Genomic DNA, 72,089 nt, shown 5'->3' with positions numbered 1-72,089 from the left:
CCCTTTACAATCATGATCATGGGCGACTTGTCCATTTCAAAGAGTGCATGTAAAGTTTTGTGAAAAGGAAAGCAACAATTTCTTGGTGCTTATTGGCAGTCACTCTAGGTGGATCAAAATAATGCATATGGGTCAAAACACTAATGCTGAAAGGACAATAGATGAGTTACTGTCCATTTTTGCTTGTCATGGTTTACCGGTGGAGCTTGTCTCAGATAACAGCCCTCAATTCTGTTCTGCCCTGTTTCAGGATTTCATAAAGCAAAATGGTATTAAACATACCCTCACTTCTCCATATCATCTGGCATGAAATAGAGCAGCAGAAAGATCTGAGAAAAATCAAGGAAGCCTTCAAGAAGCAAGTGCTGCATGGTTGTTTAAGCTTCAGCATGAAATAGAGAAGAGATAAATTTCTGTTCAACAGCTCCACACTCAGCTACAGGGTATACATCTGCTGAGCAGTTATTGAAGGGAAAATTAAGAACACATTTGAGTTTAGTTCTACCAAATTTGACTGCTAAAGCTGAAGGAGAACAATTCAGTCAGAAATGTCAGTATGACACAACGAAACAGAACTTAGTTTCAGGAAAAATGAACATGCTCGTGTTCTGAGCCCCCTTCACAAGTCACACAAATGGGACATGGTAAATGTTAAGTTTGTGATACTAAGAGATACTTAGTTGAAATTGGTGGAAAAGTGAGGTGGACATGCACGCCAAGGTCCCTCTACACATTTCCATAGCCTACCATTTAGTGCGTATTCCCTTGCCTTGTTAGCCTTCTCCAAATGCATTACCTCACATTTCCCCGGATTGAACTCCATTTGCCACTGTTCCACCCACCTGACTGGTCCAATGATATCTTCCTGCAGTTTACAGCTTTCTACTTCATTGTCAACCACATGGCCAATTTCTGAATCATCTGCAAAATTCTTAGTCATATCCCCTTACATTCAATTCCAAGTCATTGATATATGCCACAAAGAGTAATGGAACTAGTACTGAGCCCTGCAGAACCCCACAAAAGTACCTTTTAATTCCTGCCTCTGAGACAATATTTGGTCCAACTTTGCCTTGGATCGCATGGGCTTTTACCAGTCTGTCATGTGGGACCTTATCAAAAGCCTTGCTAAATCCATGTAGACTACAACAAATGCATTACCCTCGTCGACCCTCCTTGTTACCGCCTTAAAAAATTCAATCACGTTAGTCAGACACAACCTTCCCTTAACAAATCCATGCTGTCTTTGATTAATCCGTGTCTTTCTAAATAAAGATTTATCCTGTCCCTCAGAATTCCATCCAACAATTTTCTCACCACTATGGCTAGGCTGACTGGCCTGTAATTACTCGGTCTATCCCTTTCTCACTTTTTAAACAATGGTACAATGTTAGCTGTCCTCCAGAATCCTGGCACCACATCTGTAGCTGGAGAGAACTGGAAAATGATGGTCAGAGCCTTCATTATTTCTTCTGTTGCTTCCCTCAACAACCTAGGATACATTTCATCTAGGCCTGGGGATTTATCCACTTTCAAAGATCAAAGATGATAAACCCCTTAATAATTTCGCTCTCACTATGTTAATTTCATCTAATATTTCACAGTCCTCCTCTTTGATTGTAATGTTTGCATTATTCCTCCTTTTTGTGAAAACAGACGCAAAATATTCATCAAGAACCATACCAACATCCTCCGCCTCCAAGAACAGGTTACCCTTATGGTCCCGAAAATAGGTCCTACTCTTTAGTTATCCTCTTGCTCTTTATGTATTTATAAAAAATCTTGAGATTTCCTTGATTTGATTTGTCAATATTTTTCCATCACTTCTCTTTGCTTTCCTAATTTCCTTTTTGTAATCTATTTCTATATTATGAGCACACCCAGTGAGTGATGACATCATTAAATATGTGATCTGGCCATGTTGGTGTCTGCCTTTCTTTGTAAGTCCCTCCCAATATATAACTAAGGCTTGCCACTTTACTCATTTATACTGGTGATTTCATGTCAGTTTCAGCCCTCAATGACTTTCCGCTGTGCACTTGCCTTCTCTAAACTGCCAGGTTATGGGCAAAGCATGTGACCTATGGGCCATTACAAGTATCAAATGGCTCTTGATTGACATTTTAATTGTCTCACTTGGTTGCCTGCCTCAACCATGGGGGTTTTTGTCTTCATTGCTAACCTGCCCAGGAAAGACAAAAGGAGGTGAGAAGATGACAGGATACTGCCCTGATGGCATTTGTTGCTATTTTCCTGGCCCACCTGCCCCCGATCCCACCTCCAGTGGGATATGCTGTAATTGTGATTGGAGATATATGGTGGGTGAAATTGCTTTAGACCTGTTTTCGGGCTGGAACTGGGAACTATATATGGAGCACTCGTCCCAACTAGCAGGCCTGAAATTGGACCTTGGCCCTCATTAATATTATTTGGGAAAGTTGCCAATGCCCTTTTCCCCTTCACAAGCAGCTCAAGCAACTTGGGATTCTTGCCTTGCTGCCAGAGACCCGAAAGTAAGCCTCAGGAGGTGGGGTGGAGCAGCACGTGTGGAGCGGGGGCTGGGGGGGGGGGGGGAGGTGTCGAATTAGGATACCAGGGAGTCAGGAAGCAGTCCTGCTCCTCCCAGCATTACCTGAATGTTTTAAACATTTAAAAAAATCTGACCATGTGGTAGAGCTGCCCAGGATGCAGCAACCACTAAACACTCCTCAGTGGAGCAGGCCCTGCACCTGCTCCACTCTGTACTGCCTAAATGTTCAAAGTGATCCTGAAACATATGCCCTTCAATTACATCCGTAAGAGACCTAATGCCAGGAGTGCTTAAAAAAATCATTCACCCAGTTTTGGGTTGGAAATCTTTCATGCATCCTTGGTCCTTAAAATTGACCATGAGGTTCAATTTCTACCCTGTGATCTGATTTGTTGTATCCCCATATATTATGTCATCCTGCCCGAGCTTTCACATTAGCTATGTTTCCTCTTAAATATAAAATGACTGCCATTGGAGGTTTTACAATTTTATCAGGAGTGTTCAGCAATTGATTATTTTTGAATCAATACTAATTCATTTAAACAGAATAATATACACACTGGGCTGCATTTTATTCCAGCCTCATTTGAATTTGGCAGGCAAGCTGCCTCAAGAACATCAACTGGCTGAGATGGGAGAAGATACTTGCAGGTAAATCCTGGGTGGGAGGGGAGAGGGTGACAAATCCGAGATGGGGATAGGTAATGTGTGGTTGGTCTGTTACCCGCCTGCAATATTTTTATGGAGCCAGGAGGACTATTTCTGCTCCTTCTGGTTCCACAGTTTTTTAATTATTTCTGGCCATTTCCTAGTTGGAACACCCTGTACATATAAGCTGAGTATTTGCACTGAAAACTCCCCCCACGCCTCAATATGTCCCTGGAAATTGCAATCTGGCTCCGAGCTACAGCATTAGGACCCCAATTTGCATTGTAAAGATGCCCACCACTTGCTGCAGACAGGTGCATTGGCCACTCAGCTGTAAGCTCTATGAAAGGAGGAGCAGGCCTATCATTGGGCAGACTGGCCAAGAGGGTGTGGGAAGATGGCACACTGACACGGAACACAAAAGTCCGAGTGTTTCAAGCCTGTGTCCTCAGTACCTTGCTGTACGGCAGCGAGGCCTGGACAACGTATGCCAGCCAAGAGCGACGTCTCAACTCATTCCATCTTCGCTGCCTCCGGAGAATCCTTGGCATCAGGTGGCAGGACCGTATCTCCAACGCAGAAGTCCTTGAGGCGGCCAACATCCCCGGCATATACACCCTACTGAGCCAGCGGCACTTGAGATGGCTTGCCCATGTGAGCCGCATGGAAGATAGCACGATCCCCACGGACACATTGTACAGTGAGCTCGTCACTGGTATCAGACCCACCGGGTGTCCATGTCTCTGCTTTAAAGACGTCTGCAAACGTAACATGAAGTCCTGTGACATTGACCACAAGTCGTGGGAGTCAGTTGCCAGTGATCGCCAGAGCTGGCGGACAGCCATAAAGATGGGGCTAAAGAGTGGCGAGTCGAAGAGACTTAGCAGTTGGCAGGAAAAATGACAGAAGTGCAAGGAGGGAGCCAACTGTATAACAGCCGCGACAATCAATTTTATCTGCAGCGCCTGTGGAAGAGTCTGTCACTCTAGAATTGGCCTTTATAGCCACTCCAGGTGCTGCTCCACAAACCACTGACCACCTCGAGGCGCTTACCCATTGTCTCTCGAGACAAGGAGGCCAAAGAGAGAGAGAAGGTTACCAATCCCATTTTAAGTCCATTATCGCTGAATTTTCATGTTCAGTAGTACTCGCATCTCAGATCTCTCCTTTTATTTCTGGAATCTGTAAGGTTCCTCATTTGAAATTAATCTCATTCTAGATCTTAGTTGTCTGTTGTGTCTCAAAATAACATGCAAATGCCAATAATGGAGCATTGATAGGCATTCTATAAGTTAACTTACCAATCAGAAGATCAGCATCGCTGTAAAGGCATGTAGAGGATACATAGCTGAAAATAACATTATTTACAGCTAACTCCATGTTTGCTAGATAATTGTGTTGTGATGTGAAATTATGTTAAATTGGAAAAAATCTATCAGTGTATTTCAAGGCTGGGAATATATATAACTGCATATATGAGGTTCACAACATGTAGATCTGCTCACTATTTCTACAAATCTTAAATTAAAACTAATTTAAATGCAAGTAAATTACATGTAGGTTTAATTGGAGTCTCTCATACATTAATATTCAATCACAAGAATGTGATAAATATTTTAAAAGAAAATTGTAAACTGAAAGTATGAGCACACTCTTCACTGTTGTAAGATCCTATGAGAATATGTTCAAAAGTTGTTGAGGGTATTATAATGATATGTGTATATACATATGTATTTTTTTGAAGACATATTTTAAAGAAACTGCAGAGAAACTGGAGGTTATGGAAATTGGCTATTTTATTCTGTACTTTCTGCATTCACTGTACACCTCGTTTAAATATTGTCTCTCTGGTTATGCATTTACCATTTTTGAAAGCATTCACTCTTTTTCTCTCTGCTTTCTCCCTTTCTGGATTGTATTCAGTCTATGAAACTTCTGTGTCCAAGAGGTGCAAAATATCTTCCTATAACAAAACATCTGGCCTTTGCTCAGTATGTCTCTGTGTGTTGCACAACAAACATCAGGAACTCAGTGGAATAGGAAGTTTGAACCCATATCCCTCCAGCCTGTGCAGCAATCAAGTGATAATTTCTCAACCGTCTTTAGTGATTTAAAAAGTGTGAGGATGCTAATAAGCAACAAAGAAAGCAAAACTGGTACAAGAGTTAGGTCTTATGGTTTCTTATTGGGTTATTCTAAAACCTGCCATAAGACTCAACCTGGATGAGAAGACATCTAGCTTTCCTTCACTCTCTGTAGTGAAGTACATGGGCTCCATTCAGCATCTAATTAGAACAACTTGTCTGTTTCCATTGACTCACCACATGCAGGAATTGTATACATAAACCCGAGTGTTACTGTTTTGTAGCATGGTACATTCGGGGTCCAACACACCCTGTGTCACTGTGACAAACCCAATGGTGCCTGATCATTCGATCATTCTTACTGTGGAAGGACTGAAGTTTTATTGCAGCATATGTTGTGTTCTGTATTCAAACAATGGCTATAAATGATTTTACTTACTGCTGGAAACTTTTTTTTATTATCATACAACAATTGTAAGTTATGAAATAATAATTGTGAGATGACATTTACTGTAGTTAGACCAGATACATTCAGTAACTTATATAAAAATTTCAAATAATGAGTGTAATTACAATAAATTTTCTGACAGTATTCTGCTTGTCCTGATATTAAATTTCTATTTTGTCACTGAATGAGATTTTTATTACATCTATGCTATGACAGCTAAACGATCATTTTCATTGCAATTGGAAGTTCTAGTGTCGATTGTCACTATTTCAGCTCCTTTCCCTCAGAGTAACGTGATGCAGACTCTGACCTCCCAAGTGTGCTGACACTGACCATTGTGTGTGGAGGCCCAGGACGATGAGAGTCCAATTGGCCCTCTGCGGCATGGGGTCAGGGAGATTTTAACTCTTAGGTCTAGTCTGCATGCTCAACTTCAGTATGCTGCACAAATACAATGCCAAAACCGACATGGCTCGGGGAGTGTTTTGAGTGGTATAATGACCTGCAAGGATCAATTTTGGAGACGGTAAGAGTAACCCCTCCCACTGTAGTGATGATGATGTAATAGTCACATGGTAATGGACTTTGGAAGAAGAGAGTAGCAGCATGAAAGATGCTAGCTAGAGAGGCTTCAGGACAGTGTAAATAGAGACGTGTAAATAATAAAAGAGTTATTAGTTGATCTAATGTGGACTCCAAGATTTATCTATAATGCCCTAACCATGCTCCTACAACAACAACAACATAAAATGGTGGTACCGGATGAAGCAATTAGAAAATACTGAGAAAACATGAAGTACAGCCAAGAGAACAGCAGATCTTGTTGGTGGACTGCATGAGCTCCAGAGCTGCTCTGCAGCTGAAGAAGATGCGGAGAGTCGGTGAGTCAGCTGTGCAGGCATTCAAACTGCACCACAGCAGTGTGGTGGTCTGCAACAAAATATCCAAGACCAGCGATCGGGTTCCATGTCACAGTGCTGGGTGATGGTCCAGGATAGGGAGAGAGATTTTTAAAAAGGGGCCATTGTTGGATAACGGTGCACTGGGTTGAAAAAAGTGGGGAGAGGTTGAGCTCGAGCCCAAAGGTGACTTGGTTGTCAGGCAGAGTCGGCAGCCATTACTCAACCAGACTGCAAAGAGAAAGCACGAGAAATCTCAGAAAATGTGGAGAAACCCCCAGAAGGAGTGTGAACACCTCTATTTAAGCCAATGCAATTTAAAAAGAAGGGGAACACTCTAAAAAGCCTAACAAAGGCTAAGAAAAACAGAATGGATTCTGAATTCAGAATGCCTGGAAGCTTCCAGGATCAGGAAGAACCAAATCAAGTCCAAGAATTGTTCTTTATGGAGAAAAAGATTCCTACATTTTAGGACTGTTTCCAAGCTGCATTCTATATCAGAAACAGAACAAGTAAATACCATTTAATACTCTATGAGTTCAATTGCAGATGGCATAGTTGTGAGGTAAGGGATCATAGAATCAAAGTTTAAGGCACAGAAAGAGGCCACTTGACTCATCGTGTCTGTGCTGGCTGAAAAATGATACACCTATTCTAATCCCACCTTCCAGCATTTGATCCTTAGCCCTACAGTTTACGGCACTTGAGGTGTATATCCAGACTCCTTTTGAAAGAGTTGAGGGTCTCTGCCTCAACTACCCTTTCAGGCACTGAGTTACCACTGCTACCAGAAGTTTTTCCTTATCTCCCCTCTAATTTTTCTACCAATCACTTTAAATCTAGGCCCCCGCGTCACTGACCTCTCTGCTAAAATGAATAGACCCTTCACCTCCACTCTATCCAGGCCCCTCAAAATTGTTTACATTTCAATCAAATCTCCCCTCAGCTTTCTCTGTTCCAAGGAGAACAACCCCAGCCTATCCAATCTTTCCTCATAGCTGCATTTTTCCAGTCGCGGCAACATCCTCGTAAATCTCCTCTGTATCCTCTCTAGTGCAATTACATCCTTTCTGTTATGAGGAGACCAGAACTGCAATCAGTACTTAAGTTGTGGCCTAACCAATGATTTTATACAGTTCCAGCATAACCTCCCTGCTCTGGTATTCTATAACTCGGCTAATAAAGGAAAGGATTCCATATGCCTTCTTAATCACATTATCGATCTGTCCTGCTGCCTTCAGGGATCTGTGGACATTCACTCCAATGTCCCTTACTTCTCCTACACCTCAGTACTTTCCCATTAATCATGCATTCCTTTTCCTACTTTAACCTCCCCAAATACATCACCTCACACTTCTCCAAGTTGAATTCCATTTGCCACTTTTCTGCCTATCTGACCAGACCATCAATATCTTCCTGTAGCCTACAGCTATCCTCCTCGCTATCTACCACACGGCCAATCTTTGTGTCGTTTGCAAACTTCTTGATCATGCCCCCTACATTTATGTCCAAATCATTAATATACACCACAAAAAGCAGGGGACACAATTGTCATGCAGACCCCCACCTGGAAAAAATGAATCATATAATTTTGCCACATGGACATTAAACTTAAAATTGTTGCTGAGAAGAAAAAAGGAATTGCCAGGCCCTCGCTGGAAAGATTTTTTTGCATACTAGCAGAGAGGGTTGGAACAAAGGAATCAGTCCCTGCTTCTCCAATACACAGAAGATGAGAGAGACAGAGAGGAGCGGAGCCCGAGGAGCAGCAGGGCCGGAATTTTAAAAAAGTGGGCCAAAAACCTGTGTGGGAGAGAGACAGAGAGGAGCGGAGCCTGAGGAGCAGGGGAAAAATTGAAAAGTGACATCAGAGTGACGTCACATTGAACAGTGAGAGCAAGTAAGCAGTGAGCAGCTGGGGTGAGTATTCAAGAAAGTTTTTAATTTAATTGAATCAACATGGAGCAAGACTTGATTGATTTATAAGTATATAAACTAAAGACTAAAGCGGATTAAAAAAAGCTAAAGACCAGTCAGAAATTTAAATAACAAATTAAAATCTAATTATATAAAATAGAGATGCAGGACCAGGTGATGTGTTGTACCTGCATGATGTGGGAGCTGGTGGACCCCATTGTGGTTCCTGGTGGCCACATCTGTAGCAAGTGTTGGCTGCTCGAGGAACTCTAGCTCAGAGTTGATGAACTGGAGTCTGAGCTTCGGACACTGCAACACATCAAGGAGGGGAACAGTTACCTGGATGCTGTGTTTCAGGAGACACACCCCTTAGATTAACTGCCTTGAATTCGGTCAGTGGTCAGGGACAGGAGGGTGTGACTATGAGTGAGGCAGGTAGAGGGATCCAGGAGGTAGTGCTGCAGGAGCCTCAGCCATTGTCCTTGTCCAACAGGTTCGAGATTCTTGCTCCCTGTGAGGACGAGAGCAGGGACTGTAGGGAGGATTAGCAAACTGACTACAGCACCGTGGTACAGGGAGCCATTCAAGTGGAGGGAGAAAAGAGAAATGTATTCATAATCGGGGATAGTATAATTAGGGGCATAGACACTGTTCTCTGTGGCCAGGATCGAGAGTCCCAAAGGCTGTGTTGCCTACTTGGTGCCAGGGTTCAGGATATCTCATCTGGGCTGCAGAGGAACTTGGAGTGGGTGGGGAAAGATACAGTTGACGTGGTCCACGTAGGTACCAACGATATAGGTAGAAAGAGGTTAGAGGTTCTGCTGAGGGAATATGAGCAGCTAAGGGCTAAATTAAAAAGCAGAACCAAAAAGGTAATAATCTCCGGATTACTACCTGAGCCACGAGCAAGTTGGCAAAGGGTCAATAAGATTAAAGAGGTAAATGCGTGGCTCAAAGATTGGTGTGGGAGAAATGGGTTCGAATTCGTGGGACATTGGCACCAGTACTGGGGAAGGAGGGAGCTGTTCCGATGGGACGGGCTTCACCTGAATCATGCTGGGACCAGAGTCCTGGCGAATCGCATAACTAGGGCTGTAGATAGGGCTTTAAACTAAATAGTGGGGAAGAGGGTTCAGTTGCATGGAAAAACAGGAAGTTAAAGGAGAAGGCAGGATTGCAGGTTAGCGGTGATGCTGATTGTTACCAGAAAATAAAAGGAAGGGACAGAACGTGTGAACATCATATTGCAGCAAGGAATCGTACAAGAGTAAGGAAATTTAATAATAGAACAAACTTAAAGACTTTGTAACTGGATGCATAGAGCAATCGGAATAAAATAAATGAGTTAACAGCGTAAATAGAGACAAATGGGTATGATTTAGTGGCGATTACTGAGACATGGTTGCAGGGAAACCAGGTTTGGGAATTGAATATCCAAGGGTACTCAGTATTTCGGAAGGACAGACAGAAAGGAAAAGGAGGTGGTGCAGCTTTGTTAGTGAAGGAAGAGATCAGTGCTGTAGCGAGAAACGATATAGGCACTGGAGATCAAGGTGTAGAATCAGTCTGGGTAGAAATGAGAAATAGCAAGGGAAAGAAGTCACTGGTGGGAGTAATCTATAGGTCCCCAAACAGTAGTTCCACAGTGGGGCACATTATAAACCAGGAAATACTGGGGGCTTGTAAGAAAGGTATGGCAATAATCATGGGTGATTTTAATATGCATATAGACTGGATTAGTCAAATTGGCAAGGGTAGCCTCGAGGGAGAGTTCATTGAATGTATTAGAGATTGTTTTTTGGAGCAATATGTTGTGGAACCAACCAAGGAGCAGGCTATTCTAGATTTGGTGTTGTGTAATGAGGTGGGATTAATTAATGATCTCATTGTTAAGGATCCTCTAGGGAAAAGGGATCATAGCATGCTAGAATTTCAAATTCAGTTTGAGGGCGAGAAGCTGGAGTCCCACACGAGCATTCGGGAGTTAAACAAAGGTAATTATATAGGCATGAGGACAGATTTGGCCCTAGTGGACTGGGCAGGAAGACTACAAGGTAGGACAGTTGATGAGCAGTGGCAGATGTTTAAGGAGATATTCAATTTGTCCCAACGAAAATATTCCAGGAGGGGAAAAAACATCCATGGCTAAGCAAGGAAGTTAGGGATAACATAAAGACAAAAACTAAGGCATACCATATTGCAAAGGCCAGTGGCAGGCTGGAAGATTTAGAAACTTTTAAAGATCAACAAAGGGTTACTAAAAAAGTAATAAAAAGAGCAAAGGTAAATTATGAAAGAAAACTAGTGCAAAATATAAAAATGGATAGTAACAGCTTCCATAGCTTCTCTAAGTATATAAAAGGAAGAGAGTAGCTAAACTGAATGTTGGTCCATTGGAGGATGAGTCTGGGGAGTTCATAGAAGGGAACACAGAAATGGCAAAGATACTAAACAGTATTTTGCCTCAGTTTTCACAGTGGAGGACACTAGTACCATCCCAATAGTACCAGGTAATGCAGAGGTTATAGAAAGGGAGGAACTTAGAACAATCATCATCACTAGGGAAAAAGTATTGAGCAAACTATTGGGGTTGAAGGCAGACAAGTCCCCAGGGCCTGATGGCCTACATCCTAGGTCTTAAAGGAAGTGGCAGTGGAGATAGTGGATCCATTGATTATAATATTCCATAATTCTCTGGATACGGGAAAGGTTCCAGTGGACCGGAAAAAAGTTGATGTTACGCCCTCATTCAGAAGGGAGGGAGGCAGAAAGTAGGAAACTATAGACCAGTTAGTTTAACATCTGTCGTTGGGAAATTGTTAGAATCCATTATTAAGGAAGTAATAACAGGACATTTAGAAAGTCAAAACATAATCCATCAGAGTCAGCATGGTTTTATGAAGGGTAAATCGTGTTTGACTAATTTGCTAGAGTTCTTCGAAGCTGTAACAAGCAAAATGGATAATGGGGATCCAGTAGATGTAGTTTATCTGGACTTCAAGAAGGCATTTGATAAGGTGCCGCACAAAAGGGTAATACACAAGGTAAGTTCACATGGAGTTGGGGCAATTTATTAGCTTGGATAGAGGATTGGCTAACCTACAGAAAACAGAGAGTTGAGATAAATGGGTCTTTTTCTGGTTGGCAAGATGTAACTAGTGGGGTGCCATAGGGTTCAGTCCTCGGGCCCCAACTATTTACAATCTATATTAATGACTTGGATGCAGGGATAGAAGGTACTATAGCCAAATTTGCAGATGACATTAAAATAGGTGGGACAGTAAGTTGCAATTAAGAAATAAGAAATCTACAAATGGATATGGATAGATTAGATAAATGAGCCAAAATTTGGCAGATGGATTTTAACGTGGATAAGTGTGAGGTTATCCATTTTGGTTGGAAGGCAAATTATTATCTAAATGGAGAGAAACTTCAGAGTGCTTTGGTGCAGAAGGATCTGGGTGTCCTCGTGCATGAATCGCAGAAAACTAGTTTGCAGGGACAGCAGGTGATAATGAAGGCAAATGGAATTTTGGCATTTATTGCTAAAGGAATAGGGTATAAAAGTGGGGAAATTTTGCTGCAACTGTACAAGGCATTGGTGAGACTGCACCTGGAGTATTGCGTACAGTTTTGGTCACCTTACTTGAGAAAGGATGTAGTTGCATTGGAGGCAGTTCAGAGGAGGTTCACTAGATTGATTCCAGAGATGGGGAGTTTGCCTTATGAAGAGAGATTGAGCAGTTTAGGCCTTTACTCTCTGGAGTTTAGAAGAATGAGAGGAGATCTAATTGAGGTATATAAGATGATTAAGGGGATTGACAAAGTAGACCAAAGAGAAGGACTTGGTGGATGATGAGGGAATGGAGTGCAGATAGTCTCAGTCATCTCATTATCAAAAAGGAGGAGGTGTTGGGTGTCTTGCAAAGCATTAAGGTAGATAAGTCCACAGGGCCTGATGGGATCTACCCTCGAATACTGAGGGAGGCAAGGGAAGAAATTGCTGGGGCCTTGACAGAAATCTTTGCATCCTCATTGGCTACAGGTGAGGTCCCAGAGGACTGGAGAATAGCCAATGTTGTTCCTTTGTTTAATCCAGGAAATTATAGGCGGTGAGTCTTACGTCAGTGGTAGGGAAACTATTAGAGAGGATTATTCGGGACAGGATTTACTCCCATTTGGAAACAAACGAACTTATTAGCGAGAGACAGCATGGTTTTGTGAAGGGGAGGTCGTGTCTTACTAATTTGATTGAGTTTTTTGAGGAAGTGACGAAGATGATTGATGAAGGAAGGGCAGTGGATGTTATCTATATGGACTTTAGTAAAGCCTTTGACAAGGTCCCGCATGGCAGACTGGTACAAAAGGTGTAGTCACACGGGATCAGAGGTGAGCTGGCAAGATGGATACAGAACTGGCTCGGTCATAGAGACAGAAGATATCAGTGGATGGGTATTTTTCTGAATGGAGGGATGTGACTAGTGGTGTTCCACAGGGATCAGTGCTAGGACCTTTGCTGTTTGTAGTATATATAAATGATTTGGAGGAAAATGTAGCTGGTCTGATTAGTAAGTTTGCGGACGACACAAAGGTTGGTGGAGTTGTGGATAATGATGAGGATTGTCAGAGGATACTGCAGGATATAGATCGGTTGGAGACTTGGGCGGAGAAATGGTAGATGGAGTTTAATCCTGACAAATATGAGGTAATGCATTTTGGAAGGTCTAATGCAGGTGGGAGGTATACGGTAAATGGCAGAACCCTTCGGAGTATTGACAGGCAGAGAGATCTGGGCGTACAGGTCCACAGGTCACTGAAAGTGGCAACGCAGGTGGATAAGGTAGTCAAGAAGGCATACGGCATTCTTGCTTTCATCGGTCAGGGCATAGAGTATAAAAATTGGCAAGTCATGTTGCAGCTGTACAGACCCTTAGTTAGGCCACACTTAGAATATTGCGTGCAATTCTGGTCGCCACACTACTAGAAGGACGTGGAGGCTTTGGAGAGGATACAGAGGAGGTTTACCAGGATGTTGCTTGGTCTGGAGGGCATTAGCTATGAGGAGAGATTGGAAAAACCCGGATTGTTTTCACTGGAACGACGGAGGTGGAGGGGCGACATGATAGAAGTTTACAAAGTTATGAGCGGCATGGACAGAGTGGATAGTCAGAAGCTTTTTCCCAGGGTGGAAGAGTCAGTTACTAGGGGACATAGGTTTAAGGTGCGAGGAGCAAAGTTTAGAGGGGATGTGCGAGGCAAGTTTTTTACACAGAGGGTGGTGAGTGCCTGGAATTTGCTGCCGGGGGAGGTGGTGGAAGCAGATACGATAACGACGTTTAAGAGACATCTTGACAAATACATGAATAGGAAGGGAATAGAGGGATATGGGCCCCGGAAGTGCAGAAGGTGTTAGTTTAGGCAGGCATCAAGATCGGCGCAGGCTTGGAGGGCCGAATGGCCTGTTCCTGTGCTGTACTGTTCTTTGTTCTTTGTTCTAGACATAGAGAGGATATTTCCTCTTGTGGGGCAATCTACAACGAGAGGTCATAGTTTTAGGATAAGGGGCAGCAGATTTAGAACAGAGATGAGGAGAAATTACTTCTCTCAAAGAGTCGTGAATCTGTGGAATTCACTACCCCAGAGTGCGGTGGATGCTGGGACATTGGGTAAATTTAAGGAGGACATAAACAGATTTTTAATTAGAAATGGGTTGAAGGGTTGTGGAGAACGGGCAGGAAAGTGGAGTTGAGGCCAAGATGAGATCAGCCATGATCGTATTGAATGGCGGAGCAGGCTCGAGGGGCTGAATTGCCTACACCTGTTCCTGGCGCTTATGTTCTTATGTTATGTTATGTGGTCAGACCAGTTTAGTCACATGACTAACTGGCTGTTGGAGTTTTTTTGAATTTGAACTTGCCACAGAGAATTTGAACTAAAAAAGCTGTTTGTCCTGGATTGAAAAGACCTCTCTCCTGTCTGCTCTCATCTTGCTCTCACCAGCTTCGGAAACCATTGAAGACACATAAACCCCAAGAGAAAACAGTCTCCTACAGTGAACAAGGTTTAAGAAGAATAGTGGGCCACAACGAAAAGCAAGAACTACCTACAAAAGGACTACAGTGAGCTCGAAACACAGTAACAAGAAACTCTTCTGATATTGCCTCAAATCTCTCTACTTTATTTTTTCTTCTGCTCTTTTCTGTCCCTATTTGCATGTGCATATCGCGTATGCATGCTAACATAACCAAATTAGAGTTTAAGTCTTAATAAATTTCACTTTTCTTCTTTAAACCTAAGAAAGCCTCATTTCTTTGTCTTATAATTGGAAAATGGTGAACAAGGTTCACAAAGGGGGAGCTCAAAACACAATGTGTTTAAAACAAAACCTTGTTACAATAAGACCAGGTGAAGGCTAAAAGGGACCCCGAGACACCTTTCTCACCTGGTCATAACAGAAACTTGGGTGCTAGCATCTGGGATTTTACCCACAGACAAACAAGAGAAATTGGAAGTTGGGAAGCCATTGTGTTCCCTATCAAAAAAAAAGCAAGATTAATACAGGTTTTCTTGTTGTGTGTGATTGAATAATAATATGTCTGCAACTGAAGCTAGTAGCACTCCAAGTCAGGGTGAAGTAACTTGGGATAAGTTAGAAGCACTGTCTATGGAGGAGTTGAGAAAAATGGCTGAGCAGTGTAGGATCACTGTACGTGGCAAGGCTAGGAAGCCTGAACTCCTAAGGCTAGAGGCCAACCATCTTTCCCTTGAATCTGAAGAAGTAGAGGCAGGGTTTGAAGTAGACCCAGACAGAGTACTGTTGGCAAAGATATAATTGGAACAAAAGAAACTTGACTTAGAAGACAGGGAAAGAGAAAGAGAAAGGGAGAGACAGAAAAAAGAGAGAACGAGGCAGGAGAGGCAGAAAGAGGGAGCCTTTCAGAAGGAATGTGAAGAAACAGAGAAAGAAAGAGAGAGAGTGGAGAGAGAGATAAAGAATATTCCAGAAAGGATCCGAAGAAAGAAAGCTGAAGCGGCTTGAGTTAACTCGGGGGTGACAGAGCCACCCCAATGAAAGCATGGCAAATATGGAGCAGCATAATTCAGGGTTGGGTACAAAATTGCCAAAACTGAGTCAACTAATTCCAAAATTCAATGAGGAAGATGTGGAAGCATTTTTGTGTCTTTTGAGAAACTGGCAAGGCAGCTAAAATGGCCAGCTGAGTCCTGAACTCTTTTACTACAAAGCAAGCCAACTGGAAAAGTGAATGCAGGTGTGAAGGTACTAGCAGCTGGGTGCAATTCACATCGGGTGCAGCCTGACGTGCCTGGCAGCCCTGCATTGATCCTTATTCCTTTCCCAAAATCACATAAGCAAAGGTGCATTACCATTGGCAAGTTCACTGTCCCAATATCACAGATGTACCAAAAGAATGGCAGTGCCAGTGCCACAAACCCTCCTACCCACTGAGTGGAAAAAAAGACAAAAACAAGTTTCAGAAATTGTCTTAAATGCTACTAGAAATCTGACTATAGGGGCAAGAACTTGGAACATACTGAAAATGGACACAGAGATCTCAGTGCACAATTAGCCCACATCTGTTCATAGCGTTGCAGGCTGCACATTAAATTCATGTTGTCTGCTGCTTTAAATGATCTCGGTATGCAGCCAGCACCTCCGTGTTATTTACTGGTTGGATGATCAGCAGAGGGCCCAATATTGCAAATGCTTAGCGCTACTTAAGTTCTTTGAGAAATGGCTGAACATGTTAGAGACTGTGGTTTCCAGGCAATGCACTGGAGGCCTTGGTGGAAGAGGTAGAAAGAAAGAGAGCTGTCTTGCATCCGTATGAGGATCAGGAGGCTGTGGGAAGAAACAGCAGCGGAGATTGATGCCAGGAGTGTTGCTCATCGAACATGGATGCAGTGCTACAAGAAGTTTAATGATATCACAAGAGTTGTCAAGGTGAATGGCTTCATCTTCAAATGGCATAACCTACTAACTACATCACTAGCCTCATTGGCTGCTCAAAAGGAAGATGTTTATAGTTCTTGGAGGTCAATCATCTTAGCCCCAGGACATTGCTGCAGGAGTTCCTCAGGGTAGTGTCCTAGGTCCAACCATCTTCAGCTGCTTCAGCAATGACCTTCCCTCCAACATAAGGTCGGTCAGAAGTGGGGATGTTTGCTGATGATTGTACGATGTTCAGTACCAGTTATAACTCCTCAGATACTGAAGCAGTCTGTGTCCATATGCTGCAATTAATAAATTTAATTAATCTGGAATTGAAAGCTAGTCTCAGTAATGGTGCCATGAACCTATCATCGATTGTTGTAAAAAACCATCTGGTTCACTAATGTCCTTTAGAGAAGCAAATCTGCCACCCTTACCTGGTCTGGCCGACATGTGACTCCAAACCCACAGCAGTGTGGTTGACTCTTAACTGCCCTCTGAAATGGCATAGCAAACCACTCAGTTGTCAAGGGCAATTAGGGATGGGCAACAAATGCCGGCCTCGCCGGCGATGCCCACATCCCATGAAAAGAATTAAAGATCTGGACAACATTTAGGGCTGATAAGTGGCAAGTAACATTCGAGCCACACAAGTGTCAGGCAATGACCATCTCCAATAAGAGAGAATATAACCATCTCTCCTTGACATTCAACAGCATTATCATCGCTGAATCCCACCACTATCGACACCCTGGGGTTACTATTGGCCAGAAACTGAACTGGAGCAGCCACATAAATACTGTGGGTACAAGAGCAGTTCAGAGGCTGGGAATTCTGTGGCGAGTAACTCACCTCTTGACCCCCTAAAGCCTGCCCACCATCTACAAGGACAGAAGTCAGGAGTGTGATGGGGTAATTGTGCACTGCTATCTCTGTGCCCGTTTTCTGGTATTTTCCAAGGTCTCGCCTCTATAGTCAGATTGCTAGTAGCATTCAAGACAATTTCTAAATTTTCCTGCATGAGTGCAGCTCCATCAACACTCAAGAAGCTCGACACCATGCAGGACAAAGCAGCTCGTTTTATTGGCCTACCATCCACCGCCTTCGACATTCACTCCCTCCACCACTGACGCACAGTGCAGCAGTGTGTACCATATACAAGATGCACTGCAGCAACTCACCATGCCTCCTTCGACAGCACCTTCCAAACCTGCGACCTCTTCCATGTGGAAGGACAAAGGCAGCAGACACACGGGAACACCACCACCTGCAAATTCCTCTCCAAGTCACACACCTGACCTGGAAATATATCACTGTTCCTTCACTGTCGCTGGATCAAAGTCCTGGAACTCTCTCCCTAACAGCACTGTTGATGTACCTGCACCAGATAGACTGAAATGGTTCAAGAAGGCAGCTCACCACCACCTTCTCAAGGGCAATTAAGGATGGGAAACAAATGCTGGCTTTGCCAGTGACACCCACATCCCATGAAAGAATAAAGAAAAAAAATTCAATATACTCCCATCACTCACCTACCAACAAGCTCTATCAATCAGGACTCAACCCTAACATTCTTATGCTTTAACTCGCACTCACACAATTAGCACTGTTACAAGCCTCACACCCACAACTCACAGGTCGTAAACATTGGTAGCTATTCATCCATGACAGCTATATCAGCCAAACAGATTGCTTGACACTCTTTCCTCTTTCTTGCAGGAGAAGGTAGTGCATAACAACGGGCAGCAACAAAGAACTGGAGAAGGACAAGTGTGCCTGTGTGTTTTAACCCCTATGGAGGAAAGAATGCTGGCCATCATGGGAAGGGGTATTGGTGAGGCCGTGGCCACTGGCACTGGCTGAAATGATTGATGATGAAGTATCAGTATTTCTAATCCTCTTTCTCTTACACTACTTCTCCCTCATCCATTAATCTCTTCTGGGTAAAGTGCTTCCTACTTTCTCCTCTCTCCCCACCACAACTCAACCCATGACCTGTTTCATTTCAGATACCCAAGAACTGGGATCTGCCTATGTAGTGGAGGAAGAGGAAAAAAGACAGTGAAGATGAGGAGACACTACCACTCTATCTTACTCTACACAAGATCTCATGTTGTTGGAGGTAATATATTAGTATGGATACAGGATTGGCTAACTAACAGGAAACAGAGAGTCAGGATAAATAGGGCATTTTCTGGTTGGCAAACTGTAACCAGTGGAGTTTCGCAGGGATCAGTGATGGGGCCTCAACTACTTATGATCTATATTAATGACTTGGACGGAGGGACCGAGTGTATTGTAGCCATATTTGCTGACGATACAAAGATAGATAGGAAAGCAAGTTGTGAGGAGGACACAAAGAGTCTGCAAAGAGATATAGATAGGTTAAATGAGTCGGCAAAATATTTGGCAAATCGAGTATAATGTGGGAAAATGTGAGGTTGTCCACTTTGGCAGAAAGAATAGAAAAGCAGAATATTATTTAATTAGAAAGAGACTGCAGAATGCTGCAGTACAGCGGTGTCCTTTTACTTGAATCACAAAATGTTAGAATTCAGGTACAGCAAGTAATTAGGGAGGCAAATGGAATGTTGGTATTTATTGCAAAGGGATTGGAGTATAAAAGTAGGAAAGTCTTGCTACAACTGTACAGGGCATTGGTGAGACTGCACCTAGAGTATTTCATAAGGTTTTGGTCTCTTTACTTAAGGAGGGATATACTTGCACTGGAAGCAGTTCAGAGAAGGTTCACTAGGCTAATTCCTGGGATGCAGGGGTTGCCTTTCTTTTGCTATGCAAATGACTTGTATCTTGGAATACAAAGTAGAATCTCAAAATTTGCCGATGACACCAAACATGGAGGTATGGCAAACAGTGAGGATGATATGAACAGCCTGCAACAGGACATAGATAGGCTAGCAGAGTGGACAGACAGGTGGCAGATGGAATTTAATACTGACAAGTGTGAGGTGATGCATTTTGACAGAAGGAAAAGGGAGAAGCAATATATACTTAATGGCACAGTTCTAAAGAGTGTGCAGGAACAGAGGGACCTGGTTGTGGGTGGGGAGGTGGTGCATGTGCATAGATATTTGAAGGTGGCAAGAAATATTGAGGGAGTGATTAGTAAAGCATATGGGATCTTGGGCTTCATAAATAGAGACATTGAGTACAAAAGCAGGGAGGTTATGCTGAACCTTTATAAAGCTTTGGTTAGGCCCCAGTTGGAGTATTGTGTCCAGTTTTGGTCACCATACTTTAGGAAGGTTGTGAAGGCCCTTGAGAGGGTACAGAGGAGATTTACCAGAATGCTTCCAGGGATGAAAGATTATACTTACAAGGTTAGGTTGGAAAAGCTGCATTTGTTCTCCTTAGAACAAAGGAGATTGAAGGGAGATTTAAGTGTCCAAGATTATGACAACTTTAGATAAGTTAGACAAGGGAAAACTGTTCCCATTAACTAAAAGTACAAGAACTAGAGGACACACATTGAAAGTTTTGGGCCAAAGATGGGGGTGGGGGAGCATATGAGGAAACACTTTTTCACGCAGCGGTGGTAGTGACATGGAACTCGCTGTCCACAAGGGTGGTGGAAGCAGAGATGATCAATGCCTTCAACAGGAAGTTAGATGGCCACTTGAAAGAAATAGACTTGCAGGGCTAAGGGAACCTTGAGCAGGGGAGTGGGACTGACTACATAGCTCTGTGGAGAGCCAGCATGGACTTGATGGGCTGAATGGCCTCATTCTGTGCTGTCAGTGACTCTATGACTCTATTTATATAACACCTTTCCCAACCTCAAGACGTGTCAAAGTGCTTTACAGACATTGAACTACTTTTGAAGTAAAGTCATTGTTGTAATGTAGTGGTGCAGGTGGGCAGGAGGAGAGATGGCGTGCTCCCGTGGGGGGTGTTATGACTTGAGGTGGGAAGAGTGCATTGTTCTTTCTAGGTCCACTTCTCCACAGGTCACAACATCTATTTAAATGTTTACCCGGTTACTGATACAGCCAATCATATACTTGATTTTTTTAAATCCCAGAACAAAATACACCAACCAGGATTCTTTCATAAACAACAAAATGATCAGTTTATTATAAAACAAGACTTAACCAGTAGTGAAGCAAAGCATTAACACACCGATTAAAATATAAAAGTTCCCTTTTAAAAATTCCCAAATTACACTCACACACACACTGGAAATTCACTCTGCAGAGGTCAGTTACAAAAGAAGACAAAAAAAAACTACTTTGGCCAAATACTTGCTAATTCTTGACGAAAAAGAAAGATATGAAAGGAAGTCAGTTGTCCCTTTTTTGGTCTGACATCTGGGTATATGGAGACGGGTCACTGGATCATTTCAGAAGCAGTCCGTTCTGGAGATGTCGAGAATTATTCTAGTAGGCTTTCCCAGGAGAAATGTGGCATCATGGTTTTCTCACCAGCACACACTTGAATTGCAGGAATTTTTTCAGCTCCTCAGGAGCTGTACGACATCAGGGATTTTTTTTTTCTCACACTGGCTCTTGGTAGGATTTCTTTAAAAAGAAAGAGAAGGAGGTGAGCTGGGTGGTTTCTTTTCTCCTTGGCAGAAAACATCAACTGTCTTCAAATAGCTCACACCACAACTAAAACTGAAAACAATGTCCAACCCCCCAAACAGAGAGTCAACATCCTGACCTCCAGAAACATTGACATGTGGCAACTCTGCAACCAGGTTTCCCCAGGTCACCAAGGGTTCTGCTGCCTACCAAGCCCAACCCACAGGTGGCTTCCAGCACAGGTGGTCCTCAAACAACATCTTGTCCTGTCGATGAACTTGGTAAAAAAAAAACACATCCATAGAATCTTTTCAGTTTTAACAAAAGTCTTTAAAAATATAAAGTATTAGAAAAAGGAAGCACTTTTGTCACAGGAGCCAGAAAACCCTCAAGGACCACCCTCAAAAGAGTATGGAAGCAGGTGGCCAGGAAGGTTAATTCCTGGAATCTAGATCTGAGGACCTGGCAGTAGTGTCACAAGATGTCTAATCATTTCATGTGGGTGGTCAATGTCAGTGAAGGCATCTTCACATGAAATCTCCTGCCCACCACAATACCAACCTGTCATGATGCTCAATGCACCACACCTCCATCAGTCACCCAGCAGCACACCCTGGCACTCAGTATTTACGCCATGATTCAGATACTCCACCTCACCCTCACACACTCATGCTGCCAGCCTCACACCCATCTCTTGCTACCTCCAGTGATTCAGCTATGGCAGGCATATCACCCAAACACAGTGCTACTCAACCACTGACATTCTGTCCTCTCTCTTAGAGGACAAGGTGGCACACAATAAAAGGGTGAAGAGCAGAACCAGTGGGGGACAAGGACACCTGCATCTCCTGAGCCCTACGGAGGCGATGGTTCTCAGCATCACAAGGCCACCAGTGACGGGGCTTGAGGCATTGAGGATGACAGCATTGTTCTGGCTTATGTTCCTTCTGAACTTCCAGCACAGCCTCATCCTGCTATCTGGCATGATAAGCAAGCTGTTGATGGTGTGACCATGGACCTGCAGCTTCCCACGCTGCCCTTTCCCTCATACTAACCTTCCCCTTCTGAATTCCTGCTTTCAGACCCCCAATCACTGCCATCTGCCCAAACACAGCAGCCCATGGAGGAAGAAAGACAGCAACAGCACAGCAGTAATGAAGAGGCCCCATCTCTTGTTCTGACACTCGCAACTACCAGTTCAGATACTGACATTGCTCATACTTTGCAGGCTAGTATAGAGTAGGGATTAACATGTGGTAAGTCATCTGGGCATGAGTGCCCTGCAGCCAGTCCAGGGTAAAGGATAGTTCATTCATCAGCTCACTGGAAGGTGAGGTGAATGACGAGCTCTGTTGCAGAGGGCTCAAATGAGGATGTCGATGGGGCAACATACAGGAGAGCACTGATGGGCATGCACACTGAGATTCTGGGTGGATTGGTTGGCCTGCTGGGCAGCCTCCTATCATTGTCCAGGAGCAAGGGAAAATCCAACTCAAACTTGGCAGAGGGCATCGTGCAGAACTTCCCCTCTCTGCACCCTCTGCTCCATCTCCCTGCTGTGCTGCAGAGCCAGAGGCATTGCCACTGCTGCTCCCATATGCTGCAGCCTTTGTGTGGATAGGTCACCTCCTCCTTTGGCCCCTGTCATGCAGGCTCCCACCTGCCAAGAATGAGGCACATAGATTTCGCCACCTGCAAATTACATTTTGAAATTTTTGCTGGGAAGAAAAGAAGTCCTATTACAAGGGGTTGCCAAGCCCCTGATTGGAAAGACATTTTTGCATACGAGCAGACAGTGCTGGAACAAAGGAACCAGTCCTTGCTCCCCAATACACAAAAGAGACCTGGTCAAACCAGTCAGTCACGTGACCGCCTGCTGGCCAACTCAGGGAGTTTTAAATTCGAGAATCAGTGTTGGAACTCAGAAAGCTGTTTGCTCCTAGACTGGAAAAGACCTCTCTCCTGTCTGCTGTCATTTCGTTCTCATCAGCTTTGAAATCCATTGATGACATGAACCCTGAGAGAGAAAAAATCTCCTACAGTGAACAAAGTCTAAGAAGAATACTGGGCCCCAACGAAAAGCAAGATCTACCTACAAGCAAGGACTACAGTGAGCTCGAAGCACAGTAAAAAAAACTCCTCTTCAGAGATTGCCTCAAACTTCTCCACTGTTTTTCTTCTGCTCTTTTCTGTCTCTATTTGCATGTGCGTATTGCGTATGAATGCTAGCATGAAGCACGCCATGTATCCATAGGCGTTAACCGAATTAGAGTTTAAGTTTTAATAAATTTCACTTTTCTTCTTTAAACCTAAGAAAACCTGTTTGTACTCATTTGTTTGCCTTATAACTGGAAAGCAGTGAACAAGGATTCACCAAGGGGGAGCTCAAAACACAGTGTGTTTAAAACAAAACCCTGTTACAATAAGACCAGGTGAAGATTGAGAAAGACCCCTAGACACCTTTCTCAACTGGTCGTAATACTCCACTGTGAGGATGCGGTAACATTCCTGGCAAATTCAGGAACTCACCAAAACACCTTCAAGAACACTCCAGGGTACTTACAGCCATTTTGCAACAGATAAAGTTCCAAATAATTACCTTACCTCCATGTTGGGTGCCTGGCCTTTTAAGTAAAACTAGTGCTGGACCTATCTTGCAGCTTTGTGCTTGTTGTTTGCAGAGTGAGCAATGAAGAGGCTGCTTGCACAATTGTTGACCAAATTTGGAATCCTGGTGTCACATCAGACTGTTAGGCTGTGTGACATCAGGATAGAGTCATTTCAAGGTCTTCTGCCACACCACCATGTGCCCCCTTCTTATCAAAAAATGTCACGTGGTCGCACAGGGCTGGCAACAGAGGACAGATAGGTACAGTGGTGCAAGGCCTCTATAGTGGCGCTGCAACTGATGCTACATAAAGCAATTTCACCATCTTAAACTTTGTAAAATTTAACATTCAGTTATTGCATAGAACAGTAATATTCGGGTCAATTTTCACCTTGCCCCTCACCCATCCGGTCTCATCAGAAGCTGGCAGGCAGACAGTTAAAATGGCTGCAGCAGGTTACCCGACGTGATCTAATTGCTTTCCCATGGGTTGGAATTTTAACCTTTTGAGCAGATGTGCAAAACACACACCAGATGGCAGTGAAGTCCTGCTTTAAAGATGCAGATTGGGCTTTGATAGTGTCAATGAGACCTGATTGCAATTTTAACCCAAAATTTGCACAGGGAATGGTTTGTGGCCACAAACGGATCTGGGGACAGAAGAGGCCCAGAATGTGAGAATATTTATTGTGTTCTTGATTTCCTTGTGGGCCAGGAGGAACAGAAATAATCCTACAGGCCCCACAAGAAATTCTTGGACCTTCCCTGCTGGCTCTTCCCTTCTTTGACCACAATGTCCTCCCAAACTATCTATTAACTGACTGGTGGGGATCATTCCATGGGGTCACTGGCAGCAGCCTAATGCTACCCGAGATTCCGCTCCCACCTTATAGAATCATAAAAATTTCCGCACAGAAGGAAGCCATTTAACCCAATGTGTCTGTGCCGGCTGAGAAAGAGCTATGCAGCCTAAGGCAACTTTCCAGCTCTTGATCTGTAGCCTTGTAGTTACAACACTTAAAATGCATATCCAAATACTTTTTAAATGTGATGACCAATTCTTCCTCTACCAGTTCTCCAGGCAGTGAGTTCCAGACACCCTCCACTCTCTGAATGAAATCCTTCTACCAATTACTTTAAGTCTATGCCCCCGGTAATTGACCTTGCTGCTAATGGAAATAGGTCCTTCCTATTCACTCTATCAAGGTCTCTCGTAACTAGATACATCTCAATTAAATCTCTCCTCAGCCTCCTCTGTTACAGATAAATCAACCCCAGCCTATCTGATTGTTCCTCATAGCTAAAATTCTTCGGTCCTGGCAACATCATCGTAAATCTCTCTGCACCCTCTTTACTGGAATTACATCCTTCCTCCAATGCAGAGACCGAAACTGTACGCAGTACTTTAGCTGTGACCTAACTATTGTTTTATACAATTTTAGCATATCCTCCTTGCAGTTATATTTTATGCCTTATCTACCTGTCCTCCACCTTCAAGAATCTGTAGACATGCACTCCAAGGTCCCTCTGTTCCTCTGCTCTTCCCTTGCCTTGTCGGCCTTCCCCAAATACATTACCTCACACTTCTACGAATTGAACACCATTTGCCACTGTTAAGAACATAGCAACATAGGAAATAGGAACAGGAGTAGGTCATTCAGTCCCTCGAGCCTGCTCTGCCATTCAACTACATCATGATCTGCTACCTCAATGCTATTTTCCCCATATCCCTCGATATCTTTAATAACTAGAAATCTATCGATCTCTGTCCTCAACATTCTCAACGTTTGAGCTTCCACAGCCCTCTGAGTTAGAGAATTCCAAAGATTCACCACCCTCTGAGTGAAGAAATTCCTCCTCATCTCAGTCCTAAATGGCCTACCCCTTATTCTGAGACTGAGACTGTTCGCCCACCTGACCAGTCCAACAATATCTTCCTGCAGTCTGCAGCTTTCTTCTTCATTATCAACCACACAGCCAATTTTTGAATCATCTGCAAAGTTCTTAATTATACCCTGTACATTCAAGTTCAGATCAATGATATATATCACAAAAAGCAAGGGACCTAACACTGAGCCCTGCAGAACACAACTGGAAGCAGCATTCCAGCTACAAAAACACCCTTCGAACATTACTCTTTGCTTCCTGCCTCTGAGTCAATTTTGGATCCAACTTGCCTTGGACCTCACGGGTTTTTAATTTCGTCACCAGTCTGCCATGTGGGACCTTACCAAAAACCTTGCTAAAATCCATATACACTACATTAAATGTACTACTCTTGTTGACCCTGCTTGCTACCTCCTCGAAAAATTCAAAGATGTTTGGCAGACATGAACATCCCTTAACAAATCCGTGCTGACTGTCTTTGATTAATCCAGGTCATTCGAAATGAAAATTTAGCCTGTCCCTCAGAATTTTTACAATAATTTTCCCACCACTGAGGTTAGACTGACTGGTCTGTAATTACTCGGTCTATCCCTTTCTCCCTTTTTAAATAATGGTACAACATTAGCAGTCCTCCAGTCTTCTGGCACCAGACCTGTAGCCAGAGAGGATTGGAAAATGATGGTCAGAACCTCTGCTATTTCTTTTCTTGCTTCTCTTCACAGTCTAGGATACATTTCATCCAGGTCTGAGAATTTATCCACTTTCAAAAATGTTAAACCCTTTAATACAAACAAAGAACAAAGAACAGTACAGCACAGGAACAGGCCATTCGGCCCTCCAAGCCTGCACCGATCTTGATGCCTGTCTAAACTAAAACCTTCTGCACTTCCGGGGACCATATCCCTCTATTCCCATCCTATTCATGTATTTGTCAAGATGCCTCTTAAACGTCGCTATTGTACCTGCTTCCACCACCTCCCCCGGCAGCAAGTTCCAGGCACTCACCACCCTCTGTGAAAGAACTTGCCTCGCACATCCCCTCTAAACTTTGCCACTCGCACCTTAAACCTATGTCCCCTAGTAACTGACTCTTCCACCCTCGGAAAAAGCTTCTGACTATCCACTCTGTCCATGCCACTCATAACTTTGTAAACCTCTATCATGTCGCCCCTCTACCTCCGTCATTCCAGTGAAAACAATCCGAGTTTATCCAACCTCTCCTCATAGCCACTGCCATCCAGACCAGGCAACACCCTGTAAACCTCTTCTGTACCCTCTCCAAATCCTCCACGTCCTTCTGGTGGTGTGGTGACCAGAATTGCACGCAATATTCTAAGTGTGGCCTAACTAAGGTTCTGTACAGCTGCAGCATGACTTGCCAATTTTTATACTCTATGCCCCGACCGATGAAGGCAAGAATGCCGTATGCCTTCTTGACTACCTTATCCACCTGCGTTGCCACTTTCAGTGACCCGTGGACCTGTACGCCCAGATCTCTCTGCCTGTCAATACTCCGAAGGGTTTTGCCATTTACTGTATACTTCCCACCTGTATTAGATCTTCCAAAATGCATTACCTCACATTTGTCCGAATTAAACTCCATCTGCCATTTCTCCGCCCAAGTCTCCAACCGATCTATATCCTGCCGTATCCTCTGACAATCCTCATCACTATCCGCAACTCCATCAATCTTTGTGTCGTTCGCAAACTTACTAATCAGACCAGCTACATTTTCCTCCAAATCATTTATATATAATACAAACAGCAAAGGTCCCAGCACTGATCCCTGTGGAACACCACTAGTCACAGCCCTCCATTCAGAAAAGCACCCTTCCACTGCTTCCCTTTGTCTTCTATGACTGAGCCAGTTCTGTATCCATGTTGCCAGCTCACCTCTGATCCCGTGTGACTTCACCTTTTGCACCAGTCTGCCATGAGGGACCTTGTCAAAGGCTTTACTGAAGTCCATATAGACAACATCCATTGCCCTTCCTTCATTAATCATCTTCGTCACTTGCTGAAAAAACTCAATCAAGTTAGTGAGGCACGACCTCCCCTTCACAAAACCATGCTGTCTCTCGCTAATAAGTTCATTTGTTTCCAAATGTGAGTAAATCCTGTCCGGAAGAATCCTCTCTAATAATTTCCCTATCACTGACGTAAGGCTCACTGGCCTATAATTTCCTGGATTATCCTTGCTACCCTTCTTAATCAAAGGAACAACATTGGCTATTCTCCAGTCCTCTGGGACCTCACCTGTAGCCAATGAGGATACAAAGATTTCTGACAAGGCTCCAGCAATTTCTTCCCTTGCCTCCCTCAGTATTCTGGGGTAGATCCCATCAGGCCCTGGGGACTTATCTACCTTAATGCTTTGCCAGACGCCCAACACCTCCTCCTTTTTGATAACGACATGACCCAGACTATCTACACTCCCTTCTCTAGACTCATCATCCACCAAGTCCTTCTCTTTGGAGAATACTGATGCAAAGTACTCATTTAGTACCTTGTCCATTTCCTCTGGCTCCACACATAGATTCCCTCCTCTGTCCTTGAGTGGGCCAACCTTTTCCCTGGTTACCCTCTTGCTCTTTATATATGTATAAAAAGCCTTGGGATTCTCCTTAATCCTGTTTGCCAATGACTTCTCATAACCCCTTTTAGCCCTCCTGACTCCTTGCTTAAGTTCCTTCCTACTTTCTTTATATTCCTCAAGGGCTTCGTCTGTTCCCAGCCTTCTAGCCCTTACGAATGCTTCCTTTTTCTTTTTGACGAGGCTCACAATATCCCTTGTTATCCAAGGTTCCCGAAACTTGCCAAACGTATCCTTCTTCCTCACAGGAACATGGATTCTAATCAACTGACATTTGAAAGACTCCCACATGTCAGATGTTGATTTACCCTCAAACAACTGCCCCCAATCTAAATTCTTCAGTTCCTGCCTAATATTGTTATAATTAGCCTTCCCCCAATTTAGCACCTTCACCCGAGGACTACTCTTATCCTTATCCACAAGAACCTTAAAACTTACGGAATACTTTAATACTTCTCTTGCCATGTTGATTTCATCAATATTTTACATTCCTCCTCCCTGATTGCAATGTCTGTATTGTTCCTCTCTTTTGGGAAAACAGATGTAAAATATTCGTGAAGAACCATACCCACTGCCTCCACACACAGGTTACCTTATGCCTGATAATAGGCATTACTAGTTCTTTAGTTATCTTCTTGCTTTTTATGCATTTATAAAAAACTCTACTGTACAACAGTTAAACAAAGCAAAACGCTACTAATTTAATAGTACAATTTGGAAACACTTACATTTTAAACTTAAAATCTTAACAGAACTTGAAGCCATATACTTCAAACACTAAATCTCAACAGAACACCCTATTTGACTGTCACTTGCACCCCAAGAGTTCCCCTGTATGTTACAGGATCTTGGCAATTTGTTCATTTCTCCTGGGACCAATCCAAAGTGTACCACAGCACTTAGGAATTTACTGTGATCTCCTTAATTTCTTGGCTGCCTTCTGAGGTATGAAATCAACCCTCCCCCGACCCTGAGTCTGGACTTCCCAGCTTGAACATGGGCCTGCTTCAAAACAGAAACACCACTGGGTCGCCTGACTGCCCACAGGTAAAATCCCTGTGCAGCAGGCAGAGGCCCTTAAGTGGCTGTTAATTGGCTGGGGGTCGGGGGGGGTGCCATTTTTCATCACCTCTGCCCTGGGTAAAGTGGCGGTGGAGGAGGGAGCAGGTCAGGAAGAGCCCCCGAGCCTTCAATTCCATTTTATACCCCCCCGCCACCTTCCCGCTTTTGAGGGGTGGGGGGCATAAAATTCCAGCCCAGGTGTTTTCATTTGCCTTGCATTAAAAAAAATTTGATTCCCAAATTAAAAGTTATCCTCTAGAAAATTAATACAAAACATGAACCAGATTATCATAACACTCTAACCCTTCACTATCTCTTCCTTGAATTCCTCCCACTGATCTGGCACTGATTTACTTCAATAGCTGTTTCCAGTCCACTTTAGCTAAATCACATCTCAACTTAGTAAGATTAACTTGTCCCCATTTGAGAACTTCTTTTCCTGGTCTTTATTTGACCTTTTTCATAACTATCTTAAATCTAACTGAATTATGATTACTTCCACCAAAGTCCTCCCCAACTGATTCCCCTTCTACCTGCCCAGCTATGTTCCCTAAAACTAAGTCCAGAACCACATCGTCTCTTGTTGGGCTTGCTATGTACTGGCTAAAAAGTTCTCTTGCCCTGCAGAATCCTGCTGGAAACAGCCTTCCAGTCACAAAAATACCCATCACCTTTGTTTTCTGCCACAGAGCTAAATTTGGATCCCACTTGCCACATTCCCTTGAATCCAATGGGCATTTACTTTTCTGAGCAGTCTACCATGTGGGGTCATGCGAACAGCCTTGCTAAAATCCATGCAAACTACATCTAATGTTCTACCTTCATCAACTTTCCTTGTTAGCTCCTCAAAACATTCAATCAAGTTAGTCAGACCCTTCCCTTAGCAAATCCATGCTGACTGTCCTTGATTAATCTGTGCCTTTATAAATGACAATTAACACTGTCCCTCACAATTTCTTTTCAATAATTTGCTCACCATCAAGGTTAGGTTAATAGACCTGTAATCACTCAGTCCATCGATTGATGTGGTGTACATGGACTTCCAAAAAGTGTTTGATAAAATGCCACATAACAGGCTTGTCAGCAAAGTTGAAGACCATGGAATAAAAGGGACAGTGGCAGCATGGATACCAATTTGGCATACTGGATATGGCAAAAGCTATGGGCCCTGACAACATCTTAGCTGTGGTACTGAAGACTTGTGCTCCAGAACTAGCTGTGCCCCTAGCCAAGCTGTTTCAGTACAGCTACAACAATGGCAGCTACCCAATAATGTGTAAAATTGCCCAGATCTGTGTGGTCTACAAAAAGCAGGATAAATACAAATCGGCCAATTACTGCCCATCAGTCTACTCTCAATCGTCAGCAAAGTGATGGGTGTCATTGACAGTGGCACATACTCAGCAATAACCTGCTTACTGATGCTCAGTTTGGGTTCTGCACGGGCCACTCAGCTCCAGACCTTGATCCAAACATGGACAAAAGAGCTAAATTCAAGAGGTGAGGTGAAAGTGTCTGCCGTTGATATCAAGACAGCATTTGATTAAGTGTGGTATCAAGGAGCCCTAGCAAAATTGAAGTTTATGGGAATCATGGGGAAAATTCTCCATTTGTTGGAGTCGTCCTGAACACAATGGAAGATGGTGTCATTGTTGGAGGCCAATCATCTCAGCCCCAGGACATTGCTGCAGGAGTTCCTCAGGGTAGTGACCTAGGTTCAGCTGCTTCATCAATAACCTTCCTTCCATCATAGGGTCAGAAGTAGGGATGTTTGCTCATGATTGCACAGTGTTCTGTCATGTTCGCAACTCCTCAGATACTAAAACAGCCCGTGCCCGCTTGCAGTAACACCTGGACAACATTCAGGCTTGGGCTGATGAGTGGCAAGTAACATTTAGGCCATACAAGTGCTAGGCAATAACTATCTCCAACAAGAGAGAATCTAACCCTCTCCCCTTGATGTTTGTAATGTATTCATATGTTATCATCAGTGTGTGATGATGTCATTAAACATGCGATCTGGCCATATTGGTGTCTGCCTTTTTTTACAAGTTCTTCACAATATATAACAGATTTTGGTGGTGAAATGGGATTAAAGTGAAAATCTTTTTGTAGAAAATGGCAGTAGAGACTGTGAGGAACACAATAAGCTAGCTCTTAGTGATCTACCTGCTAGGATGGTGAAGATTTTTGACTAGATTGTGTTGAGACTGATTGTTTCTGAAAATGTGTGGCTGCACTCAGTTAAATGGGTTCCGCAGAGTGCTCGTGTTCATCTGCTTCAAATACTGACTACACTGGCTTTGGTGAGTTTGTTCTGATTAGGCTGACTTAGCTTCTGTATCACTGTTACAGACAGCACAGTAAAATGTTTACTGGGTCTCTGTTACATTTGAAAATAGGAAAAAATGGCTGCATCAATAGGATACATTGGAAGGCTAGATATGTATAATCGAGCTCAAGAACAATTCAGTTCATTGATTGAAAGAATGGACATGTTCTTCAGAGCTAATAATATATGAGAACTCAAAGGTGAAAGTGAAGAGGCCCGGACTCGGCATAAGACAATTCTTGAACACAAGAAAGCAATATTGCTAATGGCGATTGGTCTGGAAGTGCATGGCACGCTAACAAACCTTCTTGTGCCCAATAAGGCAAAAGATGTGCCATTCAAAATAATCATCACTAAGTTGGAGGAACATTTTAATCCTAAACCACTAGAGACAGAGGAAAGCTACAAATTTGGAACCATTTTTGGTACATTTCTGAGGATGGTTATGAAGGTATAATGCGAATATCCACATTAAGCCTAATGCAAAGCCAGTATATTGCAAGGCTATTATAAAAGCAAAATACTGCAGATGCTGGGAATCTGAAATAAAAACAAGAAATACTGGAAATACTCAGCAGGTCTGGCAGCATCTGTGGAGAGAGAAGCAGAGTTAACGTTTCAGGTCAGTGACCCTTCATCAGAACTGGCAAATATTAGAAATGTAAAAGGTTTTAAGCAAGTAAAGCAGGGATGGGGCAAGAGATAACAAAAGAGAAGGTGTTGATAGGACAAGGTCAGAGAGAATAACTGACCAGAAGGTCATGGAGCAAAGGCAAACAGTATGTTAATGGTGTGGTGAAAGACAAAGCGTTAGTACAGATAGGGTGTTAATTGACAGAAAAATTAACAGCCCTGGCCCCAGGCACAAACATGAAAAAAAACAGTGGGTAGGCACAATAGAAGCAAACTAAACAAACTAAAATAAAATAAACAAATAAAAAAAAAAATAACTAAAAACAAAAATGGGGGCCCGTCATACTCTGGAATTATTGAACTCAATGTTCAGTTCGGCAGGCTGTAGCATGCCTAATCAGTAAATGAGGTGCTGTTCCTCGCACACACAACCCTGCTCTCATGCCCACATCTCTGTCCTAGGATTGCTGCAGTGTTCCAGCAAACACCAACGCAAGCTCGAAGAAGAGAACCTCATTTACCGATTAGGCACACTACAGCCTGCCGGACTGAACATTGAGTTCAATAATTTCAGAGCATGATGGGCCCCCCTTTTTATTTTTAGTTATGTTTTCATTTTTCTTTTTTATTTGTTCATTTTATTTTAGTTTGTTTCGTTTGTTTCTACTGTGCTTACCCACTGTTTTTTTCATGTTTGTGCCTGGGGCCAGGGCTGTTCATTTTTCTATCAATTAACACCCTTTCTGTACTAATGCTTTGTCTTTCTCCACACCATTAACATACCGTTTGCCTTTACTCCATGACCTTCTGGTCAGTTATTCTCTCTGACCTTGTCCTATCCCCAACACCTCTTTTGTTATCTCTTGCCCCATCCCCGCAATACTTGCTTAAAACCTATTACATTTCTAACCTTTGTCAGTTCTGATGAAGGGTCACTGACCTAAAATGTTAACTCTGCTTCTCTCTCCACAGATGCTGCCAGACCTGCTGAGTATTTCCAGTATTTCTTGTTTTTATTGCAAGGCTAAGCCAGTTCCTTATGCTCTCAAAACCCAGGTTTACGAGGAATTAAAGAAGATAGAGAGGAATGGTGTGCGAGTGAAAACTGATCACAGTGATTGGGCAACCCCAATGGTAGTAATGCCCAAGTCATACAAAACTGTAGGACTATTCAGGGACTACAAAGTCACAATCAACCAGGCAGTGGATGATGAACAGTATCCACTACCAACCTCTAAAGATGTTTTGCGAAGTTAATGGGATGCAAATGATTCACAAAAAGTTGGATTTGTCCCATATTTAAGCATAGCTCAGTGTGGATTGAGAGAGTCAGCATTATTTCACAATAAACATGCACATGGGGTTATATTCCTACATGAAGCTGCCCTATGGTGTGAAGTCTTCTCCAAAAGTCTTCCAAGCTACAATGGATAAGATTTTGCAAGGAATGCCACATTGCTTGTGTAATCAGGATGATGTGTTGATCACGACTGCAACAGAGGAAGAGAAACCTCAAGTGTTGGATGAAGTGTTAAAAAGGCTCAATGATCACGATGTGAAGTTGAAAAGGAGCATGCGTGCTTTCGTGCAATCTAGGTAGTTTACCTTGGCTTGAAAATCAATGAAATAGGACTCCAGCTAGTGAAAGAGAAGATAGAGGCAATAGTCAATGCCCATAATCCAAAAGGTATGTCTGAGCTTAGATCTTTTCAAGGCATGGTCCAATATTACTCATGATTTCTGCTTGAGCTTGCAAAGGTGTTAGCTCCATTACATGAACTGTTGAAGAAAGATGTGAAATGGGAATGGTCTGCAGCACAACAAGATGTTTATGATGCATGTAAGAGAAGCTTGACCAGTGATGCATTACTGTTCAGTCTGACACAAACAAAAGAGAACGTAGTTTTAGGAGAAATGAACATGTTCATGTTCTGAGCCCCCCTCACAAGTCACACAAATGGGACGTGGGAAATGTCGTAGAAGTTTGTGGTACTAAGAGATACTTCGTTGAAATTGGTGGAAAAGTGAGAAATGTTCACGTAGATCACATGATACCTGCAATGGATGATCCAAAACTTGAGCATGACCTACTTGATAGCATGCTTTTGCCAGTGTGTGAACCAGTTCAGACTTTGATGTCTGAAATACCAGTTTCAGAAAAAGAAACAACAACTTCTGTAAGACCGCAACTGAAACCAGGCAGACCAAAACCTCTGAGAACATCAGGAAAATGTCATAAACCAATTGTTAGACTTGATTTATAGATATCATTTAAATAAAAAGAATCAGTTCTTATTTTGCCAAGTGCACATATTCGCAAAGATTTGTTTTTGAAGTTGTATAGTTAGTGTACCTGTAAATAGTTTATTGATTTTTTTAAAAGTGAGAAGCAGTGTAATGTACTCCTATATTTTGAGCATGCCCAGTGCGTGATGCCGTCATATAACCAGTGATCTGTCTACTTTGCTGTCTGCCTTTCTTTACAAGTCTCTCCCAATGGAAAACAATGTTCAATGGCATTACCATTGCTGAATTCCCCACCATCACCATCTGGGGATTATCATTGACCAGAAACTTAAGTGGATCAGCCATATAAATACCGTGTCTATTAGAGCAAATCAGAAGCTGGGAGTTCTGGGGGGAATAACTCACCTCCTGACTTCCCAAAGCCTGTCCACCATCTACAAGGCACAAGTTAGGAGTATGATGGAATACTCTCCACTTGCCTGGATGAGTGCAGCTCCAACAAGCCTGACACCATATAGGACAAAGTAGCCTGCTTGATTGGCACCCCATTCACATTCTTAAACATCCACTCCCTATACCACAAGCACACAACGGCAGCAGTGTGTACCACCTACAAGATGCACTGCAGCTACTCACTAAGACTCATTCAGCAGCACCTTCCAAACCAACGACCTCTACCACCTAGAAGAACAAGGGCAGCAGATGCATGGGAATGCCACCATCTGCAAGTACCCCTCCAAGTCACACACCATCCTGACTTGGGAATAAATCACCATTCCTTCACTGTTCCTAGAATTCCTTTCCTATCAGCACTGTGGGTGTACCTACACCACATGGACTGCAGTGGGTCAAGAAGGTGGCTCACCACCACCTTCTCAAGGGCACTTAAGGATGGGCAACAAAAGCTGCCTCGACAGCAACACTCACATCCCAAGAACGAATAAAAAAATCCATTTATGGCTCTATAAATTATAGAAGGGCTATTGTTCTGTTGTTATGCAAATGATCTGTTCTTTTTTCCCGGCATAATTTAAGGAAAGTGTTTTATTACTGTGGAATTTATGTTGAAAGAAGCCATGCTGTGAGCAATTAATCATCATCCTGTGGGGTTCTTAACAATTATCTTTGTTTCTGTGGAATTACTCATTAAACTATATAGATGCATTCTTAGAATATATGGTGTGTGATAAATCAAAATTGTTCCACGCATCTGTCTAAAGACCATCAAGTTTGTTTAAAAATATATAAAATTAGCTATTTTTTTTACAGGTTTACTGCAAGCTCTAACTTTGCAAGTTAGAACATGCCTAAATCCCTCACGAGAAATTGGTTAACTGTGCTTGCTGTAAATGATATGGAGTGAAATGTAATAGACTGTTTGTATAATGGTGTTTTGAATTGATGGTGTGGGAAACTGAAAGCTTTTTCTCATGTGACATCCCAGGGTGAGAGAGGTCACTGTGGAAGTGTTGATGATTACTGATTTCAGAAAAAAATGATTCAGCAAAGCAGGAGTGGCTGTTGTGGGAAACAATTGCAGTAGGGAGGGATGTTCTTCTGAGACTGGGATGAGGCATATTGTTGAAGCATAGTAAATGGAGCTTCACTCTGCATTTGGGGCAATCGGAAGCAAACAGAGATGTAGAAGTTAAGTGCAACAGTGAAGAAATCTTCCAATATTACAACAGAAAGAAGGTTGACAAAGAAGAAGTGAGATCTCTAAAGGAAGCAAGCAGAGTTGAAACTGAAGACAAACTAAAAGAATTCACTACAGAAGGGAGTAGTAGCACAAAGCCAACATAGTTGGCTGTAAAACTGAACTACATTGCTGAGAAATTGGATCACATTTCTGTCTAGGGGTCTAAAACGGTGAGCTGCGGTGCTCTCATTCTGTGCTGGAAATGCACTGCCTGCCACAGTGATTAGGGCTCCTTTGCAGGCATCTAGGCTGCATGCCTGAAACTGATGTTAGGCTTATTGCAGATGTAAATAGAGGGCCGGCCGCATTTTTGAGCCCCTTTGTTAAATTGGACCATGAATGACTACAGCATGTACAGCGAATGCGGAGGTCATTTTCTCATTGGTCCTTAAAGAGACCATTGCAGGCATCCATCTGAAAGGTAAGTTAGATTTTTTTTGCTTGCCTTAATGTAGAGCCAGGTGGAGTGGGAGTGTTCCCCCTCGCCCCACATTAAAACTATAGGCTGCTACCAGCCACCATTTCATTTTCCAGCACTGATGTCCTCCACGTTGATGAGCATAATGGTCCACCAGAAAACATTTAGTCGCCAGTGAGGTGATGAGAACTGTTGTTGTTTTGTTCCTTATAGCCACACCAGTTTGTAAACCAGAAAATTGGTAAGGGCATTAACACTGCTAGTCTGTCCTTGATTATAATAATATACCTAATACCAGCAATAAACTGATAGTATTTGCAGGTTCATAGCAGGCTGGTTGGAAGCCAAGTACACCATTAAAAACAGGCATTTACTCACATTAGCCTGAAATTTCACCTCTTATCTGTCCCAATTATTTTATTATAATAAAAGCAAAATACTGCGGATGCTGGAAATCTGAAATAAAAACAAGAAATGCTGGAACCACTCAGCAGGTCTGGCAGCATCTGTGGAAAGAGAAGCAGAGTTAACGTTTTGGGTCAGTGACCCTTCATCGGAACTGACAAATATTAGATTTTTTAAATATTTTATTGTAATTCTTCAATTAGGCTCCTCCCTACAGGAAACTTATTGATGGTGCTCAAAGGATTAAAACTTCCCAGTGTATTGTGCTTCATATCCATTTCGTTCTTAATTACCTCATTAGAACCTTGTCAATTCACTCCTGTGACTCAGCAGATATAACGAATAGACAGGATGATCTAATTTTAAGGCAGGTCTTTGCTAATCTAAGCCAGAACAGCAATGAGGATACAACAATTGACCTCAACATTCCTGGATTTGGGAAGAGAACAATCAGCCAGGGTTCTGATCAGTGACCTCTGATAGAAGTGTGCTTGTATACAAGTCAAGTGAAAATAGGATTGGTGTTGCACCGCTTTATAAGTTGTGGGGTACATGTTTTGTTTTATCTGCCACCTCATTTAAAGAACAAAGTTGGCCAACTATGATGTGGTAGGGCATGGTTGGTGAGGTGGAAATTATGTATTACTTTGCCTGGTAACATAATTTCAACAAAGCCATCCCAAAATGTTGTAACTGGTCCACTTGAATCACTTGATGATGGAAAATGGGACAACTGGACCAGTGTACTAGTTCTAGTCGACCATTTATACTTGTTCTGTTTGAAAATTATATTGGTTCCAGTTGAAACCAGTAAACGTGGTTCCAGTTGGAAATTATATTGCACAGTTATGTCCAGTTAGACAGGTTTCTGGCTCAACTCATTCCATTTGAGACCTGAGCATTAACTTTTGAAAAGTGTTCCCTTTTGAGGCATGCAATTGGCGAATGAAAGAACAACTTAAAGGGTCTAGGGGAATTATCTCACAGGTAGGGCATAAGTTCCTTCTCATGCAAAATTTGCCACTCTTGATGGATGAGTTTACAAGATCTTTAATCAGAAGATTTTGCAGTGCAATGTTAAGCCCAAGGAAGGGAGAAGAAAATGCCCATGAAACCTTTGGAGAAATGGACTTTTTAGGCAGAGGTGAGTTGCGAACATTCAATCCCCAAGAAGTTGAAGCGTTGAAGGGGTTATAACGTTGACAGGGATGATATGGCACATATGTACCACAGAATGTGCATGAATGGGATGGTCTTTTTGTGCACCACATCACAGATCTGAAACTCTGAAGAGATAGCTCTCTTGTTTTAGTCAACAATCAGCAAATTGGTCAGCTACAAAGCATCCTGACATTTCAAAGTCATTGTGTAATGATTATTAAAGAGCACTTGATCCAAGACGCTGCCCCATCTCAGGATCCGCAGACAGGGTGTATTTCATATCAGAGAGTCTGCGCAGGGATTTCTACAAATAACAAAACAGTGCCACCTGGAGAAGTAATAGCCAACTGTGTAAAAATGCACATTAGTGGCAGATGTTACGTTGCATACTTTCCAAATTATGTGGCTCTAAACTGGACCTCTGTTCATTTGAACTGTTTGAAACTATGCTATAATTACCTCACTCCTTGTAAATATTGAAATTGTCACTTCATTCCTGTAACTTTATTTATTTTGGCAAAAACATAAATTATGAGACTTTCATTTTTCTAAGCACAGCCCTCGGAAAATTGGAATGTTGCAAATCAATTAATATTCAACATGGTTCCCCACAGGGGCATTTTGTTTAAGCTGCAGGCAGTCTTACTGATTTGATTAAGTCAATCCAGTTTGATTCAACTGAGTTGACTATCAGTAACATTTTCCAGTTCAAAGATTGTGCCTGCAAACTGGTTACAGTTGAAGCAGCGCTATGTCAACTGACTCCACTTAATACCAACTGATTCCACTTTGCCTGCCAAATGGTTCCAGATGAATCATTCGGAAAGCCAACTGGTAGCAGATGAGCCCAAATGGTTCCAGTTAAAGTCGACTGGGCAACTGGGAATGCCAAATGGTTACCAATTAAGATTTTCAGCTATCCTGGTTGTATCCGGACAGCACCAGTTGGGACCACTTACTTGTAGTTGAGACTAGAAAAGACCAATTAAGACAAATTGACAGTTCCAAGTGGTTTCAAATGGTTCAGAAATATGGGATGGAATCTGAGCTGTATGACCTGGAGCTCATGTAGGTTCCGGAATTACCAGCCTAAATTGACCCTGGTCAATATATAATCTCTGATGATGAGTTCTTTATCAGGATCAAAAAGGTGCTTGTGAGTTGAAGACTGTTTTCTGGAGTCTGCTCCCTTCCCCCCCCATAAAGAGTTAGAAGTGTCAACTAATTGAAGAGGTGTCGACTCATGGGGATGGCATTGCGCTCTGATACCCAGTCCAACTGCCATTATTCATGTATGAAAATACAATTAATATGGCAAAGAACTAATTGTGTAGTGTTAAAATATTAATCAAGTGCCTAGTTTGAGTCACTGTGATGAATAGAGCATAGCATCTATAGAAGCGACACCTTGAAATGAAATGGTAAGTGTAATTAGTTTTAAAACAGTTGAGTTTCAGAAGCACAATCAAGCTCTTGTTTTCCTTTCATAGTGTTTGGCACCAGGGGAATAGAAACAAAAGAAATCATCTCTATGGCTCCTTTGACGTGCAATTTCAACAGGGAGAGAGACCCAAGGAGATGAGCAGCAAAAATGCTAAAATAAAGTAAAATGTTATTGATAATAACTGAATGAAAATTATTGGCTGCTTTAACTATTTTCTTAAATGGTATATGCTCAGTCAATTCAGGATTAATGAACAATGCTTCAAAGTAGAATTAGAAACTGCCTCAGGTTTCTCAATGCTTCCCCCACTCACAATCTCTCCCACAAATCTTTTTCCACATTTCTGAGACCCCAGTAATACTTCATTTTACATAGATAGTAAGCACTTGAAACAAAATTGTATGTGCAAAGGCACCTGATAACGTCAGTTACTGTCTGTAGGTGGAACTAATGATACATTTCTCATGAGACACCTGCGAGTAGTAGAAAAACCTTGACAAACACCGAAAGGCAGTGGGAGTTCAAAGCCAAGCTTGGAACTGAAAGATACACACAGATCCACCTATCACAAACTGGCATCCTGTCACATTGATATCTATTATTGTTTGTTATTCTAAACCTTTGGTTAAGACTATCATAATTCCACCCTCCTTAAGGGACAGAATGGAAGACACATCAGCTGAATGTATTTTATCAGCGTAAAAACAACTGTGGTTCTATTTAATTTATAACTAGTTAATTAATAAAGTGGATTATAGAATGAGCCAAAGCGTGATTTGATAAAATTTAAGCTAGTTTAAATTCCCAAACTGAAGGAAGAACTCAAGACATAATTAGTTTAAAACCTAGCAAACAGATGTTCTTCTGTCTCTCTTAAATTAAATACCGTCTTGCTATAGCTGTAGATCAACATCATGTGAATTCATGAGTGACTTTATATATTTAGTAGCATTGAATATTCTATCACAGCCAAGCAGCTATGTATTTGTTATTACAATGGTTATATCTGTACCTAGTTTTTAATTAATTTTAGTATTGCATGCACTCGGGTTATTATGAAATCATTTATAAAACGGAATCTATATTGTTTAATATGAATTTTGAGGGTCAGGCTATTTGAATGTCACATTCACTACGAAGTATTTACCCTTCTTCCCATGTCAACTAGCTTTCTCTGGCCAAAAAGCTTGGGCAAGGCTTTGCCAATTCTTACTGTGTAAATGGTCTTTCAGAGTTTATGGCAACAGTCTAGGCTGACTTGTACAAATCCTCAACCTCAACATCAAGAAATCTATAGATCTCATGATCAGATTAGATCACCGGGTGCTTAAGTATATCTCACGGCCAGTTTCCCTGGTGTGGACAGGAGAGGAGACACAAACAGCCCTTCCTTGGTAAGTTACTATTCCTCCAGTTACCTTTTGTGTACAGCTATTTTGTATTTTCTTCCTCCTCTTTGTTCCCCCCAAGTCTTACAGAGTCACACATGATTGTATGGGCTAAGATGGCAGGCAGGTTGTCTTCTCTCAAGCCTCTGGCACTGTCATTTTGTAAGTGGGTGCCAAGAAAAGGCTCAGTGTGATTTTGCTCCTTGGGAAACTCTGTGATACCACACACTGTTGCTCCTTCCTCGCCTGTACCTTGAAGATAGCTAGATACGTGGCTATAATATGTAGTAAGTACAGAGGCAACATAAGCTAAATGGGAGTGTCTAGTGAAATGCAAATCTCTGGTGAGATTAGGAGTTTGTCCTCATACAAAGTGTTGCTATGGAAATAGAGTTGCATTGCAGGGCTGCAGGAATCCACGATGGCTTTATTTCTGCTTCTGATCAAATCCCAATTAAATTAACAAATTCTGCCCCATACATTCACAAATTTACACATAAATAAAATAATCCTAAAATGTGAATGTTTAAAAGAGAAAACCTGGGGTACAGTGAGCGACAAATGTAGGATAGGAGGAGAGAGGAAAATCAGAAAGGTAGAAACTGACAGGGAAGCAAGAGAGGAAGAGAGAGAAAAAGCCAGAATTCTATAGAACTTAAAAACCCACTTGCAGGTAACTGTATATTATAATACATTTTTTCATCTACTTGTGGTTTCTATCATTTTATTATGAATGCGTAGAAGTTCAAATGAAAAAAAAATGGAGCCTACAAATACTGGAAATTTGAAATAAAAACAAAACATGTTGGAATACACAGCAGGCCAGTCAGCATCTATAAACAGATAAAACGGAGTCTAGAACCACCACCTCTTGGTGGGCTTGCTATATACTGGCTAAAAAATTAAAAAAAAAATTTTTTCCCTTCGACCAACAACCACCCATTTATACTAATCCTACATTAATCCCATATTCCCTACCACATCCCCACTCTTCTCCTACCACCTACCTACACTAGGGGAAATTTACAACAGCCAATTTACCTATCAACCTGCAAGTCTTTGGCTGTGGGAGGAAACTGGAGCACCTGGCGGAAACCCACACGGTCACAGGGAGAACTTGCAAACTCCACACAGGCAGTACCCAGGTCGCTGGAGCTGTGAGGCTATGGTGCTAACCACTGCACCACCCAAATGAATGAATGCATTTTGAGAATTCTGCTCCCTCTGTTCCTTTCACACTAATTCTATCCCAGTTAACATTAGGATAGTTGAAATCTCCCACTATTACTGCCCTATTGTTTTTGCACTTCTCAGAGATTTTCCTACCTATTTTCTCTTCCATCTTCCAGGTCCATAGAACACTCTCAATACTGTGATTGCCCCTTTTTTGTTCAGTTCAACCCATATGGCCTCATTTGATGATCTTTCTATCAAATCATCCCTCTTCACAGCTATAATTGTTTCTTTAATCAATATTGCAAACCCCGTACTCCTTTTCTATCCCCTTCTCTACCTTGTCTGAAAAACCTGTAACCAGGAATGTTGAGATGCCATTCCTGTCCTTCTTTCAGCCATGTCTCAGTGATTACTTTAATATCATACTCCCATTTGTCAATCTGTGCTTTCAGCTCATCAGCCTTATTCCCTAGAATTCTTGCATTTATGTATATACTTTTTAGCACTAATGAACTCCCTTGTTGTCTATTTCCTAGTCTTTATTTCCTCTGCCTTTCAAACATGCTTACTAATTTTCTGCTTTCCATTTTCAAATGTTCTTCTGAATCTACCTTCAGGTTCCCAACCCGTGCCAATCTAATTTAAACACTCCCCGACAGCATTAGCAAAACCCCATGTGAGGATATTGGTCCCAACCATGTTGAGATGCAACCCGTCAGGCTTGTACAGGCCCAACCTCCCCCAGAAGTAGTCCCAATGCCTCCGGAATCTAAAGACCACCCTCCTGCTTCCTCTCTCCAGCCCATATTTGTCAGCTCTATCTTCTTATTTCTGAACTCACTAGCATGTGGCACTATGATTATTCCGGAAATTATTATTTTAGGAGAGGGTGAAAAGATATTGGATTCTGTAGATGAAGGGGATAGAGTGCGATATGTGCCCACATGTCGGAGTTCCCTGAGGCAATGCAGAGTCATGGGCTGAGAATGAAGGAATCCATTCAGCTCATGTGCACCACCATAGCTCAGGGTTTTAAAAGCATGAGCTTCTCCACTGAGAGAGTACCCAGCCTCATGGAGAGCCATATGTGGCAGCACTCAGAGTGGATGCAGAAAAGGCACACTGACATGCACAGAATGCATGCAATACTTTGTAGCATTGAATGGTCAGTGGCGCTGATGATGGAAAATGCATGGAGTGGATGTCTGTTACGCAACAGTTGGTGGTCCACTCCAGCAATCCAGAGCGCCATCAAAGGGCTGAGGTAGTCACCGAAGAGGATGAGGGTGCCTCCCCTCATGGGGTGCCATCCTCACCATTGGCCTCTTCGGTTCCTCTGACTCGGGACATCTGTGCAGCAGGGCCCAGTGACAGAGGCTGCCCCTGCATTGACACTGGTGCAGCAGCCTCTGGAGAATCCCCCACTGGCACCTCCATGATGAAGGCCCATATGCATCTCAGCCGCAAACAGACACACGCGGGCAGGCTGCCTCCACCTCACCCGAGGCCATAAGGGGAGCGCCATGCAGAAGTGACCACCATGTCAGTCATTGCATGGAATTGTTCACTTGGATTAATTTAATTTGTGATTGTGCACATTATAATTTATTAATAACATTGGAAATGTTGAACCATGAACCCAGATGTGTGAGCTTCCATTCTTTATTGGCAAGACTGGAAAAGAGGGAAGAAGTGGTGAAGGGAAGCTGTGGTCTTTGAATGGGGACACTGAGACTGCTGGACAGATGTGTACCACGCATTGTTGGTAAGAATGGAACTATTCAAGTTTGTGTGTTTAATGGCAGATCAAAGTGAGTGCCACAACATGCAGTCCCACTGGATAAGTAGCACTCAGGTGAAACGTGCCTGGATCAAATGTGCCTTGAAGTTCACGCCATCCTGATGAGAGCTTTGAATGGTGAGATGGCTCCAGTCACCTCCCTGCACAGCATGGGCACTGTTCTGTTCTGCATCCTCCTCCTCTTCCTCCGATGAGCTGTCCTAATCAAGCACTTCTCCTTCTTCAAGGTCCACACCTCTCTGGAGAGCTATGTTATGAAGAGCACAGCAAACGACCACAATGCATGAGCCCCTTGCAGGAGTGTACTGCAGGGCGCCACCCGACAGGTGCACGCATTGGAACAGCATCTTCTGAAGCCTGATGGCCTGCTGGACGGTGGTCCTTCTGAACAGATGGCTGCGGTTCTAGCACTCTGTGCCTCCGTCTTGGGGTCACATAAAGGGGTGAGTAGCCATCTCTTCAAGGGATAACCCATGTCCCCTATAATCCACCCATGGTGTTTTGGTGGCGACATGAAGAGTTGGGGCGACCGGACTGCCAAAAGATAAAGCCGTCATGGCAGCTACCAGGATAGCAAATGCATACATGCATAAAGCTCTTGTTATGGTCGCAAACCAGCTGAACGTTGGAGTGTAAACACCTCCTGTTGATGAATCTCACTGGCCGCTCACACGGTGCCTTGATGGCCACATGGGTACAATTGATGATGCCCTGCATCTGTGGCAATGCAGCAATCCAGGTGAATCCCACTGCCCTTTGTGCCTGCGAGGCCCATCTGTTTGATATTGTATGAACTGCCCAGCTCTCGCAGTGACCTGTGAGATGCAACATTGTGCTGCCGTTTGTGAGACACCACCATAGTCAGCTGCTAATCCTTGGAAGTAGCCAGAGATGAAGAAGTTCAAGGCCACAGTGACTTTAATGGCTACTTGCAGGGCATGGCGAGCAGTGCTGCGAGGTGTGAGGTCTTCCTCAAACGAGGGCACAAATCTCAGTTACCATCTGCATGGATAGGCGTAGTCTTGTCTCCTGCAGCATTGATTCTCTGATATTTCCAGGTAGCTTCTTCTTCACTTGATGCTGAGGATATGGAATTCATTGCCGTCCTGCCCCTCATCCCTCTCCTTTGCCCCCCTCATGTCCAGCGCTCTGCATCTGCTCCTGAGGATGTTGATCCTTATCTCTATTTGTCCCTATCTCCAAGTACCTTAATCCCATGTCCAGTTCTTGCCTTGCTTGCAGTCAGATGCACTCATAATGCCTCTGATGGCTCCATGATCCCTGGAGGGTGATAACCTTGTCCACTGATTGATTGCGCACAGACAACTTGCTTTGTCAACTCTGCTAACCCGATGGAAACTGTATGCCAATTGCATCCATGTGGTCATCAACTTGCCAAGTGAGTGGCCAGTGATATTCATCAACAGGAAGGGTTTGTACTCAAAGAATAATAGAAAGTTTAAAGCACAGAAAGAGGCTACTTGGCCCATTGTGTCTGAGCTGGCCAAAAAACCATCCACCTAATCTAATCCTACCTTTCAGCATTTGGTCCGTAGCCCTGCAGACCACGGCACTTGAGGTGCATAACCAGACTCCTTTTGAATGAGTTGAGGGTCTCTGCCTCAACTACCCTTTCAGGAAGTGAGTTCCAGACCCCCACCACCTTTTGGGTGAAAAAACCTTTTCTCATCTCCCCTCTAATCCTTCTACCAATCACTTTAAATCTATGCCCCCTCATCACTGACCTCTCTGCTAAGGTGAATAGACCCTTCTCCTCCACTCTATCCAGGCACCTCAACAATTTTGTTCATCTCAATCAAATCTCCCCTCAGCTTTCTCTGTTCCAAGGAGAACAACCCCAGCCTATCCAATCTTTCCTCATAGCTGCATTTTTCCAGTCCAAGCAACATCCTTGTAAATCTCCTCTCGAGTGCAATTACATCCTTTCTGTAATATAGTGACCAGAACTGCACACAGTACTCAAGTTGTGGCCTGACCAATGAGTTATACAGTTACAGCATAACTTCCCTATTCTTATATTCTAAACCTGGGCTAATAAAGGAAAGGATTCCATATGCCTTCTTAACCAGCTTCGGGGATCTGTGGACATTCACTCCAAGGTCCCTCACTTCATCTACACTTCTCGGTATTTTCCTATTTATCATGTATTCCTTTGCATTGTTTGACTTCCCCAAAGGCATACTTCTCCAGGTTGAATTCCATTTGCCACTTTTCTGCCCATCTGACCAGACCGTCAATAACTTCCTGCAGCCTACAGCTATCCTCCCCGCTATCGACCACATGGCCAATCTTTGTGTCGTCTACAAACTTCTTGATCATGCCCCCTACATTTATGTCCAAATTGTTAATATATACCACAAAAGCAGGGGACCTAGTACTGAGCCCTGCGGAATGCCACTGGAAACAGCCATCCAGTCGCAAAAACACCCCTCAACAACTACCTTTTGTTTCCTGCCACTGCGCCAATTTTGTTTCCACCTTGCTGCATTTCCCTGGATCCCATGGGATTTTATTTTTTAACCAGTCTGCCATGTGGGACCTTGTCAAAAGTCTTGCTAAAATCCATGCAGACCACATCAACTGCACTATCCTCATCTACCTTGTTACTTCTTCAAAAAAATTCGATCAAGTTGGACAAACAAGATCTGCCCTTAACAAATCCATGCTGACTATCCTTGATTAACCTATGCCTTTCTAAGTGACAGTTTATCCTGTCTCTCAGAATAGATTCCAATAATTTGCCCACTACTGAGGTTAGACTGACTGGCCTGTAATTATTCAGTCTATCCTTCACTCCCTTTTTAAACAGAGGTACAACGTTAGCAATTCTCCAATCCTCCAGCACCACACCTGTATCCAGTGAGGACTGAAAAATGATGGTCAGACCTTCTGCTATTTCCTCTCTTGCTTCTTTTAAGCCGAGGATACATTTCATCTGGCCCTGGTGATTTATCAACTTTTAAGGATGCTAATCCCATTAATACTTCCTCTGTCCCTATGTTTATCACATCCAATACTTCACACTCCTCCTCCTTAACTACAATATCTGCATCGTCCCCCTCTTTTGTGTAGACAGGCGCGAAGTATTCATTAAGAACCATACCAACATCTTCCGCCCCTACACATAGGTTACCTTTTTGGTCTTTTATGGCCCCTTCTCTCACCTTAGTTACCCTCTTACTCTTAATGTATTGATAAAACATCTTTAGGTTCACCTTGATTTTGCTTGCCAATATTCTTTCATGCCCTCTCTTTGCTTTCCTAAATTCCTTTTTGATTTCACCCCTCCACTTTACATACTCCTTTCGGCTTTCTGTAGTATTGAGTTCTCAGTGTCGGATATAAGCTTCCCTTTTCTGCCTTATCTTACCCCGTTGTCTCCTTGACATCCATTGGGCTCTAGATTTGGCCGTCTCACCCTTTTTCTTTGTCACCCCTTTTCACTCCCTAAATGTTCAATGTCAGCTATGTACACCTTTATGGGCCCAACTAATTGAATGGCATGGCCATGTCTGGCTCCCTGCTGTGTTGCTGCCATCTTCTACTTGGACTCTTCCTGATTCATCATGTAACCTGTGCCTCCTCACAACAATAGCAAACTGGCCCTTGACGAGCTGACAATAAACTCATTAACAAGCTTAATTGGCCATTGAAACAAATCTGGTGGATTGCCATGTCCTGCCGTCCCCCATTGAGCAAAATTGCTGACAGTCAGAAGGGCGACAGCAAGCCCCGGCACGATGCCCAGTAGCATGCCCACCTGCCTCTGTTGCCAGCCCCATATCTGGGCGAAAATTCAGCCCCTAATGCTTGCAAAGAAGAGGTAACTACACCGTAAGCAGAATATGTAACATACTAGGATAGAGGAGGTACATGTAGGTTGTTGTTTGAAATAGAAATGTTTGGGTCTTTAGAAAATGATGTGGGAAGAGGTGAATTAACAGGTTTCACATCTGCTACAGTTGTATGGGAACATGTTAGGAAAAGGGCAGGTGGAAGCCAAAGTGGGAAACAGTATTCTGGAGGAAGTGGCCTCTCTGTAAAGCAGAGAGGAGGGAGGAGAATATGTACTTAGTCGTGGAATCATGTTGCTGATGGAGGAAATAGTGGAACACGATTTGGTAAGTACAGAGACTTGTGCAGGAACAAAGAACAAAGAACAAAGAACAGTACAGTACAGGAACAGGCCATTCGGCCCTCCAAGCCTGCGCCAATCTTGATGCCTGTCTAAACTAAAACCTTCTGCACGTCCAGGAACCGTATCCCTCTATTCCCATCCTATTCATATATTTGTCAAGATGCCTCTTAAACGTCGCTATCGTACCTATTTCCACCACCTCCCCCGGCAGCAAGTTCCAGGCACTCACCACCCTCTGTGTAAAGAACTTGCCTCGCACATCCCCTCTAAACTTTGCCCCTCGCACCTTAAACCTATGTCCCCTAGTAACTGACTCTTCCACCCTGGGAAAAAGCTTCTGACTATCCACACTGTTCATGCCACTCATAACTTTGTAAACCTCTATCATGTTGCCCCTCCACCTCCGTCGTTCCAGTGAAAACAATCCGAGTTTATCCAACCTCTCCTCATAGCTAATGCCCTCCAGACCAGGCAACATCCTGGTAAACCTCTTCTGTACCCTCTCCAAAGCCTCCACGTCCTTCTGGTAGTGTGGCGACCAGAATTGCACGCAATATTCTAAGTGTGGCCTAACTAAAGTTCTGAACAGCTGCAGTATAACTTGCCAACTTTTATACTCTATGCCCTGACCGATGAAGGCAAGCATGCCGTATGCCTTCTTGACTACCTTATCCACATGTGTTGCCACTTTCAGTGACCTGTGGACCTGTATGCCCAGATCTCTCTGCTTGTCAATATTCCTAAGGGCTTTGCCATTTACTGTCTACTTCCCACCTGTATTAGATCTTCCAAAATGCAAGAACAAGGGGGCATCTCAAAAGTTTTAGTGTAGAAAGTGGAGCCATCAGAGCTGATGCAGAGAAACTGGGGGAGAAAGGGATAGAGTCCTTAGAGGAAGCATAGTAGGAAGAAACATAATCCAGACAGTTACTGGCCTGCAATGCAGTGTATCTCCAAGGACAACTTCCGCAAGAATTACAAGCCACTCATTCGAATTAAAGGGAAAATCCATATAAATTACAGCAAAGATTTTAAGGAAGAAGGAGAAAAGCAAAACCAAATAATGCATTTGCAGCTTAAGCAAACACTACAAATACAATGTGAGAAGTAGAAGAAAAATATTTTATAATGCAAATAGCTAGATGTCAGGTTTAAGCAAAGGAAGAATAAAAGTTACTTGTATATTAAGCAAGGTTGACAAAGCAGGAGATAAATAATATTACAAATAATAGGGCCAAATTTACTGTCCCACCTCTGCATGGGTATTGCAGCATTTCCCAAGTGTTCTGCTCCTTTTCCAGCCTCAGCACACCCACATTTGGTGGGCCTGGTCATTGAACCATCAGTGCAGGTCCACACTGGCTGGGCCTAGTGTCTGGAAGTGGAGAAGGAAACTTAACTGTACCTGAAGGCCTGCTGCAGGAGCTCTAGCTGATAGTATTACAGACTTGTGGATGCTATCCAAGAACAGCCAGAAGGCCTCCAGCTGATCTGTGATCTGACATCTTTGAAAAATAGAAAAGAGCTGACATAGTCACTGCCTGCCCCCTCTCTGATCCTCCAAATATTGAGTGTCTGCTCTTTCTGGGCGTCCATCCAAATGGGTATCCATCTGCTGAAACAACAAGAAAATGAGATGGGAGGGTTTGCGATGGTTTCTTTTGCCTCATTTGATTAACTTCCCTGGTGTACACCTATTGCAGGTGCAGTCATTTGACATATTCACATTCTGGATGGGCCATCCATGAGCGCATCGCCAGACTCCAGTTCCTCTGAATGAAACCCCAGATTGATGTTGTGACAGACCATCAAAGTGTCCTCTTGGCCACAATCCTGAAATAAAAGCCACCTCAAGGTAACTCTTCCACACCAACTTTATTCAACAACACTTTCAATACGCCATACAATATTGAACTATTGACCCTCATGCATTTCCTTAGTGCCCGTCTCGCCGGTGCCTTTACCTGGTCTGGTGCTCCTATGCAGTGCTATCCCAGTGGTTGAAGCATGGCTGGTGGAAGGCTGCTGACTTTCCCAGGGGGAGATGGCAGATGGCTTTGCATGACAACCTCGAGCAGCTTGAAGGGCCAGCTTCAGGTTGCACCATCTCGGCATGTTGGCAGCAGTCTGGATTGTCTGGCTGACAGGCAACAGCAAGGGCACTAGCGGAGTGGCATTGGTGGGCACACAAATGCTGTCATCCTGAGAGAGGACAGCAGGTTTGTTCTCCATGGAGTCACTGCCACTCCCCCAGGGCATTGCCTCAGCAATCCTAGTAATCTGCTGCAGTACAGATTGCTGGACTGCCACGAGAGCCTGCAAACCCCTTTCAACATCCTGGGGGTTACCATTGACCAGAAACTGATCTGGAGTAGCCATATAAATACCGTGGCTACAAGAGCAGGTCAGAGGCTAGGAATCCTGCAGCCAGTAACTCACCTCCTGACTTCCCAAAGCCTGTCCACCATCTACAAGACACAATTCAGGAGTGTGATGAAATACGCTCCACTTACATTAAGTCTCTTAATGGAGACTTGGAGAATAATGATCTGATTGGGCATAGTCAACATGTATTTATGAATGGGAAATCATGTTTGATGAACCTGTTGGAGTTTTTTGAGGATGTTACTAACAAACTCGATAAAGGGGAGTCGATGGGCATGATATACTTGGATTTTCAGAAGGCTTTTGATAAAGTCCCCCACAGGCGGTGGGTTGGCAAAATTAAAGCACATGGGATAGGAGATAATATATTGGTCTGGATTAGGGATTGGTTAACAGGCAGAAAATAGAGAGTAGGAATAAGCAGGTCATTCTCCCATTGGCAGGCTGTGACTAGTGGGGTACCGCAGGGATCGGTACTTGGGCCCCAGCTGTTCACAATGTAGATCAATGATTTAGATGTGGGGACTAAATGTTGTATTTCCAAGTTCACGGATGACACAAAACTAGGTGGGAATGTGTGTTGTGAAGAAGATGCAAAGCAGCTTCAAGGGGATTAGGACAGACTTAGTGAGTGGGCAAGAACGTGGTAGATGGAATATAATGTGGAAAAATGTGAGGTTACCTTTGGTAAGACAAATAGATATGCAGAGTATTTATTAAATGGCAAGAGATGAGAAAGTGTAGATGTACAAAGGGACCTGGATGTCCTTGTCAATAAGTCATTGAAAGCTAACATGCAGGTGCAGCAAGCAATTAGAAAGGCTAATGCTAAGTTAGCCTTTATTGCAAGAGGATTTGAGTACAGGAGTAATGAAATCTTGCTTCAATTGCATACAAACTTGGTTAGACCGCACTTGGAGTACTGTGTGCAGTTTTGGTCCCCTTACCTTAGGAAGGATATTATTGCCATTGAGGGAGTGCAATGAAGGTTCCCAGGATAGCGGGACTGTCCTATGAAGAGATATTGGGGAAACTGGGCCTGTATTCTCTAGAGTTTTGAAGAATGAGAGGTGATCTCATTAAAACCCACAAAATACTTAAAGGGATAGATAGGTGTCATGCAGGCCCCCACCTGCCAAGAATGAGGCACATTAATTTTGCCACATGGACATTAAATTTCAAATGGTTTCTGGGAAGAAGAGAAGGCCTGTTACAGGAATTGCCAGGCCCCTAGCTGGAAAGACATTTTTGCATATTAGCAGACAGTGTTGGAACGAAGGAGCTATCCCCTGCTCCCATAAAATACACAGAAGAGACGTGGTCAAACCAGTTGGTCGCGTGACCGCCCTGCTGGCCAACTTGGAGAGTTTTAAGTTGTAGAGACAGTGTTTGAACTGGCAGAAAGCTCTATGCTCCTGGACTGAAAAATACCTCCTCACTCCTGTCTGCTCCCATCTCTTTCTCATGGAACTGAAACCCAGTGAAGACACATGAACCCCAAGAGAGAAAAGTCTCCTACATTGAGCAAGGTTTAAGAAGAATACTGGGCCCCAACGAAAAGCAAGATCAACCTACAAAAGGACTCTGCAGTGAGCTCGAAGAACTGTAACAACAGCTCTTCAGATATTGCCTCAAACCTTTCCACTTTATTTTTCTTCTGCTCTTTTCTGTCTCTATTTGCATGTGCATTTCGCGTATGCATGCTAGCCTGGGGCGCGGCAGTGTCTGTAGGCGTTAACTGAATGAGAGTTTTAAGTTTAAGTTTTAATAAATTTCAATCTTTCTTCTTTAAACCTGAGAAAGCCTGTTTGTGCTCATTTCTTTGCCTTATAATTGGAAAGCGGTGAACAAGGATTCACCAAGGGGGAGCTCAAAACACAGTGTGTTTAAAAATAAAATCCTGTTACAGTAAGACCAGGTGAAGGCTGAAAGGGAACCCTAGACCTCTTTCTCACCTGGTTGTAGCATAGGGCAGATGCAGGTAAGATGTTTCCCCTGGTTAGGGAGTCTAGAATTAGGGGAAACAATTTCAAAATAAGGGGGAAGCCACGTAAGGACAGAGATGAGGAGAAATTTCTTTACTCAGAGGGTTGTGAATCTTTGGTATTCTCTATCCCAGAGGGCTGTGGAAGCTCAGTCATTGAGTATGTTTAAAATAGAGATTGACAGATTTCTAAATACGAATGACATAAAGGGATATGAAGATAGTGTGGGAAAAAGGCATTGAAGTGGATGATCAGCCATGATAATATTGAATGGCAGGGCAGGCTTGATGGGCTGAATGGCCTACTTCTGCTCCTCTGTTCCTATGTTACACGAAGGTCACTATATAAATATTCCTATGTTACCTGGACCTGCAGCTCCAACAACACTCAAGAAGCTCAACACCATCCAGGAAAAAGCAGCCCGCTTGATTGGCACCCCGTCCACAAACATTCACTCCCTTCGCCACCGACGCACAGTGGCAGCAGTGAGTACCATCTACAAGATGCACTGCATTAACGCACCAAGGCTTCATAGACAGCACCTTTCAAACCCACGACCTCTACCACCTAGAAGGACAAGCGCAGCAGATGCATGGGATCACCACCACCTGCAAGTTCCCCTCCAAGCCACACACCATCCTGACTTGGAACTATATCACCACTCCTTCACTGTTGCTGGGTCAAACTCCTGGAACTTCCTTCCTAACACCACTGTAGGTGTACCTACCCCACATGGACTTCAGTGGTTCAAGAAGGCAGCTCACCACCACCTTCTCAAGGGCAATTAGGGATGGGCAATAAATGCTGGCCTTGCCAGCGATGCCCACATCCCAGGAAAAAGAGCACTGGCAGCCGCAACCTGAGCCTGCATGACACCAAACTGGGCTTGCATGGCAGCTAGCAGAGATTTCATGACCTTGGTCTGTGCTTCCACTGCAGTAGTTCGACATGTGTGTGTGAGGTTTGAGTTGGACTGTTGATAGGCGATTGAAGTGGGTATGGTGAATGGAGCAGTGTGTGAGGCTAGTGGTGTAGTTGGTAGATTTGGCATGTAAGGATGCTATCACTGACCTTGACCATCATGTGAGGTCATTAAACTTCTTGCGGCACTGTATCTAGGCCTCCAATGCTAGACCAGTGGCATTAACCACCTGCTCCCACTGTCCTCTCAGCAATTTCCTGGTGGGCTTCCTGTCCCCCTGCTGGAAGAGGACCTCTCCCCTCTTGTTAATCTCCTCCACCAAGAACTCCAGCACGCTATCCAAATACCTGGGGTCATGCTCTCTGGCCTGTTGCGCCATTTTGGTTCCTTCCTCCAGCTCTTCAAATCTTCTCCAAGCAGTCTCAGCCTCAACTACAGCTAGAATGCAGCTCATCTTTAAAATGTGCTGTCGGGCTTTAAGAAGTGCAGGATAGCTTTACGTGATGCTCGCCTCGCATGAACTTGGGACCTCTGCTGAGGCGTGCAGCCACTCAGCAGTGTGTTCAGCACTGGACTGCCTGAAGTTTGCATGTTGCCTGTATCCCTTTGAATTGACATGGGTGAATTGCGCATCACGATCCCCACATCTGATTTTGGTGGCTATCCAATTTAGCCCCCGGTTAGTTTTGCTTATGTTTTACATTTTCATATTGATTGGAAGGTAAACCTCAGCAGAACAAAAAAGATTCTCGATGGCTAGAACTTCCCGCAGGGTGGTCTTCCGATTTTCTGCCGTAACTTCTATGAAAGATGTGCGGATACCCTGAGAAAGAGTGCACTCTGTTTTCTGGTGTTTCTGCAAATCTTCTGCAAAGTTACGGTGGAAGATTGGGAGGATCTCTATTGAGATTCTAACCTTCCTCCTACCCATCCCCGCCGTTGTCTGGTTTCCTCTTTCAAAATGCGGCTGTTCTATTTTTAAAATTTATTTTGCCTTTTCGAACCTCATTTTACGCTTGTTTGATAATTAATTTTCTGTGGAATGTTTCAATCTATCTATGGCTTATTTTTGCTTCAAATATATTTTTCCCTTTGTTACATTGTGTCTGATAAATATGGATTTTGCTGCTAGGCTGAACACCAGTGGCAGTGAAAAAATGGAACTTGTGGAGAAAGCCACAGTAAGCAGATTACAATGCAAACCATGCAGGCAAGTGTAGCCACTTCACAGTATGTACTCCGATTAATTGTGCCTGGGATTTACAATTGCAGCAACAATGCTTGTGGACAGCTTTGCTTCAAGCAGGAGAGAACGGTAGCTTGTATTGTCTGAAGGGAAAGAAAGATAAACTTGTATTTACATAGCACCTTTCACAACTTCACAGCATCCCAAAGCAATTCACAAAAATGAAGTACTTTTGAAGTGTAGTCACTGTTGTAGTGTAGGAAATATGGCAGCCAATTTGCTCACAGAAATGAGAAAGACCAGATAATCTGATTTTAGGTGTTGTTGAGTGATAAATATTGATCAGAACACTGGGAGAACTCATCTGCTCTTCTTTCAAATAGTGCCATAGGATCCTTTATGTCCACCTGAAAGGGCAGATGGGGCTTAATATCTCATATGAAAGATGGTACCTCTGACAGTGCAGCATTCTCTCAGTACTGGAGTGTCAGCCTAGATTTTGTGTTCAAGTCACTGTAATGCTCAGGATTTGCAGTGAGATTGGCAGTGAGGCTGACATGAGAACCTTTGATGGGAGGTTGCAAAGACATGAACTGTTGGCAAGTAGGGTTAGCAACTCTGGTTTGACATATTGCTGAAGATTTGATCATGGGTCATTTGCCCACTGTTTGCAGATGTTCTTGCATTTACCTTAGTTGAGTGTCTTAGTATCACCAAACCCTCAATAAAATACTTGGGATTATTTTGGCGAAAGGGTGAAAACAGGCACTAATTTGGTGTTGGGTGTTAATTGTATATCAATTATGTTAAATGATATGCAGGTGGAGTGCATTAATTGAGGTTTCACTTAAGCACATCGATAAAGACACTTACTGAAACTGGTGTGGTTCAGTTAGGAGTTGAATGTGTGTAATATTTCACTCTGGAAATAAATGTTAGACTGAGTAAAGATTGGCTTCAGTACTATCTTTCACCAACTGGCTTTCTGGAATATAACACTGTGCTAATAAGACATGCTTGTTTGTAAGTCGAGTTTTACTCTCTGTGTTATCCTTTGCTGCAATATTGTCCTTTTGCAACCAGAACCATTCTGAGCCATAACCTACTCTGTGGTCATTATTAGGCTGTTCACATTAACTGAAGAACACAATATTTAGTGAGGGAGGGAGGGGATACCTAGGCCTTGAGATTTCTCATCCCAGTGCTGGGAATCTGACAGTGGGCTAGTATACCTGGGGAAAGGTGGCAGACTGGCTATCGATCTGGGATATGTGGAGGATACGGAGGTGAAGGATGAGGTTATAGCCCACACCCCATAAGATTTAAGAAAAAAAAGTTATTTAAGATTTTTTCAAAGCTCTCCCTTCCCCCATAAAGAAAGTCTACCACAGAATGGACATAGCCTCTGTGCATTTTGTGGCCTTCCTCGACTGGTTCCTTGTGTCAGCTGTAGCTCAGTTGGTAGTACTCGTGCCTCTGAGTCAGAGGTTGTGGGTTCAAGAACCACTGTCATTATTCTACCACTAACACTCTCTCTGGACTCATGCTCTCTCTTTTACTACAACTATTAGCACTCCCTTTGCCTTTTATTCCGTGACATCACTGTCATTTAATCTCTCCTGCCCTCTGCCCTATCACTGACCTTCCCTTTTGTTCTTCTTCCCCATTCCCCCTTTCACTTGCTCAAAGCTTATTACATTTCTATCTTTTGCCAGTTCTGATGAAAGGTCACAACAGACCCGAAACTTTAATTCTGTTTCTCTCTCCACAGATGCTGCCAGACCTGCTGAGTAGTTCCAGCAATCTGTTTTTATTTCAGATTTCCAGCAGCCACAGTATTTTGCTTTTATTAATATCACATTGCTGTTTGTGGGAGATTGCTGTGTGCATATTGCTTGCAGTGTTTCCTACATTACAACAGTGACTATACTTCAATGAACTACTTCAAATAGTTATATAGCACCTCGGGACATCCTACGGTTGTGAAAGGCGCTGTATAACTGCAAGTTTTCTTTCTAGAGTTGTGACCCAGCCAGTGATATTTTTATGAGGGAATCTCCCGCTGACCCCTGGTAATCAGGTGGGTTCAGTGCTGGAGATTCCCAACAAGTGCAACCCAACATTTCCGCTGGCATGCTATTCCTGTGGATTTTTGAGGCTCATGTATTTATTTCAAAATGTCAGATTGTTTGGAAAAGGAATATTAATGCTCGTTTCCTAATGGAACCAAATGAAGGCATAATGTTTCTATTTTGCACTGTATACTTGATTTAGTGAACAAAGATTGTTAAAAGTGAAGTACAGAAGACAGCCAAGTACATATATTAGTCAAGGCTTAGTTTTAAATCTTGCCCTCTGAGTAGGAATGCAATTTTTTAAAAATTATTTTATTTAGATTTTCTAATTTTCTGATTGATGCAGTTAGAGAAAAATCATGGTTTGTATTTACCACCATACATTTTAGTATATGGAACATTATTGACACTACTGTACCTTCACATCTTGAAATAGAAACCTAGACAACTTTCATTATTTCTTTGTTACATTGCATGTTGCTAAGTTATAGCCAAATGTTAATTCTAGTTTTGATTTAGCTGAAGCACCCTAGTTTAAATGAAGTAACCAAATTAATTCCTTATAGTTGAACTACGCGACTAACTCCACAAATATGTAACAAAATTCTGAAAAATGAGTAACAAATAGAAAACAAAATGAGAAACAAATACTGTATGTGAAATAAGTAAAATACCATTATTCTGTTACATAACATCCACACAAGCCAAGCCATAGTTTTATTCCTGCAACACTTGTTTAACAGATGTGGGGTTCCTTATTCTACATGATTTATCTAATTGTGTGGTGATCACTTGCAACAAGATAACTTGCCATCACACATTTTAAGCAAAACAAAAAGAATGCAGGTGTGACAACAAAAGTGGGACAACGAGGATGTCTGGTAAGACAAGGTAGATTTGCAGTGTGAGTATAATAGTAGAACAAGACCAAAAAGCAAATTACATAATTAGTTTAGTTTGAAATGTTGTTTTGTTTTATTTGCTTTGTGCTGTCACATTTATTTTGAATGACAACTCATAACAAAGTATAAGATTAATCCTAGCATCACAGAAATGTTTGAAAATTCAACAATGGTGCTTTGTATATTTGGTTGTCAATCATTTAGAATGCATCAAGTTAACAAGTGGAAAATTTTCAGTTGTCTATTGACAATTATTAGTTTGGTTGTTAAAATGTTGTGTATTCTTAAAAATATTGAGCAATTCTATACTTTCATAGCATCTAACATATACATCAAGCAATCAAATTTGCAAGGCAAAGAGCAGGGGATTGGGACTAATTGGACAGCTCTTTCAAAGACCCAGCACAGTCACAATGGGCTGAATGGGCTTCTTCTGCACTGTATGATTTTATCAATGTATGTAATATGAGCTCTGAGCCACATGATGGTTATACAAGTGATCTGAGGTCACAAATGACATTGCCTGTCATTCCAAAGTTATCTTTCATATGTCTTTGTTCATCATAGAATTCTGTAACACCCATGAATAACAGAGAGATTACTTTGAAGTTACTTTGAGTAATGAGAATTTCAGGGATGGTTCTGAGACTTAAAGCTTTGTTATGACGAGGACTCACAGAACTAAACTTCTATTTACCCAAGAAGAGATTAAGAAGCATCATGATGAACCAGGTCTGTGAAATGTTGAAAGGCATGAGAGCTTCAAGTAAGACTTGGGGATTTGCACACTTCTTCCCCCCACAGATGAGTAGTAAAGCCTAATACATACTAAAGCTTAAATCTGTTCACAGTAAGCATCCTCAGGATGCCTATTTTTTCTAATTACTGTAAAAGACAAATAACCTATAAATATGTAGACTTGCCATTTGACAGCGTGACAAAGTAATTAGAAAAGCTAATATGTGAAGTGATAATATATACTAAACGAAAGAGTTGCGCAAATTAAGCAACAATATATAAAAACAGACACTGTGTTAATCAACAGGATTAATAGCCAAACAATAAAAATGTTCCTTTGTGCTCATAGACATCCAGAACAACAGAATATAAACCTGTGAAAAGTTATGCCAAAGCATTATGGAACATTGGTCAGAACACATAGGCCGTAAAATTCAGCTCCTTAGTGCCCAGTTTTTCAGTTCTACGAGTGCCGTTTTGGCTTTAAAATGGCATCCTCAGAGCGCACGCACACTTCTGGTGCAAGCCACGCTGGATGCCATTTTGGTGACGGCAAAGGTGCGCTTGCAGGAAGCAGCTGCCAGAAGTATAGGCAGATTGTGATATTGATCAGCTTGTAATGCTGAGCTGTCACCAGCGCTGCTGTTTTGGAGCTCAATGCTGCAGCTAATGTAATCTCTTAAATATGCACAGCTGAACATGCGATCAGCAGCAGAAAGGACCCCAACCCCACTATTTAAAGGGATTATCAACTACTTTCAGGTTAGTTGCTGATTGATTTCTACCGGCTGTTGCTGTGCTTGTAGAAGTGTTGGTTACTTCTAGAGTTGTTCAAAGTTGCTGAAGTCTACAGGGACTGGCATGGCATGTGCCAAAGGACTTTGTCCTGACTTCAAAGATTCCACATAAACCCACAAAGGTGAAGTAGTATGCATTTCCCTTGGATTACAGCATGACTGGAAGAATAAGTGGAGGTGACACAGGGCAGGACAAACTGCTGGAAGAGGGAGGATGAGGGGTAGAAGGGCTCGCAGCAGGAGGCCATATCTGCCCAGGGTGCTCAGGGAGCAATTCTGCTACCTGTATCTCAGTGAGGAACAATGGGTCAAACATCTCCACTTCACTAGTAGGCCTTTTAGCCTCTTGAGCCTGTTCCACCACCATTCAGTGAGATCATGGCTGATCTGCAACTTAACTCCACACACCCACCATATTCTTTAATACCTTTGATTAACAGAAATCTATCAATCTCAGATTTAATATTAAAAATTGATCGAGCACCAATTGCCATTTATGGAAGAGAGTTCCAAATTTCTACCACCCTTTGTGTGTAGAAGCGTTTCCTAATTTCACTGCTGAAAGGTGTGGCTCTAACTTTTAGTCTGTGCCCCCTAGTCCTAGGTACCCCAACCAGCTGAAAGAGTTTCTCTTTATCTACCCTACCTGTTCCCCTTAATATCTTGAAAGTGTCATTCAAATTACCCCTTAACCTTCTAAATTCCAGGGAAGACGACACTAGTTTGTTTAATGTGTCCTCATCATTTAACTCTTGGAGTTCAGGTCTCATTCTCGTAAACCTATGTTGTACTTCTTCCAAGGCCAATATATCCTTCTTAAGATGTGGTGCCCAGAACTGCTCACAGTAATCCAGTTGTGGTCCAACCAGGGCTTCATATAGCTGAAGTATGACTTCTACCAGCTGCATTCTAGTCCTCTAAATATAAATTCCATTAGTCTTTTGGATTATTTTCTCTACCTGTTCATGACATTTTAATGATCTATGTACCTGGACCTCCAAGTCTCTTTGAAGCTCCACTATTTCTAGCTTTTCACCATTTGGAAAAGAGTCTTTTCTATCCTTTGGAGGTCCAAAGTGGATGACCTCACATTTGCCTACATGGAAATCCATTTGTTACAGTTTTGCCCATTCACGTAATCTATCATCATCTCTTTGTAATTTTTTGCTTTCGTCTTCACTGCTTACAGTGCTGCCTATTTTTGTGTCATCGGATTGCACCATCTTGCTATGGGTGGCAGCAGTCTGGGCTGGAGTGAAGTGGCAGTGATGGGAGCATGAATGCTGTCATCCTGAGCGACATGCACCACAGTACCACTAGCACTCCTGAGGGCAGAGCCTCAGCAACCCAAGTAATCTCTTGGAGGACAGATTGTTGTTCTGCTATGCACCCTGCAAGCCCTTTTGAGTACTCATATCTGCAGCCATGACAGCAGTAGTCTGAGCTTGTGTGGCAGCAAGCTGGCCTTGCATTACTGACGTTTAAGTTTCCATTGCAACTTCCAGATATTGGATGACCTGCTTGTGCAGCAATGGAAGTAGAGGCATTGGCCATCAGATGCTGTATTGTGAATGGGCTCATAAACGTGTTAATGGAGTTGGCCACCACTGTCATGCTGAAAAGGATGGGCTCCAAGCTCTGCAGAAAGTTGGTGCCAGTCTCTTCCATGCTCCTTAACATTGCACACAGGTTTTCTGGCAGGCCAGCCAGTGCATCAAGCATTTCATTGTGCATACCTATCAGCTTTCTTCTGTAGGCTGCCCCATCGAAGTGCTCATGTGAGTCCTCTGCAACAAAACTCATGTGCAACCTCACCCTCCAGGGAGTTGGCACCTGCACTATTCTGGTCCCCTGCCCTGGCTGCAGCCCACTCATGTCCAGTGTTTCACCATGTGCAGATCCTGTCTCTATGCTATCCTCTAAATTATGTGCAGTGTCAGAATCTGAGCTGGTGACTACGAGTGCCGAAGGAATTGTTGGTGTTTCTTCTTCATCACTGATTTTTCACCTTTTGCTCTTCCACTGCTGTCTGGTCAGATTGCTGTTCTTGGGTATTTGAAAGGAGAATGGAATATGGTTAGGGTTGTGGTGAGCGAAGGCAGGGAAAGCAAGAAGTGCATGCTTACACCACCTACAGCTTGTAAATCAGAAGAGATTGTAGGATGATGGCAATGTGGGATGTGAGAAGGAGGGTTAGGTATGAGGATACTGTCATCTTCGGTGGTATCAGCCCCACCACTGGCCATAGCCTCAGCGATGGCCGCTTCAATGATGGCAATCACCATCTTCTCTAACAGGGTGAGGCCATGCAGCAGTGTTTGTCTCCCACCGGTTAGCTCCTGCTGTCTCCAGTTAAGTGCCAACTTGTTTTGCAAGAGAGAGAGAAGTATGTCAGTAAGTGTGGTGCAATGTGTTTGGGCTATGTGGTTGTTGTGGTTAAATAGCTGGCAGCGTGTGTGAGCTGTGAGGGTGTGAGGATTGCAGCTGTGCTAAGTGTGTGAAGATGAGGTGAGGCTATGCCTATTAGGTATGAGTCGTGATTTATTGAGATAGGTAGGTGAGTGATGGGGTGTGGTGCATTGACCAATGTGTGAGGCTAGTGATGCAGTTGGTAGGATTTGGCATTTGAAGATAAATTCACTGACTCTGACCATTCATGTGATGACACTAACTTTTTGTGGTGCTGCATCCAGGTCCTCAGGGCTTGATTCCTGGCATTGATTGGTGTGGCTTATGGTCCCATTGCCTTCGCAAGGATTATCTGGAGGCCCATCCCTAATTGCCCTTGGGAAGGTGGTGGTGAGCCGTCTTCTTGAACCACTGCAGTCCATCAGGTGAAGGTACACTCACAGTGCTGTTACAGATGGAGTTCCAGATTTTATACCTAGTGACAGTGAAGAAAGGGTGGTATAGTTTCAAGTGAGATGGTGGGCTGAATTTAGTGCAGCCGTTTGGAGCAGGAATGGAGACGTGGGGGGCCAGAGAATAGCGTTGGATGCGTCCGCCCGGAAGTCCGATGTCATTGTTGTATGATTGCCTTAAGAGTGATGTCCCTTTAAGACCTCAATATGCTAATGAGCTAAGTACCAGGATGTAGTCACTTTGCAACTGTAACATCCAGATGAAGGTTCTGTATTCAGTTTTCGCCGAACTGTATATAATAGTTTAGCTGTTCATAAACCTGTTAGAGTTCTTCAGCAAACTGTACTCCACGCATCTCATTTATGTTGCATTAGACAACATAAAGAATGCATTACATGGTGGTAGCTGTGGTGAAAAGACAAAGTCTAAGTTGAAGACCACAGGTAAAACAACTGTGAAACCGACCATTTCTAAAAGAGAACAAGTTCAAAAGAAACACTGGCCCAAACAGTGGAAAGAAAAAAGAACCAACCTCCAGCTGTAGAAGACAGAGCTCAGAAAGTTAATTCTGCAATCGGGTGAGTTATTGTGTCGACGGTCGAGGGATATAGTTTAAAAAAAAATAGCTTTGAGCCAGGGAAGACCCAATTCCTCTCCCAGGCTGATCGAGGTTGGCGCCAATACAGGAGGCATCAGAAACAAAAAGCATGGGAAATCTCCCAATACTGCAGTCTCCATTCACACAGCCAAAGTAAAAAAACATTAAACCACTTGAGCGTGAAGAACATAAACAAACTCGAGCAAAAAAAAGCAATTGAACTGCCTATTGAACAGCTGTGTATGGGGCGGCACAGTGGCGCAGTGGTTAGCACCGCAGCCTCACAGCTCCAGGGACCCGGGTTCGATTCTGGGTACTGCCTGTGCGGAGTTTGCAAGTTCTCCCTGTGTCTGCGTGGGTTTCCTCCGGGTGCTCCGGTTTCCTCCCACATGCCAAAGACTTGCAGGTTGATAGGTTAATTGGCCATTATAAATTGCCCCTAGTATAGGTAGGTGGTAGGGAAATATATAGGGACAGGTGGGGATGTGATAGGAATATGGGAATAGTGTAGGATTAGTATAAATGGGTGGTTGATGGTCGGCACAGACTCGGTGGGCCGAAGGGCCTGTTTCAGTGCTGTATCTCTAAAATGAAAAAACTAAAACATACAAGTTGAAGTACTGAAAGCAAAACAAACAGAAAACATTGTCAAACACCTGCTCCTCTCCATCCAAGCAGCTAGTCTAGTAACAGAGAATTTCTTAAGGGGAAACAGCACTGAGTCTTAGAACAAGTCTTAAAGCAAGTTTTAAGCAAAAGAACAGCAGAAAGATGGATATCAAATTTCCCAGCATGAACTGAAAGGCCATTGATATCCTATCCAAATTCAAACTTTTGAAACAAAAAATTTGTGATGCTTCATATGGATATCAAATTTCCCAGCATGAACTGAAAGGCCATTGATATCCTATCCAAATTCAAACTTTTGAAACAAAAAATTTGTGATGCTTCATATGGATATCAAATTTCCCAGCATGAACTGAAAGGCCATTGATATCCTATCCAAATTCAAACTTTTGAAACAAAAAATTTGTGATGCTTCATATGCCAAGTGATCATGGAATCAGAGAAGCAGGCTGTAAAAATACAAATAGCAGTTGGAAAAGAGGGGTTACATAGAATCAATATCTCCAGCTTATTGGAAGAGAACCAGAAAGATCCAGCAAAGATATGGAAAGTGCCAGAGGAACAGCTCCGATTAAGAGTGAATTTTAGAATTCACCTCCTGGAATTGATGTCCTACAGGCAACAGCCACAGGAATCAATGGACCAGTTCATCAGTAGATGCTGCAGTAAGGGCAACGAATGTGAAACTGAGCTGTCAGAGCAACTAATGGAGCTGGTGTGGTCTGCCCCACTCACCACAAAGTTATCCTGCATTTCAAGACCTGTGCAAGTCATGTGGTGCAAAAGGACATTGGGCCCGCATATGCAACAAATCTGGCTCCAAAGACGCAGCCAGAAGTTACAGTAGGACATAAGCAAACAGACGACAGGCACAGCAAAAGGGTACCAGCAGCAAGGAGAGTGCCAGAGACCTGTGTAAACGCAAGCCGATACATGAAGTCCACAGTGAAACAGACCACAGGCAAGACTCAGAGAGGAGTGATTCTTAGCCAGATGATGAGCAAGTGCTTCACATTAGAAACCTGACACATTGTGTTGATGAAGTCAAACAACTGAAAGCTTTTGCTACTATTATTATTGTGTGCCCAAAGAAAGATGGCAAACATACACTCAGGGTTAAGATTGACACCGGAGCCAGTGCAAATATCCTACCAGTCCGAATCCTGAAGGATATGTACCAGAGTTGTTGGAAATTAATGATACAACCGACAACTGCAAAGTTATCTGCGTACAATGGATCACCCACCCCGTGCAGTGGCACACATAATGCAATGCAGCTATGGGCAAGTCGGCATGGAAACAACAAATATTTCACCTGGTAGACACGAGTGGACCAGAGGTGGCAGGACTACCAGTGTGTAAGGACCTCAACATGATAACTATCCACGAGATCACCAAGGTACCCATATTAGCAGAAGAGACCAAGGGTACCTGCATTGAATCACACTTCCTCCAGGATCTCAGTAGTTCTGGTTTGGAAAATATCAATCCTTTCTCAGAGATGCCACACCAAGAGAATGAAGATCTAAAATCAGATGGTGAAACTTCTTTGTCAACGGGCAGTGTTTCTTTGCACTCCAGCGACTCAGAAGAAGACATTGACGTTGTAACTACTGAGAAGCAAAGGCTGGCAGTGGGGAGCATTGCCAAGGGTAAATCTCCAAGGATCGGAACCAGTGCACAGATTCTGGCCAGCATCAAATGGTTCAGTCTGGAAATCCAGCAACAGCACAACTATGCTGCGCCTTCACTTCTGCTCTCTAGAGAACTGCCAGCACAATGAGCCATAACGGACAGGTACCACCATGAGGCCAAGTACTCCTCCCCCAATAAGTCCTCGACCTTGAGCCCCAAGCCTTTAGATGCGGAGGATGAGGAGAGATGAAGGACATGCAATGTCTTGAAGAGGCAGAGGAGGAAAGAGTTGAAGCATTGTCTGTTGGCTCTTCAAGATGAGTTGCTGGAACTTTCCAAGAATGACAAGGCATCAAAAGTTATCATCTTGAGAAAAGCAATAGAGTATATTGGCAGGCTGAAGGCAGAGCAACAGAAACTGAATGCAGAGAGGGAGAAACTCCAAAAAGAACAGCAACAGGTGAGATGCAAATTCCCCAAGCAAGAGTTGTCAAACCACCGAGATGATATATGGACTTTTAAGCCCCTATACTTGCAAATTTTATAATCTCTATCCTGTATAACTAATTTTAATGTCATCTAATTTTATGTGTTTTTTATTTGTAGCATATGGGACTTATCTTTGGAAAGAAAGTGGATGTTGTATGATCGCCTTAAAGAGTGATGTCCCTTTAAGAACTCCGTATGCTAATAAGATAAGTACAGGATGTAATCATGTGACTACAAGTTGGAGTCACTCTGCAACTGTAATACCCAGACGAAGCTTCTGTAAATAGTTTGCTCTGCACTGTATATAATAGTTTAGCTGTTAATAAACTTGTTTGAAATCTTCAGCAAACTGGACTCCATGTATCTCATTTATGTTGCATCAAACAACATAAAGAATGCATTACAGACGTGACGCATTTCCAGATTTAGTAAGTGGAGGGAAAGCGCCAAGGTGGCTTCACTGCCCTGACGCGACGGGACTTCAATTTAAATTGTAGAACAGTTAGTTTTAATGCATTAGCATGTAATTGTCGCAATTCAATGGCAGCGCTTGGAATTAAGTGGATGACAGGTGGTCCTCACATGCCTTTGGAACCCCGGCTGTTGAAAGCCAGTGGCACTGAGGCAAGGCCTCAGTACCGTGACGGGTAGGCAGCCATGACCAGCACTGCGTAGGGGAAGAAAGGGGAGTGGAGGCCATTGTCGGCCTGCAGTGCTGTGCATGCCGCATGGGGAGCAGGGTCATGGGTGGTCTGTAAGGGGAGCTGGGTCTCAGCTAGTCTGCAAGAGGGGGGGAATCGGGTGGTCTGCACGGGGGTGCTGGATCTTGGGTGGGAGTACTAGGTGAGCTGGGTTTTGGGTGGTCTGAAAGGTGGGGGGGGGCTTGATTTTGGTTGGCTATATTGAGTGGCAAAACTGTTTGGTGAGAGTTTTGGGTGCCCATACTGCTGGGTGGGAGGGTTGGCTATCAGCAAGGGTGGGCCCTGAGGTCCATCAAGGTTTCTTCTGGGAGAAGTAGCAAAGGTACAGTTGCCAAAGCAGGGTCATCTTTGCAACAACAGCATTCTGGAGGCCCACTGATCACCTGGCCTGGGTCTCAACCACCTGTCTTTTTGGACCCCTGTGGCGTGATGCATTGCTCTGACGGAGGGAGGACAAGAGGCAGCTGCGCCTGTCTGTGAAGTGCCAAGATGAGAGCAATAGCAGCCGGCCATGGCAAGAAGGGCCCACCTGCCCCAGAGAGTGTAACGGATATTTTTATAAGAAAACAAAAGTCAAATTTCTAATACCCGTGAAACCCCAAGTGTCTCCAGGTGGTTTTCTTTGGAGGCCTTGGCTGTCTCAGCCTCAGCCAGCTGCTTTGGTCCCTGTGTGGTGCACTCACCAGTTTGTGACCCTGATTCTACAGCTGAGTGGAAATCCACTGAGGTGAAAGTATCTGCGCTGGTGGAAGGTGCAGGAGAGTCATGGCACAGTGCATCCTCTGACTCCGGATCCTCCTCAGGAAGTATGTCCTCCTTCTGATAGGGTCTCCTGTGAGTGCAAACCTGCATGAGAGAACACAAACATGTGTGGGTTAGGCTTTTCAGATTTTGTCATGCCAACCATGTGTCATGTGAAACTCCAGAAGTGAACTGTATGTTGATGGAAGACAATCCTCACTTGTCTTGTGCGGAGACTCCAGTCTCTCCATCGGTTATTGAACACTGGGTCCCCGCTAATTCAAATGCCTCCTCCTCAGTTGTCGAGAGAGGCCAAAGGTCTGGGTTGTCTCCGCCAGTCTTGTAATATAGTGGAATGGTGACTTCACCTTTTGAGAAACCGTCCATTTCGGAGATCAGACCACTGATGCAACTGATGACATCATCAGACATATATAAGGAGGAGACACCATTTTAAGAGTCAAACACGGCACATGACTTTACAGAGAGCACACACCAGCAAGGAAAAAACCTGTACCTGAAATTATGCAATGTAAATAAGTAAGACAATAAGTAATGTTTGTGTTGAATCCAAATATAAAGCCTACGTCTATCTTTAATGAAGACTTAAGAACACAGCACAACATTACATGTCTGGGAAATTCCCCTCCTGTAATGGCCCCTCATGTCTTGCAAGTGGAATGAGGGAGATAGTCATACTTCGCAGAAAGATCAACATGACAGTTTGGCTAGTGGCGGCTGCTCGTCCCCAGTGGGGTTTACTATACAGCTCATCCCCCCCCAGTCAGCCCTCAGGGGAGTTAATAGGGGTGAGCTGTGAAAGAGAGTAGTGGAGACGCAGCCATGTCAGGATGAGGTGATGCCTAACCCCCACTGCCAGTGCCGTTGTGGTGCCTCCCTCCCCATGTCCTGCTTCCACCTGTGTAGCTACTTGCAATCCCTATAAAGGAGAGAGCTATGGAGTAATCACTTTGGCAGAATGAAGGAGGTCGTTGACCCTCTTGCGGCACTGGACCCATGTTTGGGGGGGGTGTTGACCCCACGGTCGCTGACCTCCTCAGCGATCTCCATCCACGTCTGCTTGGTCAGGTGGGAGGACCTCTTCTTATCGCTGGGGAAGAGGATCTCCCACCTCTCCCTTGAAGCCTGGAAGAGAATCTCGAGGGAGGCATCTCTCAACCTTAGGCCACCCTGTGACTTGCTCTGCCATCCTGCAGCATCTGTCTCCAGGGATTGGTGGGGTCCAGGAGTCGCAACTGCAACAACGTCATCAGATAGTACTGTAAATGATTCCCAGACAGCAATGCAAGCAGAGCTGGCAGGGCTTTAAATAAAACGCCAGCACCTGCTCCGGAGTCATTCCGATGCGTATTCGGTGTCTCGCATCCTGTCCCCATCATGTGATTGTTCGGGCTCTGCACCTCCATTGTTACAATTGGCTGCCTGCTGCATGATTGCAGGGGGTCGGCTGCTCATGTGGCTAGCGGGAACAGCGCACATTTCCAGGTCCGCCACTGGGACCTGTGACGGGCTTACTAAATTCAGCCTAGTGTGTGTCTTGGAGGGGAACTGTTCCCATACATCTGCTGCACTTGTCCTTCTAGTTGGTAGAGGTCGTGGGTTTGGAAGGTGCTGTCTAAGGAGCCTTGGTGCATTGTTGCAGTTCATTTTGTAGATGGTACACGCTGCTGCCACAGTGCGCTGTGAGGGTGGGAGTGAATGTTGATGGGGTGAATACAGTGTTGATCAAGCGGGCTGCTTTGTCCTGGATGGTGTCGAGCTTCTTGAGTGTTGTTGGAGCTGCACCCATCCAGGCAAGTGGAGAGTATTACATCACACTCCTGACTTGTGCCTTGTAGATGGTGACCAGGCTTTGGGGAGTCAGGAGGTGAGTTACTGGCCACAGAATTCCTAGCCACTGGTCTGCTGTTGTAGCCACGGTATATATATGGTAACTCACCTCCTGAATCAGAAAAAAGGGGCATATCTCGATCTCTGTGCCCAATAGGCGCTGTCCAATATAGGCCCCTTTCCAATATAGGTTCCGTTATACCAAGATATACACTTGCATTTAAAGTTCTACAGAAATGAGCAGTAAGACTGATGCCAGGAATAAAGGGATGACCTATGGAAAAAGCTTGGTAAAGCTCAAGCTATGCAGCCATTTAAGTGGGTAGGAGGGGGAAAATCATTGAATTATTAAAAAATTAAATGTGGGGTGGCGCAGTGGTTAGCACTGCAGCCTCACAGCTCCAGCGACCCGGGTTCAATTCTGGGTACTGCCTGTGCGGAGTTTGCAAGTTCTCCCTGTGATTGCGTGGGTTTTCGCTGGGTGCTCCGGTTTCCTCCCACATCCAAAGATTTGCGGGTTGATAGGTAAATTGGCCATCATAAATTGCCCCTAGTATAGGTAGGGCAGTTGTGGGTATGTGGTAGGAATATGGGATTAACGTAGGATTAGTATAAATGGGTGGTTGATGGTCGGCACAGACTCAGTGCTGTATCTCTAAAAAAAAGAAAAAAAAATTAGGGTAAAGCTTATTACTTCAAAATATATAAAGCTAGTAGGACCAGAGAAATTAGTGAAAAATAAATCTTTGGCTTGTCCCTTCAGAGAAGCTGTGGTAAAAAGCATGAATAATAGCCACTGTTGGCTCCAGCTGCAGCACAAACTGAAAGGAGCAGCTCAAACTCCTGCACCAAAATTAACTAATTCTGCACAAATTTGTTAAATATGCACTTGAGAGATGACAGTTAAAAGTATATGCCTGTGCATAATTCGTGCCATGCCACCATGTCTGAACTTTCTAGATATAAAATTATAAGAGATATCACACTGTTCACTAAATCTGTGATATTTATCAGGAACTTGCATAATTCTCAATATTTGCACAATGAAGATGCAAGTCCGAAGTACAGTAGCGCCAACATGTGGAGAAAACATTGGTGGGACATTTGGCCAATTAAAGTAAGTAATACACACGCTGAGTGTAGTGCTTGATTGATCTGGGTTTGATTGAATTAATCTATTCACTTATTTGTATTCACTGTGTTTGATTGTTTAAGCCTATGGGTGGAGCTTAAGAATTTGAAACTGAAACTAAAAAGAGAACGAGCTAGAATGTTCTACTGGACACAGACTGCTCTGAAAAGACATCGTTCTGAGATCTTCTAAGTGCTGAGATATTTTAATGTGCTGTAAATAAACCAGTTGGTGATTTAATACAAGTGCGATATCTGCATTGCTCTGAGATAAATCATGTATATAAATCTCCAGCAACTTGGCATGAACATAAGAAAAACATGGTTATGAGGATAGTTCAAAAAAATTTAATTTTATCTTTTCCAGAGCCATTTCTTCCAACACCAAAAAATTCTCCCTTGTACTGGGAGCAAGGGATTTCGGGGTTCAAGACCTACTCACTCGCAACAGGGATGGACAGCCCAGATATAGCAGCAAATTGTAAGAAAGCGATACTCGTATATTGTCTCAGAGCAGAAGGCCAATGGATATTCAAACAACTCACAGAAGATACGTCTATATTTGATACGGCAGTAAGTGCTCTCAAAAAATACCTCGGGCCAAAGAAAAGTGTGATAGAGTAATACGCATTATACCGGAGATCCCAGGGACATGGTGAGCCCATTAAACAATATGTGACAGCATTGCAGCAGTTGGCGGCTACATTTTACAAATTTTGCGCACTAATCTGTGACCACTTAATGAAAAGACTTCAATTCCACGAATTAGGGAATATCTCTTCATGGAGGATGATGATTTAACCTTTCTGAAAGCCATAAACTTGGCAGTCCAGATCGAATCTGCCATGTTAGATTTGAAGAGGTTACACACACATGCACCCCTAGACTCAAGGTTGCAGACACAGCTTGCCCAACCAGCTTCAGTGCGAGGGTTAAGGAAAGAAGACCTCAGCAACCTCATCAAAATGTGCCCCATCAAGGTCAGATACCTTCAAAATTGTGCCCAAATTGTGGAAAAGCTCATTGAGTCACAATGCCATGTCCAGCTCGAGGGAAAAAGTGTAACTCATGTTTAAAGTGGAACCATTTTGCAAAGATGTGCAGTTAAAAAAGAGAGTTGTGGAGGCTAGATCATGGAAAGTATTTAAAGAGGAGGTAGATAGATTTTTGAAATATCATGGAGTTGAGGGCTATGAGGAACTGGCATGAAAGAGGAGTTGAGGTCTGGGGCAGATCAGCCATGATCTTAATAAATAGCAGGGCAGGCTTGAGGGACCAAATGGCCTACTGCTCCTATTTCTTATGTTCCAGGTTGTTGAAGAAAAAGACTTCATCAGTTTGACATGTGGGGGCGTCTCTTCTTGAGAGTGAGGTACAAGATGTATTTACCATCACAAAAAGTAAAGCACCAGGTCACTTTAAGGAGTCGAGATCTCAGGCATCTCAACGTCACTTCTTATCGATGTTGGCGTGAAAGTAAATATTTTGAGTGACAAACTCTACCATCAGTATTTTTCACAACTCTCCCTCAATCCTGCAACAGACACTCTTCAAGCTTATGGCGACACTATCATTCCAGTTTCAAGGACGATCACCGTTCAAGTGCACTATAAGAGTGTCACCCTAGACAGGTTCACTTTCTATGTAGCTAAAGGCCGAAGCCTTAGTGGGGTAAACCTTTTGGATAGGCTTGGATTCAAACTTGAAGACCCCACCGGAGCCCACATTAATGGGATTGATAATGCAGATTGTACATGCCAGTATCCTTCCTTATTTACTGGATGTGGGGAAATCAAGGGGTACTGACATGCTCCTCGCATTGACACATCAATTCAACTAGGTTCACAAAGTTTGAGACAGTTGCTGTTTGCAATCTGTGCTGAAGTGTCACAGGAGCTGAAATGACTAGAAGCAGATGGTATCATTGAACAAATTGACTCATTGCCATGGATATCAAATATAGTGATTACATGATGAAAAAATGGCAAACTTAGACTGTGCATTGATCTAAAGGCAGTCAACAATGCTATCATACCAGACAAGTATCCACTTCCTACAATTCAAAAACTGTCAGCATCATTTCATGACTCCAAAGTCTTCACAAAGCTCGATATGCAACAGAGCTATCTTCAGATACCTCTAGCAGAACAAAGCCGATATCTTACAGCTTTTGTTACCCATGAAGGTGTATTTCAGTAGTAAAGAATGTCATATGGACAAAGTTCAGCATCTAGCGCTTTCCAGATGATCGTTTCTTCAGTCTTGTCGGATGTTAAGGGAATGCTCAACCTATTTGATGGTGTTGTTGTCCATGGAAGAGACAAAACTGAACATGATCAATGCTTATCAGCAGTGCTCACTCGACTTGCAAAACATAATTTAACATCCAACAAAGACAAATGCACATTTGCGGCACCCAAGATTGACTTTTTA

Source organism: Heterodontus francisci, chromosome 7, assembly GCF_036365525.1.
Source record: "Heterodontus francisci isolate sHetFra1 chromosome 7, sHetFra1.hap1, whole genome shotgun sequence".
NCBI lineage: Eukaryota > Metazoa > Chordata > Chondrichthyes > Heterodontiformes > Heterodontidae > Heterodontus > Heterodontus francisci.
The sequence above is the reverse complement of the archived record's forward strand: the minus strand, read 5'-3'. Positions refer to the sequence as shown.